The 72089-nt window shown below is 48.7% G+C and overlaps 1 long non-coding RNA gene across 1 annotated transcript; it reads right to left on the bottom strand.

Annotated features, from left to right (window-relative positions):
* Nucleotides 1–35878: 35878 nt before the first annotated feature.
* LOC126505962 (uncharacterized) lies at nt 35879–39355 on the bottom strand. Its single transcript, XR_007593040.1, has 3 exons — nt 39241–39355; nt 37154–37598; nt 35879–36166 (listed from the first exon to the last, which is right to left on the bottom strand). It is a non-coding gene; the product is annotated as an uncharacterized lncRNA (long non-coding RNA).
* Between the last annotated feature and the right edge of the window lie 32734 nt (nt 39356–72089).

Below are 72089 nucleotides of genomic sequence, written 5' to 3'. Positions count from 1 at the left end.
CAGGGAACTGAGGATGAGTTTGTGAATGGTTATAACTGTCAGTAAATGGTGAGCCTGGTGGGGGTTTCAAGGACTCTGTTAAAGTCAGGGGTTGGCCCCAGTGTTACCCTATTTGTAAGTGAGCCAATGAAGTATTCTGCCTGCAGTTGTGAGAGGGCCGCTGGGGCTAGGCATGGCCTCCTTGTTGGCATTGCCTGCGGATGATTAGACAGGCAGTCAGGAGAGATACTGGGGGGTGGGGCAGGAGGAGATGAGGGTGAGAGCCCACCCCGAATAGAAAGGCAGGTCACTCAACACAGTGCTAAACAACTGGCCCACTTCTGGGCAGAAGTAAGAGTGAGTAGGTACCTCTGTGAACCCAAGTAAATCCCAAAAGATCCCAATGGAACAGAGATTTAAATGGGAAAAGACAGAGGCTATAAAATAATGAAAGTAATTTTTTAATGCGTAATGTTAGAGCTCACTTTTTGATTATCTCAAGGCCATAAACAGCATCATTGATTTGTTCTATCAGTTAAAGCTAGATGTTACTCCATGGCTGAAAGTATCCTGATTACGGTTAAAAGACAAGTTGTGAACAAGAAAAATAAGCAAACAGCTAATACAGTTTCTCCCTAGGTAGGAGTCAGCATGCAGTGCTAGGGAGGGAAGATCCATGTGTGTCTGTGACAAAGTGTCCTCTGCATAAAAAAAAAAAAAAGTCTGTAGCTGATGTCATCGCTATAAATCGATAGGACAGAAATCCGACAGTGGAGTCGGAGAATAGGCAGTAGGCAAAGATCCTTGCCCAAAAGGAAAAGACCTTTGCACTTTTGAAAACATGCTTACTCTGATGACAATATGAAAGAAATGCAGAATGAGACGTGGGTGAGATCCTACTTTCTGCCCACCAGGATGGTAGCTGCTGTGGGAAGGCAGCATCTGGTCCTGGACCTCGAGCCCTGTGGGAAGGTGGTGAAAGCTTTAAGAGGAGTGGCCTGGTGGGAGGGTGGTAGATCCTTCGAGGGCGTGCCCTTGAATAGGACGTGGGACCTCAGGTCCTTTCTTCCTGCTTTGCTGCTTCCTGGTTGCCCTGAGATGAGCAGCGTCTTCCATTGTCATGGCAACAGGAGTGTGTGTGTGTGTGTGTGTGTGTGTGTGTGTAGGCTCCTCACATCTTAGCAGATCAGGAAACAGAGGACTCCAGACTGGAACCAGAAACCAATGCTTCAAGGACCGCTCCAGCAACCCATTCCTGCTAGCTAGACCGCAAGTGTGGGAGACCAGCTTTGACAAGTATACCACTTATTAGGGTAGGGGCTTGGGGATTAGAAAAATAAGTAAAGAGTGAAAATAATGGGCTGGAGAGATGGCTCAGAGGTTAAGAACACTGACTGTTCTTCCAGAGGTCCTGAGTTCAATTCCCAGCAACCACATGGTGGCTCACAGCCATCTATAATGAGATCTGGTGCCCTATTCTGTCCTGTAGGCAGACATGGAAACTAACACTGTATACTAAATAAATAAATATTTTTTTTAAAAAAAAGAGTGAAAATAATAAAGCTGAAACATAGGATAGTACTGGGAGGGAGTCCCAGGGAATACTGAAATGGTCGTGTTTAATTTTTCGTAAACTTTTACACCCCAATACAAGAGCGGGGATGCAGGGAGAAGACAAAAGACTGCATTAACAGGACACAAAGGACAACTGGACTAGTTAGTTGCCTCCGTGTTTGAGACGTCAAATCATTAGCATTCTGTTGTTTAGGCTGTGAACCCACCCTAGACCAAGTATCCTGAAGGCGGCCACTCCCAAGGTCAAACCTCTTAATTCAAAAAGAAGAAGCAGAAGTCTGCTTGAATTCTCTGACCTTCTGTCAAGGTGGAGAGGATCTAAGTAACCACACCCTAGGTCGGGGTGTGTAACCACACCTGTTGTTAACAACTTTGAGAGTGCTAAAACTCTGGCCTTCAAACAAGGTGGAAATAGACTCACATTTTTGGGCTTACACACACACACACACACACACACACACACACACACAAAGTCTTAAAGAGCCATAGCCTTCCAGAGCAGCACACCAGGTAAAGATCAAGTGTTTGAACAAACAAGCCAATGTGGGACATTTTGCAAACAAACCAAAACATGACAGAACCCCGAGAAGTACGTGCCCATTGTTTATGAGCCCTAACACTGAGGATTTAGGGGAGGCGTGGGAGGCCCCAGTGGCAGGACACTCCCGTTACTTTGTCTTTTGTTCTGTTGAAACAATCCTGTCCAAGTGTGAAGGGTACTTTCAGTTCTTTAGACAGTCAACTTTGCACCTGTGAGAGGCCACAGCCACCTCGTGCCACGTTTGGGTTCTGCTGGTAGGGACTGGAGGTTAGAGAACTCCTCCTCAGCTTGGGTCTACACTGCTGGCGCTGGGAGGCAAATCACAGCACGGCCAGTGTCCACCAATCAGACGTCATTCTGAGATGAGGCCATGCAGTTAGGAGACACTCTTGCAATGGTATCCCATTATCTCCTGTTCCCTAACCGTGAGCACTCCTTACCCAGGCATCGCTGGTGTCCCCGGGTGATGGTAATCACCAGGGCCAGTGGGCAGCAGGGCAGGTCTGTGCTGGAGGCTAGTGATGCATCAAGAGGTGTCAGTACAAACTGGTCACCAATGATCTGCAAACCCCTTCATCCTTGGTGGGGTCTCAGTAGTGCCAGGTACCCTCGGCCTTTCAGCATCCCACACCTCTCTCCTCTTCCCTTTGGAAAACAAAGGAGCTGGAGTCTTTGACACCCCGGGAGCAAGAGGAGCTTCTGATTAACATATTTTCCCACCCTCTGACTTAGAGCTAAAAGTATATTTTTCTAAGTAAGCATTGGATAATGCCCTGGTTAGCAAACAAGATGCCCAAGCTTACTGGCTTCCATAATATCCAGCTATGTGACCACGATACCCTACTGTGTCACCTACAAGGGACACGGTGACCACTTGAAGTAGCTGTGTGTAGCATCCAATTGTATTGTCTGGGGTTGGCCTGTTTTCCGGGCAACTGAGACTCTAGAGTAAGGCTTCATGTTCAGAGAGCCCTTGGCAGAAGCAGAAGGTAGCTGAACCTGGATCATGGCAACAGGCTTTGTCTCCATGGTGATACAAACCACGATCACCTGTGCTCTCTCATTGGGAGCCTGTAGCAGCAGATGGGGGAACTCCTCTCCTTCCAAGGTCAACCCTAGAAACCTAGCCCCCCAGATGCCCTGCACATTCATATCAGTACCACACCAGTGCTTACGTTTGCTAAAGCCAGACACTGTTGCAAATGTAGATAGTAGTAGCTGGGACAGTTGCCGGGCAGACGGAAGCAGGGAGCCTATCAGCAGCCACGCAGCTCTCTGCTGCTGGCTCACGCCACCATTATTGCTGTTTTGAATCTGAAGGCATCTCTCACTGCTGCTGCGGAGGGACAGTGGAGCAAAGCTTGCAGAGGCTATACCCATTCCCTAGCACCACGCTTGGCTGGTAGCTGAATCATGCATGGTTGACAGGGGCTCCCAGTCTGGGGATTTCTTTGGCTATGCGTACCGTCCTGGCCTGGCACAATATCGGCAAGCGCTGTTCCTCGCCCTGGGTCTGTGTTAGCAAAGTAGAGCCTGACCTGGGGACCAGAGCTTGGGAGAGGGGCTGCTTCATCAGTCCACTGTGAGAATAGGGCACTGTGAGGAGCTCGCTAGTCCTCACAGCGGTCCCAAGACCTGGGACTGAGACTGATGGTCTGAGGTGTGAACACGGGGGTAGAGGGTGAAGCATCCAACAGGGAGAGGCTGGGGATCCATTCTTTCATCTGAAGAAGAAGTCTGGGTGGTATGGGCAGCTGGCCTTATAGACGGATGTGGCAGGGAAGGGGTGAGGGGCAGCAAGGCCCTCAGGGAAAAACGGAAAAAACTAAAAATGCTGCAGGATCCCGGGCGGTTGCAGCGGCAGAAACATTGCAGGTCCCCGAGCAGCGTCAGTGGGCCATGTGGCTGCAGGCAGCGAACAGCAGGTCCCCAGAGCAGCCAGTCCCAGGCAGGGATGGCACAGTTCCCTGAGTGGCTGCAGCAGGCCACAAGGAGAGACAGACAGATGGGCACACAACGAGACCATGTTGCAGGCCTCTGAAGGCGGCTGGTCCTGAGCAGGGAACCACGGGGTGGGCGAGAGACAGATGGAGAAGCATGCCATGCAGAGTGAGGTTGGATATTTATTTAGTGGATTATGAAAGGGAAGAGGGAGAAGGCGAGAAGAGGAGAGAGAGAGAGAGAGAGAGAGAGAGAGAGAGAGAGAGAGAGAGGTGGCTTGTCTCTTACACTGACCACACTCTGTAGAGAAAACCATAGACCCGGGTCTCTCTGCTGCCCTCCACAGAGAAGCCTATGGAGGAAACAAGGAAGAGTCTGAGCTCAAAAACTTCAGGAACAACAGAAGACCAGCGTGAGAGGAGTCTGAGTGAAAAAGAGATGGAGACATAAGGAGAAAGACTTCCCCTCACACCAGGAAGAGCCCCCCAAACTGTTCTCTCCCAAACCCCTAGAAAGTCAGCAGCCTTGTGTCTCCAAATACCCAGATTATTTACATATAACATAGAAAACATTTACATATAAAGGTCACCTAACAAATCACTCTGCTTTGGACAGCAATCTAAAGCCACCGCTCTGCCAAGTGTCCAGGGAGCCCTGGAGTTCTATATACAGGGACATGCACGGTGTGTGGAGATGTGGGGCAGGCAGCAGAGCTGCCAGTGAAGAACAAAGCAAACAGCAAAAGCTCGCGAGAGTTAGCAGGGAGCCAAAGTCAATTCAGAGTGATGCCATGATTGCGTACACTCCAGAGGAGAGAGGAAAGGGGAGGAAGGAACCATCAAAGAGAGAAGGGGCCATCTGTAGGTGGACAGAGGCAGGGGCATGAACACCCTTAGGAAAAAGACAAAGGGACTGTCACCAGACAGATGCAGGGTCAGTTGGGCGATTTGAAGTCCGACTAACTGGAGTTGGGAAAGGGAAGAACAGAGAAGACCAAGGGGAGACAGACATTTGCAGAGAAATCATGCGAGGGAGTTAGCAACTGAGAGGTGGAGAGAAAGCAACCAAACCAAACCGTTCTGGGTGCTTCAGGAGGAAATGGCTCCTGCTGGCAGTGGGGGCTGGGCACAACACCAACAAGGGTTGGAGCGACTTCACGAGGATGGTGCCAGAGGCAGTGGAACAAGGCCTTTGGAATATTGGTAAGAAATTGCTTTCCAAGGATAAAGTGGTATAAAACCGTTTCTTCCGTTGTGCTACCCAAGGCCATTTCCGTGCACAGACATGAAGTTCTGCTGCATACCCTTCCCCACCGCCCTCCCTTTCTTGCTCCTTCTCCTCTCCTAAGTCTCTTTACCCCCTGGACAGCTTCACTTCTTCCTTTCTACGTCTATACATATATGAGTTTATAAATCTTTGAATCACAGATGAGAGAAAATGTGTCATTTGTCTTTCTGAAACGGACAGTTCGCTTCAATGTAAGTAACCTGCTATTTCTAGGTGACTTTATGATTTCTCTGGAGGCACTGGAGAACTTGCCGTCCACCAAAACAAGTCAACCAATAAAAGGGGGAGCTTAGGGTGCAGGCAGCAGTGCACACACCAAGAAGACAGAGAACAGGACGTGAGAGGCCAGGAAGGAAGCCTCTAGAGACTCTCCGTGCGTCAGAATCTGGAGGACTGACAGGTGTTTGCCCAGGATGGATGCTTGGGAAGTTAGCACTGGGACAGTCGGAGCTAAGTGAATGGCCCTGCAGAGAGGGGGTAGAAACCATGGGAAAGAAGCATGCCCAAGCCCTCGCTGTGCCGTGAGCATGACACCGCAGCTTGGTCACAAGACACTGACTGAATGTAACCAGAGATGATGACAGAAAGGGGACAGGAGGCAGGACTGTGACTTCAATCAGCTGCAAGAAGAGAGGCAGTCGTCACCTAAAGGACAGTAAAAGCAGCCGGATAGTCTTATGTTTTCAGAAATAATTATTTAAAAGTATGCATGCACATATGTATGTGAGGGATGCCACAACCAGGGCAGTTCCAGGAGCAGACTTGACAGAGAGACACACACATGGACAGAAAGCTGGGATCTGGTAGACTGGAGTCTCTGCTGAAGAAACTGCAGCACCCCAGTTTGGCGCATGTATTATAGAGTTGAACAGAGATGCCAGGTTACTGCATGCAGCTAACAAGGAAGGATGCAGGGTTCACAGGACACAACTGGATCACGGAAGAGGTTTCAGCTAATTTCCGTGGAGCTGTCTCTGCAGAGAAGCAGTCTGCAGGCTGTTCCCAGGGAGGAGAAAGCTATCCCAGACATTTTCTATGCACACTGTCAACATTCACGCTCAGATCCACAAGGCAAGCTTCGTCATTGCCCTCTGAGCCTCGCTCTGGGAACAAGGCTTTACCATTCCTCTGTGAGTCCGAGGCTATGGAACCCTAGAGATGGCCAAGACCATGTCAGCAGTACCCACTCACTCATCCAGAGCTTCCTCCATTCTCTACACATAGGGACCTGTTTGAGCAAGGGTATGCATGAGCCTCAAGATCCAAGGTCAACCTCAAACATTGTCCTCTATTGCTCTGCACTTTCTTTTAATTTCTCTGTGTGTGTGCATGCACACACACGTGCGCGTGCATGTATGTGTGTGTGTGTGTATGTGTGTGTGTAGAGGCCAAATGTCAATATCATGTGTCTTCCACAGTAAGTCTCCACCTTAGTTTTTCTTTTGACTTTTTGTATGGAGAGGGGACTGTATGTTCCAACATGTGGACTCACGCATGTGGGTGCATGTTTATGTCAAGGTCAGAAGTTCTCACTGGGGTTACAGACAGACCATCACGCTCATCAGGCATTTGTGTAGGTGGGTGGGAGGGGCTAACTGTAGTTCTCGTATAGTACGACAAGTACCAAGCCATCTCCTTGGCCCAAGAACTATGGGGGTTGTTTTGTTTGTTTTGCAGTGCTGGGGATGGAACCTCAGACAGGCATGCTGGGTCAGTGTTCCATAGTGAGCTAGATCCCCAGGCCTCTCACGAGGTCCCCAAGGAGCACATTAATATAACTAACCCGGCTGATCAGTGAGCTCCATAGACCTGCCTGTCTCTACCTCCCCAGCCCTGAGCCTACAGGCTCACATTACAGTGCCTGATTTATGCCATGCCAGGGATTCAAACTCAGCTCCTCGCGCTTGTGTGACAAGCACTTTACCAACCAAATCTTCTCCATGGCTCAACCAAACCATGTTTTTTGTTTGTTTGTTTTTTAACCAAAGGGCTTCCCGTGGAGAAGAGAATTGTGGAATGAGAGACAAGCAGAAAGCAACTATGCCAAACTGGGAGTCTAAGCAACTGGGAATGCACACACTGTGTGTGGCCCACTTTTCTAAAGGAGCTTTCCCTATGTGCTGCTGCAGACAGTGTTGAAGAACAGAGTGTACTACAGGAGTAGGTAGCACCTATCTGCCGGGGCATGCAGGAAACCCTAAAGAACTGGTATACAGGCAATGGAAGCACCCTGCCTAGTGGGCTCTCTGGAGGCAGAGGCCCTCAACTCTGAAGCTTCAACAACTGCATTGACATCTGGGAAGAATCTTTAAGAACACCAGTCCCAAGTGCTGGGGTACCGAGAGAAAAAAAGGGCCTTAGTGGTTTGGAGAAGTAAGTTAGGACTTGGCTTCTTGAGAGAACTTGGAGGTTAGGTGAGGGTTCTGTCTCTTTTAGGAAATAGTCATAACCATCATAGCAAAGACAGACCATGTTTCTGTCTTTGGCAGGGGCAGAATTCTGAGACTCCGTGGCTTCTGGAATCTCCTATGGCTTTGGCCTCTCCTTATCTTGATGGATGCTTGCTGGTCATATTGGAGGCCTCTGTTATTAAGGACCAAAGGCTGGCCTGCAGGGAAAGGAGGAAATGATGCTGGAGGGATAAGAGGCAGGGGGATGGCAGAGTCCAGATTGTGTGGTGTGTCTGTTATCTGTCAAGTTTGACAATGTAAAAAGCAAAGATTCACAGATCACCCAGCCTACACACACACACACACACACACACACACACACACACCAGGGAACAGCTCAGCTAGCAGTTCTGGCTGTCAGATTCTCCTGGGTGGCCACCGGGCTGGTAGTGACAGGGACAGCGGTCTCTGGAAGCTGCTGTCCCCAAGGGCTTGTCTTCAAGCCGTACCCACGGCTATAGGAGCGAGGCAGCCCCTCATCCATGGGCACCTCAGTGGCTGCTGTTGGCTTGGCTTCTCTCAGAGGGAGTGACCAGACAGGCAAAAGCAGCCAGGAATGTAGATTCAGGATGCAGTGTGGCACCTTCTAATTCTTCCTGGTTAGCTGTGTGTCAGCTTGATACAAGCTACCACCATCTGGGAAGAGGAACCTCAACTGAGAAAACGTACCCATCAGATAGGCCTGTAGGCAAGTCTGGGGCGGGCATTTTCTTAGTTAATGATTGATATGGGAGGTTCCAGCCTACTGTGGTTGGTGCCAGCCCTGGGAAGGTGGTCCTGGGGTGTGTAAGAAAGCAGACCAAGCTAGCCACAAAAAAAAAAAAAAAAAAAAAAAAAAGTCAGTAGGCAGTATTCCACGTGGTCTCTGCTTCAGTTTCTGCCTCAGGGTTCCTGAATTGGCTTCCCCTGTAACCTAGACTGTAAGATGTATGCTGAAACAGAACTTTCCATCCCAAGGTTGGTTTTGGTCATGGTGTCTATTACAGCAAGAGAAAGCAAACTAAGACACAAGCCAAACTTGAAAGTAGGATGCTTGTTTCTCGGTGGCGTTTAGACTTTATGAGCCTCCTGGAGATCAGTAAGGCAAATGCTTTGTCTGATGGTGCAATGGGAGGTTATGGAATATCTATGGGGTGCAGCCAAAGGGAGTCACTGGGGTCACAGGGTTTGTGGGGACTGTTGGACCCTGGACACCTGGCCTTTCATTCCCTTTTCCTTCCCCAGTAAGGTGAAGGGTTTGCTCTACCACACATCCCTCAGTGACCATCACAGGGCCAAACCCACAAGGTAAGAAGCCTATGCTCTGACAAGCCTGTCACCTTGGGTATTTTGACAGAAACAGGAAACAGGTCAGCATGTCTTTGCCTTATGTGACTAGTCTCCGAAGGCAGGGTCTTGGAGCTCAGCTGGGGGTGGTAAGAGGACTCCTGCCTAAGATGGTGTCCACACCCCCATCTCAACCCTAAGAGTGGATTGGCCGGCTCCTGTCTACTGCTTCAGCAGGCCAGTCTCCTCTCGCACCTCGTCCACATTGTCCTTGTTCATGTGTTGTGCCCTGGGCATGCTTCACAAATTAATTCTTCTTGTCGGATGAGGAAACGAACTCGCAGAGACAGACCCACCACGGGTCCTGTGGCAGGGAGCCCATGGGTCAGATAATAGGAGAGAGCTAGTGACCAAATACAGATAGCTCCATGTTGCGCACCAGAACAATTGTGACTAGAAAAGCCATAGCCCCTTCCCTGTGAAGTGAGAAGGGCAAGAGAGGGGATGGGCTTCAGCCCAGTGCTTCACACATAAACAGGTCATCACAGATGAAAGCCCTGCTAGGAAAGAAAGGGCAGCGCAGGAGAACCCAGAGAACCTGGTTGGCAGCGGGCCCAGGACGCACCTTCAGGAGGAGAGTGGCTGGCAGCTTGTCAATGGGTCAGAAAACGGCGACCAACCTCTGACCTCTCTCCGGGCTAATCTTAGCTTGAGAGACCAGTGAATCACTAACTTTTTTTTGTCACACAGTCAATGCTTGAGAGTAAAGAGTAAAAGATAGAACCCTGAATAAAACCACGAAGGCGCCCTCCCGCCATGTGCTCTGTGCCCTGCAAGGTGTCTTCTTACAGAACTGTAGAGACGCCCAGAAACAAGCGTCTAATTATAGCCCAGCCATCTGCAGAGCTAAAACAAGGGGCTCATCAACACTATCTTTCAGGTTTTTCACTAAGTCAGAACAATCTGCTAAAAATATCCTGTACTGTATCCACAACGCCCCCAAACAATGTGTTTTCCCGGCACCGCAGCCTGCCAGATCCCATAGCTCTGGAAGCCTAGGGGGAGCAAGAAGTCCAGCTGGCAGCCGTCATGTCCTTTTCTTGCCTGGTTTTCATCCTGAGTGTCGTCACTGGGCAGTAGAGGACAGGGCTGAGGGAAAATTAGGACCAGAACTCAGCGTACCACAGCCGTCCAGGCCGACGCCTGCTGGGTGAGTCTCCTAGGAGCTTCTCAGGGAGCCTGGGCCAGGGGCCAGGTCCTCAGTTTCAGGAATCCTGCTGGGTCTGCTGCTGCTGTCATATCCCCAACCCCTACGTAAGGGACTCCAGACACTACTGTGTTGCCTATATAGAACCTTGGTGTGAATTAGAAAAACAGACAACCTTATCTTCAAAAGCCACTTGTGTCCTGGACTGGACACTTTTTGGGCAATGCATAACTTACACACCGTGTCACACTGCAGCTTCCATAACTAGATTTTCCCCTTTTTCCTTTTCTTTTTTTCTCTTAAATTTCATTTTATTTTGGGGTGAGGAGAGATGAAAGGGAAGAGGGCGGATACGGAGGGACGGGGAAATGAATGGGATGGAGATACATGATGTGAAAGACACAAAGAACAAATAAAAAGAAAGCTTTTAAAAAGTTAAGAAAAGACATCCAGAGCTAAGGAGATGGCCCCGTGGATAAAATGCCCGCTGCACGGCATGAGGACCTCAGTTCGAATCTCCAGCACCCGTGTAAGAGCCAGGCGGTGTACACCTGCAATCTCTTTGCCAGGGGACAAAAATGGGCAGATCTCAGAGGCTCGCTGGACAGCCAGTTTAACCAAATGCCAAGCTTCAAATTTAGTAAGAGAGACCCAGCGTCAAAAATTAAGATAGAGAGCCGGGCGATGGTGGCGCACGCCTTTAATCCCAGCACTGGGGAGGCAGAGGCAGGTGGATCTCTATGAGTTCGAGACCAGCCTGGTCTACAGAGCTAGTTCCAGGACAGGCTCCAAAGCCACAGAGAAACCCTGTCTCGAAAACCCCCCCCAAAAAAAAAAATTAAGATAGAGAAATTATAGAAGACATCCAACTTCAACCTTGAGCTTCTGTTCATGCCAGTCAGCAAGGGTGAGCGAGCCCATACATGTACATACACCGCGCACGCATGTACGTATACACATTAACACACAATCACACATTCATGCACACACCAACATATCTAGTAAAAACAGATAAATAGGAGAACAAAAGATATACAGATCCATTTTCCTTTACTATAAATGACATAACTGAAGCTAGTTTTACGGAAAGAAGAGAGGTTCATTTAGCTCTCCGCATTCGGGAAGTTTAGGGCCTGGCATCAGCTCAGCTCTGGGGAAGGCCGTCAGAGTCTCAGAGCAGAGGCCCAAGGGAAAAGTTACAGGGTGAGGCAGGGAGTGAATTTTCCCAGAGTGGACTCTGGACATACAGCGAATAACTGTGTACTTCATACTGTTCTGTTAAAGATGAGGTCTTCCATGGATCCTCGGCAGTAACCGCTGTGAGAGACTGAGGCACAGTGCCCTCCATCTCTGTGTGCTGTGACCCCAAGCTGACCCATGGAGCACCCTTGGGTCCTCCTCTCACTACGGATCCTGGGAAGTATGAGGAGTGTGACATGAGACGCTCGGTGAGGATGGGAGTGTAGTGTGATGGGTGCTGAGATGTGACCTGCTGAGGTTCTTAGCTCCAGACTTAGCAGGCCTTGCAGAGCCACCCTGTGCCCTGGGCATCACTGGGTCCCAGCCCGACTGGCACCTCCTGAGACTGCTGAGTGTGGCCGTCTATTCCTGAGCATGCAACATCACACCTCTGTGTGGTGTGTTCTCTAGTGACAAGACAATTCCCGAGCCTGGGAAAGTTTAGTTAGCTAGGAATTCTGGTGGAGATGCTGGTCTGGCCCGACAGTCGAAGCGTCGCAATGGCACCGGAGCACTTGTGGAAGGAAGAAAGCTGCTTAGTGGATGAGTCTGGCCTAATGATTCACTGTGTGAGAGGTCCCAAGAGTGCTGTCTAATCCTGTCTGAGGACAGTACCCAAGGGCCTAAGTAAGGGCTTCCCACCAGGTTCCACTTCCCACAGTCTCCCCACCTCGTGAACTGAGGAGCCGGCTCCGGACACTTAAACCCCAAAGGGACCCTCAGCTTTCTGCAAACTGTAGCGCCACCAAGACCCAAAAGGCACACTGAGCCTGTGCTTCTGTCCTGGGGCTACAATGCACTATTATTGACCCATCCCTCCTTGGGCTATGGCTGTCATGTACCATGAGCAGGGCAGGGCTCTCCTCACCTCCAGAGGGTACATATTCCACTCCATCCATGGTGTCTGCCACCTGCTGCTGTTCAGGTCTGGTTGCCATGGTCTCATGTCCTGTGTGGAGATCAGCGATCATATGGTCCCATACTTTCCAGCAGCTCCAGTATAAAATCTAGTGCCCCGAGGAAACTTGGGACTGTTCTGGCTCCCTGCATAGGATTGCAGGCTGCCTGGGGGGTGGGGGAGTGGAGGAGTCCTCCTTCTAGGGTAGGGAACAGTATCAGATCAACTGCCACCAAGCGTCCTCCAGGGAGAAACCCCATGTGGCCCATCAGCTGTGACTGGGCCATAGTCAGGTGAACTTTTCAGTGTCTGTACCTTCTCTGTGCACTATGAGGTCTTTGGAGGTGGACGCTGATGGTCAGTACAGTGAGCTAAGCTAAGCTCACTAGTATCACTAGTGAACTGATCAGGAACTACCTCACAACAGAGACTGAGAGTCCTAGCCTTATGGTTAGGAGGAGGGCAGCACCCACTGAGGGCCCCTCCGCTCATCCCCTTAGACAGAAATCATTTTGTTTACCCTCTCAGCTATCGGGAGAACCCCAAAGATGTCCATTGGTCATCAACCCTTTCCACCGGCCAAGGAATAAACCTGTGAGTTCTGCCAACGGCTAACGCCTGCTCAAATTAACCACTCAAAATCCAGGCCAAGGGCTAGAGAGATGGCTCAGAGGATAAAGCCCACGCCACACAATCATAGGGCCTGCATTTGAGCCTCGACATATGAAGAAGGATGCTTAAAAGAAATCCCACGCTAGCTCAGAATTGAGAATAATAGATGGTTATTTATTTAGGTGTAGACTCACAAATCAATATCCTCTGCTGGACCGGAGAACAGCAACCGAATCCCGCAGCCAAAAAAGAGGCCGACGATGCACACGTGCTTTACGTCAGCATAAATAGTATAAGAGGCCACGCCCCAGTGGGCGGGTACTTAAGGGCTACTGGCTGTGGGATTTCCTACAGCAGACATACCCATAAAAATCCTGGCAAGAAGCACCACAACTGTAATCCCAGTGGTGGGGATGACACCAGAGATCGCTGGCGAGCCAACCTAGCTAAACTGGTGAGTTCCAGATTCTGGAGAAAACTTCTTAAAACTACAAGGTGGAGGTCAACTGGGGAAGACAACTGACATTGACCTCTGCCCTCTACATGCAAATGTGCGAACGTGAATGCACACCTGTACACACACAATACCCGTGCAACTCACACACACGCACAGAGAGAGAGAGAGAGAGAAGCCAGATCGTGTGCCTAGTGCACGGACCCTATAGTCTCCTGAAAAACCTGACTGGCCTCCTTTTCCATGCTAGGGTCACCCGAGTGAAATATCATGACCCTTTTGAAAGGGCTAGATGAGTCATGACTGTTTGCACTCACCAAGGGGTGGGGAGCTGTCCTCCGAGACTGTCCTTAGAGGCCCAGCAAGGATGATCTGACTATTTCTCCAGCCCTTAAGTTGTGGGACACTGGCTTAGGACTAGAAAGCGGACACACAGCCATGGCCTTCCATAGCCGGTTTTGCACCTGCTTCCTTAACACTCTGACCTGTTGAACATCCAAACCGTTCACATTAAAGTGTCCAGTGAGTGGTTCCCAGTGTCCTCACAGGGTTGCACAATCATCGTCACTATCTAATTCAAGGACCCCTCCGTCAGCACAGAACGAAAGCCTGGGCTAAGGGCTCCTGGGCCCCTGTTCATCCTCATGCTGGAGTTTGGGTCTGGCTTGTCACCCAGCAGGGGGGTGGGCCTTTAAAAGGTGGAGCCTCTAGGAACCTGATTGACCCTCCTCTGGTTCCCCTTTTTACCATGCGTCCTCTTTTTCTTTCACAAGCTCCCCTCAAATGCCATCTGCCAGCCAAGGGGACTCTCAGCAGTGGTGGTATGGATGGGGCCACCTGGCCATGGGTTTTCAGCCTCCACATCTGTGAGCTAGAAAAAAAAATGTATATCTTTAAAAAACGCACAGCTTCAGGTGCTTCATTATAAGTATAGAAAACCGACTTGTGCACTGTGTATGGCTTCCCCCAGAAAACTGACTCTCCTAGAAACGAAATCACACAAACAAATGCCTTTCTTTTCGTTCCAGACTTCTTTTGCCAGCAGGATATTTTTGAGGTTCATCCGTGTCGAAGCATGTACGGGTACACTGTTCTTTTTTAGGGCTGACTAACACTTCCTGGTGTGGGCATGCCATATCTGCTTCTGCATTTGTCCTGCAGTAGACGTTGTATTCTGATTTCAAATATAGGCAGTGTCTTCGTGGCTGCCTGCCTCCTGGGCCCCAGAGAACACCTCTTCCACTGTTCCCTGCAACTCTGAAAATCAGGACACTTGCGCCTTTCTCCTCTGTTTGCAACTTAGAACCCAGTATGCTAATCACACCCACCTTGAGGAATCAAGGTGAGGTACCCCTAAGTGCTACTGCCTGACCCCTGATCTCATGGATCCTGGGAGCCCTGCTCTGGGATGGCATCTCCTATCCATAAGTCTGAAGGTGAGGGACAGCCACCCTGAGCTCAATGATCCCAAGTGTGCTCCCGACAGCAGTGTGCTCCAACTCTAAAGTTGTGTGCTTGGGAGTGCTCCCCTAAACAGTGTGCTCCAACTCTGAAGTCATGTGTTCGGGGATGCTCCCCTCAACGGTGTGCTCTAAATATAAAGTGATGTGCTTGGGAGTGCTCCCCTAAACAGTGTGCTCCAACTCTGAAGTCATGTGCTCAAGAGTGCTCCCCTGAGCAGTGTGCTCCAAATCTGGGGTCCCATGCTCAGGAGTGCTCCCCTCACTCAGCAAGTGTGCTCCGAATTGCAAGGCCCCATGTTCAGCAGTACCCTCGCTGTGAGAGTAGAGTTCTTGGGAGAGCTTCCTCTGCAGGGCACTCCTTGTCACACGGCTTTGTTCTTGGAAGTGCTTGATTTTATCAATATGTGCCTCAGGGGTCCAGTGCCTACTGATCAGCCCAGCTTCCCTCACTGAAAGGAGTAACCAGAGGACCAGGGGGCCAAGACACAGAATCAAGCTTGGAAAATATTCTGGAACCAAGGAAGCTTTGACATAGTAACCGTGTTCAGCGCCGTGCTGTGGGGTGACGGACATTGGACATCGTCTGGAGCAGCTGGCAGCCCTCACAGCGTGTGGATTCCAGCCATCACTTCACAGCTGAGCTTCTCCCCAGGAGTCTGGGTCCCCTGCAGGAGTGTCTGGAGCCTGAGCCAGGCTGGGCTGGGTGCTGTGATAGCTAATCCTGATGGTCAATTCGACTGCGTTTCCAATTATCTAGAAAGCACACGTCTAGAGGCGTCTGTGGAGGTGGTTCCATAGAGGTTTGGCTGAGGAGGAAGGGCCCACTCTAAATGTGGGCAGAGCCGTGTGGGGGAGGGCAGCCTGACTGAAAGGGGGGACAGGAGAAAACCATATCCACACCAGCAATCCCTTCCTGTTTCTCTGTGTTAGCTCCATGTAACTAACCAGTTCCAAGGGATCCAATGCCCTCTTCTGACCTCCGTGGGCACCTGCACACACATACAAACACACATACACACACACATGCACACAAACACACATATACATACACACACATAAACACACTCATACATACATACACACCCAAGCACATATACAACATATACACACGTACATACACACACAAACACACATATGCACACACCACACACACAAATTTAAAACTAAAAATGTCCCTCATGTGTCCCTTAGTGAAAGGCAGATGTGTGGGCCCCCTTCAGTTCTGCCTCAGAACACATCACACAATCTGGAAGATGAGTGTCCCCAGATGTTACCCATAGCAGTGAACCTCAGTTGGAATATGGGGATCTAGAGAAAAACCAAATCTTTTCTGTACCCTGGAGTCACCTTCTCCACAAGGAATACACCCTTCATTCTCCATGCCCTTCACTCCCCCACATGCCCAATTTTCCATACACAGACAGACTGACAGACACTCTTCATACCTCCCACTCTGCATATCCCTCACCACGCCCCTACCCTCCATACCCCTCAACGTCCCCACAACTAGCCTGATCAGGTATCATATTCCCCCAAAGTGGACTCACTCCAGTCATTGTGGTGGCTCCAACTGGTCATTTGGCTCTGCACTTCCCGGCACCCAGCTGATTTATCCTAGGCAGCTAATTAAAAGAAATCAATTTTTTTGGTATATGTATTGGGTTTTTTTTAGAGCTCACATAACAAAATACCACAGATTGAACAGTTTAAATAACTGAACTTTACTTTCTTACAGCTCTGGAAACTGGAAACCTAAGACCGAGGTGTTGACGAGTTTGGCTTGTGGGAGGCCTCTTCCCCTTGGCTTGCAGACAGATTCCCTCTTGTTACCTGTTCACATGATCAGCCCTCTGTATGTGCCCGGCTGGTGTTTTCCCATGTGTCCGACCTTCCTTTGTTAGCCAGAGTTCTATTCCTGTGGCAAATCTCTGCAATAAGCCAATGAAGGAGGAAGAAAAGGTCACCATGGCTCAGCTGGGGGGGGCGGTGTCAGGCTGTGGTCAGGTAGCCCATTGCTCTGGGCCCCTGGCAGCACCCGGGGGCCAAAGAAAGAGAGAAAGAAGGGGTAGATTCCACTTTCTTCCAACACCCTCAGAGAGTAGCAAAGCTCCCACGAGGCACCTCCTCTTAAAGGGCCACCAGCTCTCAAAGGCACCCCATGGGCAGGAATCCTTCAACACCAGGCTCTGGGTTCAGATTCAAACTTAAGCATCCTCCCTTAGGACTCCTCTGGCCAGCCTGGATTTAGGATCCACCCACAACCTTATTTTAAAGACCCCCCCACCTTCGATCACTCACAATTTGGGATGTTGAGATCACAGTCCGTAGAGGATTCGTGAGGTTACACAGTTTGGGCTCTCACTGGGTGGTGCTCATCCCGGCTATCAGCTTGATTGGATCTAGAGTCCACTAAGAGACGGGGCACCTCTGTGAGGAAGTACCAGAGGACAGCATCTGTCAGGAACAGTAGCCTAGACAGAAAGAGCTCAGAGGACCTCACCCACCTGCCTTGGTTTTCTGTTTGTTTTGGTTTGGTTTTGAATACAGAATGTCACTATATGGCCCTGGCTGGCCTGGAGCTCCCTCTGTAGATCATGCTGGCCTTACACTCCCAGTAGGACGCGTATCAGCGCTCCCAGACTGCCTTTGTTCCTTGCCAGTAAATGTGTTCTTCCCATTCTACTGCTGACTTTGGCACCCATCTTCTTTGGACAAAACACCAGCGACTCTGCAGGATTCCTTGGATCTTCAGCACCAGATGGGGGCTGCTAAGGTAACCAGCCCAGGGGACTGAGAAGTAGCTCCTGGGTTCCCAGCCTCTCGCTAGCACACAGACCATTCTGGGCTATGTGCATCCTTGGGCCAATCTAATCAATGTGCTGTGTAAAATATATCTATACAGTTGGAGATCTGTTCACATAGAGAATCTTAAGTAACACGCGGTGTGGCGCCATTTTGAATCTCTGTCTGAGGAGCAGTAAGCAGTTTGTCCCATATCTCCACTCCTTGGCGTTGTGTGTCTGTTCACTCCCTGGAGAGCAAGCAGTTCCTGCCCCCATCGCAGGCATTGCCCTCTCTCTACAACCCCCGCACTTAGCTCTGGTTGCTTGCGGTGTAATTTTGCTTTCAGCGGGATGTGAGGGACAAACACTCCTTAATGTGTTCTCCCGGCAACACGTGCTTTGGAATGAGGGAGGCGGCCGTCTAGGAGTGTGATTTCGGAGCCAGAAGTAGGTCACACTGAAGTGGGAGTTCTGCTGCTCTGGCTCGCAGTGCCGGGGGTGGTAATGACAGTGTGCAGGTTCATGAGGTCATCATCGCCTGGAATCCTGTCACAGCTGCCAACTGGTGCCGGAGATGGGACTACGAAAGCTCTCTCCACGGGCTCCACAGAAAGCAAAGCCCCACGGGAAGGACTCACAGCCATGGAGGTGGGCTTGGGATCTTCCTTGAAGACACATTTTGTTGAGGGAAGTGGCAGAGAAATGATATGCAGAGCAGAGGGGACGGTGGATGCTAAAAGCTGCTTTCTGAGCACGTGGCCTCACCTCCTGTCACACCCTCCGAAAACCACCCAGGGTGAATGGTAGGTATGTCTTCCCACCAAAACACGGCCTCCTCTTCTATGGGGATCTCTCTCCCTCATCCCTCCACCGTTACCTCAGGGCAGCAAGGGGGGACTTGGTGAAGATGTTTCCTGTCCCATGCTGACCTTCCCGAGCCGTCTGAGGCACAAACTGGCCACCTCGCCCTGCTCTTGTGCAGTCTCCGCAGTTTTTGTACCGGCTAAGAATTCAAAAGCTTCTCCTTGAAGAAAACTGATTTTCTCGTCTTTGTAGCAAGACTAGAAAAGCTAGCAGTCCAGAAAAGCCACCCCCAAGAGGTCTCCGTCTAGTATCAGGCACAACTCCTGCAGCTGGCCTGAGTGGTCCCTGCTACTGTGGCCCCTACAGGCAGTAGAAGCAGGCAGTTTATTCAATGCCTTCCACTGTAGCATGTTCAAATGAGAGCAGAAGAGAAGCCACGCTTTTTCCCTCCGATATTCATTCTTAAAGGCTGCTTCACAATGGTTCTTCTTGATTTGGAACTTGGGGGTTACACCCAGCAAGCTCTGGGTTTCATTGTCTTATGCTACGCCATGTTAAATGTTTGGTGTATGCAAGCTCTTTGGGCCCTCACAGAACCCCCAGGAGGTGATGATGTTATTCCCCTCATATTACGCAGGAGAAAACTGAGGCTCAGGCAACTTGAAGTACCTTTCCCACGCCCTATAGCTTGTCAGCAGTGTCTCCCAAATCAAAATCCTTACCTGCTTGGTTCACTGCAAGCTAAGTTCATGAAAACAATGATGAGGCCTCTGCCTGGGCATGGTTGTTGGTGGTGTGTGGGTCTACCAGTCACAACCAGCTTCTCAGGACACTTTTGCCTGTGGTTTGCTAAGGGGCACATGAAGTAGGTAGCCTGGAGCCTATATATTCTGCATTTGATAGATTCACACAGAGTTCTGTGACTCCCTAGTGGCTATACAAAACAACCTCGGAATAAAGAGGCTCTCAAAGAAACACAAACATAAAAAAGGAAGCTGACAGCTGTGTCCGTCTGCTGTGTGGCTGCCAGGACAAAGTTCCACAGGCTGGGTGGCTTCAACAATGGAATTGTAGTCTCACTCTTCTGGAGGCTGGAGATTCTGGATCAAAGTGTCCCAGGGAGTCCCTCTCGGTGACTGGCAGGTGGCTGCCTTCTCACTGTGGCCTCGCATGGCCTTTGTCCTAGGTACACAGAGATGAGGGCGGATCTCTGGTGTCCCTTTCTCTTCTTCTAAGGCACCAGCCCTATCATATTGAAACTCCTCTTATGAACTCCTCTGACCTTAATCACCTCCCTGAAGCCTGGCTCCAAATACAGTCATACTGAGAGTTCGGGCACCAGTTCTAGGAATATTCTAGAACACGAATATTCATTCCTAACCCACAGTCCATGTTTTTGTTTGTTTGTTTTTCATTTTTAAATAAAAACCCAAAATGGGGCTGAAATGACGGTTCAGCTGGTAAGGACACTTCCCTCCAAGCCTGATAGCCTGGACCCAGTGTGGCAGGAAAAACCCATTTTGTCCTCCAAAAACCTCTGTTGGTCCTCCACCCTCCACACAACACCTCAGCAGGTACACACCCATTCATGGCCCCACACACATCAACAAACAAGTAAATGTGAGGGAATCCCAGACAGAGATGCGAAGATGCTCTTAAAGCCAGGCAGGTGTGTCTGTGCATGGGTATGTGTGCACATGTGCACAGGTGCCCTGGGAAGCCAGGGGCTCCCTGAGGCTGGAATGGCAGGTGATTGGGAGCTGTCTGGAGTGGGCATCGGAACTTGAACCCGAGCAATCAAGCAAACCATGCTGTGCCTTCCCAATCTCTGAAGGGACTTTCACACCAGGGAACCTATTTGATGGGCTCACGTCCTCCCCAATGCTCTCCTCCAGACCTTCTCCTCCCTATGCCAGTTCCAAATCCTCAGCCAGGCCTCCTGCCACTTACAAGTTGCTCCCACTTGTCCAGGCTGGCCACCTCTGAGCTGATCTATTGTTCTCGTTATCACTCCTTCTCCTTCCATGGCTCTGAACTGCTGCAAACCAGAGGCTTCGCCTGCCACCAATACCACAGAAAGTGACTCCTGAGTTAGCCATCTCTGTAAGGAAGGAAAGATGGCATCTTGGCTAAGTTCTTGCCTGTCTCTCAGAACCCTCCCTTAGATGCTTCAAGTGTCCAGAAGAAGGTTGTTCACCCTGGAGTGTAGACCCTAGAGAGGGAGAAGAAGGAGCCCTGAATATCTGAGCCTTCTCTTCAAAGCACACAAGCACCAATGCATTTCAGACTGCCAGGGCCCAGTTGTCATCCAGCTGCAACCAGGTATGGCCCCAAGTGGCAACATCTTGGCTGTTTTAATCTATACCGTTGTGTCTGGATGGATTGCTCCACAGCAACTCGAGCTGCCTAGGATCCTACGTCGTCCTCTGATCTAGGCAGATCAAGGTTCAATCCTCCACCTGATTGCTTCACACTGAGGTCTGCCGAAGTCTAGATGTAGAAAAGCACGCCCGGCCATCCACCCCGCTGGGACAGAGGTATCCCGGGAACGTGGCCTCCATGCAGAGGTCTCTAACTGAATGGCGTAGGGGTAGGGATCCTTGCCCTCCCATGGGAGAAGTCTGATGGAAGTAGCTAAGGAATAGATGTGTCTCATCACACCCCCAAGCCTATGGTGCCAGCCCTAAGTTGGTTGTCACATTTGACCATGGTGCTAAGCCAGCTGCAGTTCCTCTGTTCCTCCAAATAACACCGATAGGCTTAGTGTCCTTTCCTGGGTCTAAATCGGTCCTACTGGTGTCCAGGGGCAAGCTAGCCTTTGAGCTTTGATCTTCTGGCAGGTGAAAGGTCTTATCTGCTCCATCTCCCAGAGTGACAGACAGACAGTGTCAGAACCCGCTACCCTGCTGCAGCTCTGCACAGAGGCTCTCCCTCTGGCAGTTCGTCACACCAGGCAATGGTGGTGATGTTGGAAGAGCACATGACATCATTCTGGAGTCACGGTTCCATCCTAGGAATAGATGGATACTTTCTATGCATCTAGACTCTTAGTGTGTTCGCAGAAGTTTTCTTACCCAAATAACTAAGGCCGAGACAATATTCTGTGGGGTTGCAAGAGCGTGTGTGAAGGGGAGAAGCCCTCCTACCAGCCTGTGCTTCCGTTTCAGCTGAGAGCCCCCTCAACACTCTTGCCTTCCCTAGCAAACAGACGCCTCTGCTCTTGCCAGGTTTACAGGTCACCACTCCTTGGGCCATGTCCCTAGGAGATAGGAAATGGCCTAGACAGGGAAACTGAGTCCTGGAGACATGAAGTGGCCCAGCTAGATTCCATTCCAGTGTCCCTGTCCTAGGATGGCATTTAACAGCACAGAAAGTCATCGACAAACCATGTTAGAGGGACTAAGCTGAAGAGGTGGTAACTCACAGGACCCAACTGCTGCTATCTGAACCCAAGTGAGACCACTGTTCCCCTGTGGCAGTTTTTAAATATGTTCGCAAGCTTTTGGTAAGTCTTGTGGTCAGTCTGTTCTCTGAGTGAGGGCTACGTAGAGGGACTCATTTCCAGCAACAGGAATGGAGGATCTTGGCAGTGTGCAAAGTCATTACTGATGTCTAGACTTCTCCCAGGAGATGCTCATATGCTCATATGGGGTCTGTGAGTGCGTGGAGGATAGAAACCAGGTCACAATGTCATTGTCATTATCTTTGTTCTTCTCTTCCTCAGTCTCCTTCTTTTCCTTCTCCTTCCTTCTTTCTTGTTTTTTTTATATTTTTATTTATTTATTTATATTTTTTTGAGGACAGGTTTCTCTGTAGCTCTGGCTATCTTGGAACTCACTTTGTAGACCAGGCTGGCCTCAAGCTCACAGAGATCCGCCTGCCTCTGCGTCCCAAGTGCTGGGATTAAAGGCGTGCGCCATCACCCAACTCACAATGTCTACTTTTACTCCCAATACTGTGCCCTCTGCCTGGGTGCTCAACAGCTTCTTTAGTGAGGCATGGGGGGGAGGGACAAGAACTTCAAAAGTGTTTCACCAGAGATATTTGTGGACTTGACACATCAGAGGTGACCGGGAAATATGGGCAAAGCATCGGTTCTGTCAAGAGATGGTCAGCAACCTGCCAGCACGGTGAGAGGGAAGCTGGGACTCACCCTCCACTATCGCCGCCTGTACCTGTTAGTTTTCTGTTTCTATACCAAAATGCCTGAGGCTGGGTGTGTTATAGAGAAGAGAGTTTGGTGCTGGAAAGCTATTTCAGCCATTTAGAGTACTTACTGCAGTTCTAGACGACCTGAGTTCAGTTCCCAGCACTCACGGGGCACTGTTTATAACCCACTGTAACTCAAGTTCCAGGACATCCGACACCCTCTCCTGACATCCAAGAACACCCACCTCTCTCTCTCTCTCTCTCTCTCTCTCTCTCTCTCTCTCTCTCTCTCTCTCACACACACACACCCCTCTCTCACACACACACACACCTCTCTCTCACACCCACCTCTCTCTCTCTCTCTCTCTCTCTCTCTCTCTCTCTCTCTCTCTCTCACACACACACACACACACACACACACACACACACACACACAATCTTTTAAAAAAGAAAGAAGATTGTTTTATTTTACCCACTGGTTAGGAAGGTGAGCCTCCAAGATCAGGCATATCCTTCCGTCCATCTCTGGTGAGGCTCCTTGACTAGGTCACAGCACAGCAGAGAAACAGAAAGAGCCACATCTGAGGAAGATGTCACATTGAGAGATACTGGGGAGGCCATCCTTGCTTTTATACACTTCCTGCTGGCTCCTTGAGACTGGAATCAATTCCTGTGGAGCCACGCCCCTGATGAAGCAACTCCTCCCATTAAGCCCCACCTCTTCAACATCCCACAATCTCAGCACCATAATATTGGGGGCCAAGCTTTCAACATTTTGTAGGGCAAACCTATCCAAACTGTAGAACCACCGTCTGGGTGAGAAGATTCCAGATGCTCTATGTCAGTATGGCACTCTGCCTTTTCAGGAGACTTGGAAGTTTCCAGGACTTCATAGGTACTATGAACCCAGGAAATTAGGAAAGAATTTTCATGTTTAGATTTTCCCACTTCTTGAAAGAATGATAAAGCATTTAATAAGACACTCTTGTGTGGGGAAATTCCTTTGGTCCTTTGTCTGTGAGTGCTATACCAAATATCCTAAGCAAATAAGCTGTATAATAAAATATGTTAATTAAATTTAAATTACTCTAAAAACTTTTCAAACAAATCTGGAAAGCTAACTTTCATAAATAAGCACAATACTATTTATTTAACTGTATTTTGAGTTCGTTAAACAAAATGGATCATTGTGGCCTTGACTATTTATGCATAAGAAACAGCATGCTATGAGAATGTGTGTATGTGAGTCCCTCATTTGAGGAAAATGAAACTGTGAAGTTGGTGTGGTGACATCACATAAATTTTATTATATTATGTCATATGGTCACCTCTCAGAGTCCCTCAGCAGTTGGTGCTAGCGTCCTCCTCATATATCCAAATCTGCAGATGTTTAAGAGTGCTGTATAAAATAGGATAGTACTTCCCCAGAATCCACACAGCCCACCTGTAGACCTTGAATCATGGGGCTGTGTGCAATTTCTAACACAAGGTAAATGCTACATGAATACTCGGTGTTCTGCATTGCCCCGCAGACAGGAAACAGTCAATATGTCTTTAGAATAGATGCAGCCTTTTTTCTGAACGTTTTCTATCCATGGTTAGTTGGGTTCATGGATAATATGGTAGTTACTCTTCTTGTGGCTGTGAGTCAAAAGGCCTGCCAAAAGCAAATTATGAAAGAAAGGGCTTCTTCTGGCTCACACTTAAGGGATACAGTACATCACGGTGGAAATGTGGCCAGGAGCGTGAGGTGGCTGGTCACATTGTGCCCACAGTCAGGAAGCAGAGATAGATGAAGCTACGTGTTTGAGTCAGACTGGGCCCCCAGCTCATGAGATGGAACTGCCCACATTCCGGATGGGTCTTCCTCCCCAGTTACAGTTCTTGGAAAGCACACACAGGAGCTTATCCAGTCCAGCTGACAGTGAAGGTAAGCCGTCACAGATGGTTATGAAGGTACGAAGGGCTGACTGTTTCTCATAAACACCATAACATAAAACAGCTTAAAACGAAAGAGTGCAGCAAAACTGCCTGCGTGAGATTTCAAAACTAGGTCAGTCGGGAATGATACATTCCTCTCTTGCTTCTCTTTGGATCGCTCACTGTGGAGGCCACCAGCTGCCGTGGGATGAAGACACTCCGCAGCCCCGTGCAGGCGTTCATGTGGCAAGACCCGAGGGTAGCCTGGACCACCGGGGTAAACTTGGAGGCTGCCCCTCAGGTATGTGTCCACCTTCAGATGCTGAAGCCACACTGAGAGCTGACTCCATCTGTGGGAGAGATGCTGAGCCAGCCCGCCAGCTCAGCACTGCCAGGAGCCAGGTGAGAGGACGGACATGGTTGTTTTAAGTTGCTAGGCAAGAGCAGATCGCTAATAAACCCATTCTTTCCCCTTCCTCATCACCTGCTTGGCATCACTCCACCCACTCCAGGGAAAGAGAAGGAACTGGGGCTTCTGGGCTGCCTCGTCGCCTAGAGGATTTGCCGCAAACTTGCCAAAACCTTCCTGCAAACAAACAGCACTGACTCTTCGCAGCCTCAAGCTAGCCCCCCCTCGTTCTGTGTGTGTGCTGTGTGCATGTTTACATGTTCATATGTATGCACATATGTATACATATATGAAGGTGAGAGGTCTCTACCTATCTGCATGAAAGATACATTAGAGATACTTGGGGCCATGTATGTCTTTTTACGTGGGTCCTGGGCATCTGAGCTCATGTTGGTGCAGCAGGCAGTTTACCCATGGACCCATACCTCCTACCCTGCCCCCCCTAAAGATGCTTGCCACCCCAGAGGCCACAGCAAGGTATTCCACTGGCTGTGATAAGCCTCCTGGGCTCTCCAGTCACTGCCCGGGCCCAGGAACCTATGAGATCTGGTGCCAGGAATCGATTGAATCTCATGCATACATTACTTACGCAAGGATAAATCAGTTAAATATGTCTGAAATTATCACCGAGCAACTTCCCAACTCTGCTAAACTATTCCAAATAGAAAGGTTTTGTGGCGATTCAGTGTGGGACTTGCGGCTAGTGTGTCTCTCCTTCCAGGAGAGTCATGCTAACATCTTAAGGACCTGAGCAACTCCACTGTGAAGAACACTGTTTAATCTGCTCAAACATGGATTTTCCAAATTTGTGCAACCACATAGCCCCTGTAGCGAGCAGCATAGAGCCACACCTGATGGAGATGTATAATCAACTCCTATGGCTAAAGTCTGACTTATGCCTGATGACACAATGATCATCAGCTGCTTGCATATGCGTGGCCTATGGGCAGTGCCCACCTGGCAATCCGGGATTGGCAGCCCATGCCTACTTAAGGGCTGGGAGAGGTTTGCCCGAGGAGAGAGAGAGAGAGAGAGGAGAGAGGAGAGAGGAGAGAGGAGAGAGGAGAGAGGAGAGAGGAAGAGAGAGAGGAAGAGAGAGAGGAAGGAAGAGAGAGGAAGGAAGAGAGAGAGAAAGTATATAAAGTCCTGTATGCACATGCAGTGAGAAGAGCTCCGGTGGTCGCGTCATCCTTGCGGGACGAGGTGGGGCATGACAAGTCCCCCCCCCCTTTTTTTTTTGTCATGAATCCTCTATATATAGCCCTGGTTGTAAACTGCAGACCTGTGTTCCATGCCTTCAGCCCGGGCCATCGACAGCACAGTTTCCTCACCACATCTATGGTGACCAATTGGTGCAGAAGGACGGGGCGCAGGATGCTGCGGTCAGGACTTAGAGAAATGTATAGGGAATAGACACATGTGGATTGGAGAAATGACTCAGCAGTTAAGAGCACTAGCGGCTCTTTCAGAGGACCTAGGCACCCACAGCCAGCTCAAAACCATCTGTAGCGCCAGTTCCAGGGGATCTGACACCCTCTGCATCAGGCATCAGATACTTAGTAATACACAGACATACATGCAGGTAAAACACCCATACATATTTTTTTAAAGGATGCCAAAGATGCCTGGAGGGCATGGCCAAAGACCTCCAGAGAAAGCCACCCCTCCTCCACCAGCCACTTGGGTTTCCCCACAGGCAAGCCTGTCATTATTCAGCCCTTCTTTCTTATCTACTCACTAATTTGCCATCCACAGAGCCTAAAAGCTCATCCTAAATCAGTCACATTGCCTGCCCTTAGGGGGGAAGCTGTAGTCAGACACTGGAGACAGTGTGGGCCTGCAAAGCTTGCCAAGGAAATGATGTGAGCCACAGTCAGCTCAAAGGGGGTTCTATGGGTTACAGATCCTGGGGGCCAGGCTCAAAAAGCTAAACAGGGTCAGGTGTGGCGGCGCACACTTTAACCTCAGCACTCAGGAGGCAGAGTCAGGTGCACCTCCGTGAGGTTGAGGCCAGCCTGGACTACATAATGAGTTCCAGGACAATCAGGGCTACATAGAGAGACCCTATCTCAAAAGCCAAAAGAAAAAGAAAAAAATATGCTGAGCAAGGCAACGCTAGAAGGCTGGGCATGAAGTCCCTGCCTGCGCTGTGCACTGCTGAGAGTCCTGGGCTCTATGGGTTCTGTAGTTCTCAGTCTCCTTGCCCACTGGGTCTTCACATGATGCCAGGCCTTCCAGGTTCAGCAGTTCAGGAAGCAGAACAGAGGGCGAGTGTGGATTGTGATAGACTAGCAGTCGGAGGGCTGAGAGCTGTTTAGTTTCTCAGAATGCAGAGGGGGCGGTGGAGAGGGCATCTACATCCGCAGCTGCTGCTGTAACTGAGAAAGTAGCTCTTCCTAGACCCAAAGCCACTGTGGCACGGCTTCTCCCCCAAATGATGTTACCTCTGAGAGTGTTGTAGGGGGGCCCCCTTGTTGGTTCCGGGCCGCTTAGCCCCGAAATGACCACACAGAAACTGTATTATTTAAATCACTGCTTGGCCCATTAGCTCTAGCTTCTTATTGGATAACTCTTACATATTAGTTTTACCCATTTCTATTAATCTGTGTGTCGGTTTCTCACCGTGGTTTACCAGCTAAAGTTCCTGTGTCTGTCTCTGGCAGGGCTACATGGCTTCTCTCTAACTCCCTCTTCTTTCTCCCAGCATTCAGTTTCATTTTCCCCGCCTACCTCTACTCCCTGTGCAGGCCCAATACAGCTTTTTTATTTTATTGATTGATTGATTTTCGAGACAGGGTTTTTCTGTAGCTTTTGGTTCCTGTCCTGGAACTAGCTCTTGTAGACCAGGCTGGCCTCGAACTCCCAGAGATCCGCCTGCCTCTGCCTCCCGAGTGCTGGGATTAAAGGCATGCATGCCACCACCGCCCGGCTTCTTTTTTTTTACACCTTTTTTTTTATTAACCAATAGTATTCACAGCCTACAGAGGGAAATCCCACATTACAGAGAGACACTGGCAGGGGCAAGCCCAGGGCTCTGGCTGGGGGGGGGGGGCACAGAAGTCTGAGTGTTCTTTACACAAAATTCCTCCGAGGAATCCTCATCCCCACAGTGATATTAGCAGATGAGGGAAGCCTCTGAGAGCAGGGCCCCATAATTAGAATAGTACCCTTGTGAAAGAGGCCCCAGGGAGCTGGAGAGTTGATTCCCTGAGTACAAGGGCTCGCTAGGCAAGCCTGAGAGCTGCGGGGTATTTGGACACTCTGTGAAGATATATTGCTGTGATTGGTTTAATAAAGAGCTGAATGGCCAATAGATAAACATGAAGTCTAGAGGGACCTCCAGGCAGGGAGAGAGGAAGGCAGAGATGAATCTAGGCAGCAGAGAAATGGGACTGAGTTGGACACACAGAATAGAAGAGAGGTAAAAAGTCACATGATACAGTATCGATTAATAAAAATCAGGGTAAATTTAAATTATAAGAGCCAGTTAGAAACAAACCTAAGCTAAAGGCCAAGTTTCATAATTCATAGTATGTCTTTGTGTCGTTATTTGGGAGCTGGCTAGTGGGACAGAGAAAGACTCGTTACTCTTGAGGACTTGAATTTGAATCCCTGGTAATGAAGTGAAAACCGGACTTGTAGTGAGAACATATTTAATCCCAGCACTCCTGGGGGGTGATGGGAAGTGGAAACAAGAGAATGCCTGGATGCTTGCTGGTCAGCCAGCCTGGTGTGTGCAGCAATTACTAAGCAAGGACACGTCTCAAAATCAAATTAAAAATGTTCTCCACCGGTACGGAACGGTGCTATGCGGGTTACTGAGGAGAAAATTCATTGGTGGGATTAAATACCAGTAAGCATTGCACGCTACAGTACCAACCTACCAGGCAAGACGTATCCATGGATATAACAGTAGCATGAAGTTTATGGGGGCAATCAGCAAATCTGGTTAGATTCGAAGCCAGCTCCACAGGAAGAAATTCATGGCTGATACTGTCAATCTAGCCAAAAGCCCATTGCTTTGAGGTCATAGGCCCTAGAGGGGAACCTACTATACTGTTGTCTTTCTAAATGGAACAGTTATCAAATTGCCTTCTATGTATTATGTTTATATTTATAGATCTGTTCTGCCTTTCCTCAACCTTCAAAAAAAAAAAAAACCTCCTCTTTGCCATGGTAATGAGTTAATGCAGAGACTCAACCCATCAAAGTGCTATAGGTAAGTGACAGCTTTGTCAACTCTCCCCACCCCACCAAGGCTCAGAGAACTCTGGGGGAGAGGGGGCAGAAAGATGTAAAAGCCAATGCATGGGGAAGAATGTTGTGACATGTTATCTTCTGGACACGGTATGGCAGTTATACTTATGAACTCTCTGCAGGGATTACTACCTGTACAAGAGCAAGCCAAGAAGTCAGTCAACTCTGTGGTGTGTGTGTGTGTGTGTGTGTGTGTGTGTGAAGGTGAGAACGTGAGAAGGGCTTGTTGGGGTGCATAGTAGGTGTTGGAGGGAATGCAAGAAATGAGGGAGACTATGATCAGGATACATTGTTTTCACGTACGGAATTTTGAAAGAAGAAAACATATTCTTGGTCAGGCAGTAGTGGCACATGCCTTTAAATTCAGAATTCTAACCCCAGCACTCAGGAGGCAGAGTCAAATGGATACTGAGTTCAAGGCTAGCCTGGTCTACATAGTGAGTTCCAGGACAGCCAGAGCTACATGGGGGGACAAAAAGGAGAAGGAGGGAGAAGAAGAGGAGGAGGAGAAGGAAGAAGAAATTCTTTGTAGAGAGAGGAAGCTTTCTCAAACAAGGTGAGGACCCACATCTGAGGTTTTCCTCTGAACTTCATATGCATGACCTGCCACATGCTGTGCGCATGCACACACAGACTCACACATCCACATCGAAAACAATAGAAAAGAGAGAGACTCCTCAGCCCTTCCACCACAAGAGGACTCCAAGACAAGCACCCTCTACAAAGCAGGAAGCCTGCAGTAGAATCATAACTCACACTCCGCAGCCTCCAACAATATGAAGGTTGAATCCCTGCTGTTGCTAAGCCAAACTGGGAGCCTAGGATAGACTGTGGCCATGACACCAATTAGCTGCCCTCGGCACCTCTGGCGCCTAGCCGAGGCCCTTCAGGCTTCCGCGGGGTTCCGCGGCTTCTCCCGTCCCTCCTGCCTGCAACTCTTTCATCATGCAGCCTCTCCCCTCCCTCTGCAGCTAATCCCCATGGGAAGCGGTCAGGTGCTCCCTGTTTTCCCTACCCAGTCTCACACTGACTCAGGGAACAGACCACAAGGTTGGATCTCTGCGGCTGGGCTGTTCTGCTCTTTGAACATGCATGCAGAGATGAACTCACTGACCGTGGGAAACAGGGCGCTGGAGCGTCTTTTGATTGTCACCTACAGATGCTCAGGCAGAGGCACCAGGAAGGGCAAGTCTCTGGAACAGGAAGTTGCCACTGTGTTTAAATGTTATGGTAAGGTTAGTGTCTGTGAAGACTTCTGACTTCCCGCTAAGAAACCGTGTGAGGAAAGAAAAAGAGCAAAACAACAACAGCCACGAGGACGAGGAGGAAAAGGAAAAAGAGGAGGGAAGGGGGAAAGAAAGAAAAAAGATAAACAAGGTGACTATTGTAAAATTAGAAATGTATGTTTAAAAGATTAATAGATTAAAATTTATGCTTAAAAGATGAATAGATTAAAATTTATGCTTAAAAGATGAATAGATTAAAAGATTAATAGAATAAGTTCTATTCTACTAGGAGAAGGCTCAGTGGTACACTACCTGCTGTGCTTACATGAGGATCTGAGTTTGCTTCCCTGGTGCCCACATTAAAAAGCCAGGAGTGGTGGTTGTGTATGTAGTTCCAGTTCAAATGGCCAGAGCTGGAAAAAGATGGAGCCCATGGGCATGCTGGGAAGTCAGTCCATCTGAAAAAGTGAATTACAGGTTAAGCGAGAGAATCTATCTCCAAAGACAAAGTGAAAAGCTATAGAGATAGACACCTGACCTTGACCTCTGGCCTCCATATGGCAGACAATGACGGCACACCATATTCACCAAGAAAGAAAGAAAAAGAGAGAAAGAGAGGAAGGCAGGAAGGCAGAAAGGAACGCACATATGCACACCTGGAGGGTAATATTTACAACACACACGTCCAATAAAGGGCTGACATCTACAATATATAAAGAAGTTTTGGGGATCAACAAGAAGGGCGTAGAAAAGCTGGGAACACGGTTCAGTGGCAAAGCACTCACTTGGCATACACGAAGTCTTGGGTTTGGGCCCAGGACCATAAAAAGGAGAGAAAAAAAAGGCAAATACTTGCTTCAACAGGGAAAGAAAACATGAAAGGCTTAAGGAGAAACTTCATGAAAGAGCATCTCTGAGTGGCTAGCAAATACCTTGAGAGTACACTCAACCTTGTGACCTCAAGGAAGACTTAAAATGACAGGGCCTCATAATGAGATCTCCTTATCCACGATGCTTAACGAGAAGAGAGTCAGGCAAAAGCACGTGCTGGCGAGGATGCGGAGACACCGGGAACCTATACATTGCTGGCCGGAGTAGAAAATGGCATAGAACTTTGGGACGCAATCTTATATTATCTAGAAGTTTAGGACCTTGACCAACAGTTTTGCTCCTAGGCGTCCATCCAAAATGGATGGCAGGATCTGTACAATTCCACTCATGGAATTTGCATAGTATACGTTCATTGGAAGACATCCTAGGACGACCACGGCCTTACTTTACGAGCCAGGGCTCTAGGGACTACCCAAATATCCACAAATAACAGAGCAGACAAATACTTGAATCTCCCCAAGCAGAACCTTAAAAGCAGTGAGCATGCATACATGTTGAGTGACATCAGCCACACTACCTTTGAGAACATTCATCCCAAGTTCAGTAGGAGGGATGGGGGAGGTGGGCTTAGAAGGGCGCAGGGGAAATTCTGAAGTGGCTATGTTCTACGGTGGGTGCTGTGACACTAGCGTGTGCCTGGTCATGCCTTTGTGATTCATATACAGATGTTCTGTAGAACACATTTGGGGGGGTTGGGGCCAGGGCCACTGAGAAAACCAAAACGTCCAGATGTTTAAGTCCCTGGGTGGTATTTGCATATAGCGTTTGCACACCCTCCTATATATTGAAGATAATCGCTAGGTGACTTCTGGTTCCTGATACAATGCAGACGCCATGTTAATAGTGGGACAAGGACTTGTTTAGGGAGCAGCAATAAGAAAAAAAATCATACATGCTTAGTACATATGCACTCTGTGTGTGTGTGCATGATCATGAGGGTGTGTATAGTGCATGTGGATGCCAGATGCCAATGACAACTGTCTTCCACCATCTGTCTGCCCCTTAGCTTTGGAGACAAGGTCTCCCGCTGAACCTGGAGCTAATCCATCCAGCATGCGCTCATTCTCTCTGCTCTCAACTGGATGTGACAAGCTGCTTCCATTTCCTGCTCCCGTAACTGTAGCAAAAACCACTTCTTCCTCGACAGTGCTTCTGCCAGGGTATCCCAGCACTGCAACGGGGAACGAGACCAGGACGGCTGGTTTGCTGGAGCCAGGTCTGGCGGCAGAAGTGATAACAGACACCTGTCCACTTCAGAGCCGGCGCCAGCTCTGCCCATCTACAGGTGTGGCTGCTCAGCTCTATTTAGCAAGTAGTGACTTCCTTTCCCTCAGACACAATTGTGATGTCATTACTGCTATCGTTAGTTTATGAGGTCTGTCATTCCAGGCGAGGTGGCTTAAAGGAGAGAACTGGACTTCCCAGTTCTAGAGGCTGGGAGTCCGCAGAATCCGAGGTCTCGGTGTCGTGGGTTTCTAATGAGGCTGTCTCCTCTGCACGTGGGCACTTGTTCTTCCCTCTACCGTGTCCTTAGGGTCCTGTGCCCTACTATCTTCTTGAGACCACCAGTCACATTGAATCGGGGCCCGCTCTTGTGGCCTCAGCTTAACTTATCCCTTTAAAGTTCTTATTTCTAAGCCCAATCACATTGTGAGGTCCTGGGAGTTGGAGCTTTAGTGTGTGAAGGGTGAGGGTGAGGTGGGGCATAGCTTAGGCCATAATAGCCTGCTTGACTTCCTTTGGTGGAAATACTTTACTACATAGGGACACCAGCAAGACTGGGCTTGGGAAGAAGTTCTCCAGGCTGAAGAGGGAGCTGCTGAGTCTAAAGTGGTCTCTTTGTCGTCTGTGTGACTTGCCAGGCACACACACTGACCTGGGCAGTCCCTGGGAGAAGGAAGGGGGCTGAGGTGCACAGTCACCTGGATGGTGTTGACTGTATAAACTGAACACTGTAAAGAGGTCACATTATTGACAAGACTCTTGGGCGCCGAACAAAAATTAAGAAACTCACTGTGCCATGCACCAACAGCTGTGCTGTAGGCAGAAGCACCTGCAAATGTAGATGATTTTGGAAAGACATACATGGGTACCATTTTCACTAAATAAGTGTTAGGAGTGTATGTGTCTGTAGGTGCATGTCATGTGTGTTTGTAGGTATGTATATGTACATATCTATGCTGTCTGTGTACACGTGTTGTATGTGGGTGTGTCTGTATGTAAGACTCACATGTTCAATACCGCCTGTATTTTGCTGGGGTCAGATCCAGATTTAGGAGTTCATTTCTGAGGCAGGAGAAGTTAAGGGTGCATGGGAAAGGAAAGGGGGCCTCATTCCAGGGTCTCTTTGATATCTTCTACCTGCTAAAAGTTGAAATTTTCTATACAGCTAATAACATGGGTTAGCATAAGATTGTCTCTGTAGAAATAATATTTCTTTTATGTAGAGATATTTGAAATAAAAATGTTAAAATAGCAGCAGACCACGCTTACGGACTAAGAGTAGATGCCCTTTGAGTATGACCTTCTCCTTTCCCAGATATTAACCTACCATTTCTGGAAATGTATAAACATGACTGAAAGATTCGTTACAGTAAAAGTGTCTTAGCTTCCTTGTGCAAACCTCATGACCCGTGGTTTTCCCTGAGCAGTCTGGAATCCCATCCAGACTCAGAAGCTGCCCTGTGAGCTCACTGAAGAAAACAGAGGAAATGGGGGAAGAGTCACTTAGAAACCCTTTCAGTAATGTGACTTCAAAAGCCACCAAAATGTGACTCTTGAGCGGCCCACACTCGGGTGTGTGCTATGCTTTCCATAAGCCTGCTTTGTCGGGGAGATCTTGGAGGGTGCCTCCGCAGAGGGATCATCACACTTGACTGACTGTTGACATCCTATCTAGTACCTTCCCTAAACTGCTGAACTCCTAACAAGGAACAACCCCTAGGTAGGGCGGGACCATAGGATTAATTTCGTAATGGCGGCTGTATATTCTTCTACTAATCTGTTAACCTCAGAGACCCCCACACACACCCTTAAACTCAGAGACCCTCCCCTCTAAAGTCTATAAGCATAAGGAATCACATTTTTCTCCCCATTGCTGTAGGATCTCCTGTCCCAACTCCCCCCACAGCATTATTTAAGGAGCTAAAGTCCCCCTCAGCATATCTCTCTATCAAACGTGGAAAAAATCCTTATTATTCAAGACATTCTCCCTAACACTCATGTTTATCCTGTGTCTAGAACCTCTTCTTAGTAAACTGAACCTCTGCTTCATATTCATCTGCTTTAAATTCTTTTCTGGGACATTGTCAAGAATCTTAGTGTCACCTAAGTAGAGATCTCTGAAAAGAACTCAGGCTGGGGTTTGGAGATGGTTCAGTGGGTAAGAGCATTTACTGTACAAACAGGAGGACATGAGTTTGAAGCCATAGCACCCACACTGAAAGCTAGGCATAACTATGAGGGCCGGTAAGCCTAACTCTGGGAGTGTAGGGGCAGGGGGAGCCCAACAACTCCCTTGGCGGCCTGCCTAGCTGCAAAGGAGACCTTGTTCTTTGAGGGATCCTGTCTCAAGGCAATAAGGCAAAAAACGATAGAGAAAGACCTACAGAACTCTGCTCTGGCCCCCACATTCATCCATATGGTTGCACACACCCGCATGCTCACATGCGTGTGCCCTCCCTACTTCCTCCCACTAATGCACTCAGAGCTGTGTGGAACTCTTTCCTGCTACTGCTGCTTTGTATCTCCACACTGAGATGTGACCAGATTGTTCCCGTTAGATGTGTCCAAGACTGGCCAACTAGATCCCCTATGGGGAGCATAGATCTGACCCCCAGGATCCCAACCCATTGTATAGAGGTGTAATCTTGAGACTTGGGGCAGTCATTGTCTAGGAAGGGTCTGTGCAGCCCTCTGCACGGGGACTGTAGGGGTTGGCAGAGACTTTACAAAAATGACACTGGACCCTGGATTTTGGGAACACCCAGGATACCATTCCCAGAAGCTACCACACCGTGCCCTGAACATTTTGGAAGTCCAACAGAGCTTCTTTGTCCCAGGTTCCTCTTTGCCTAAATAGCCAGCTAGAACCCATTACTTGCAGAAGACCTAAATCAGGCCTGGTGGTTTCAGCAGAACCTCTCATGCTGTAGGTAATCTGAAACAGGAGGAGCTCTCTGAGGCCGGCTTTCCACCTAGAAAGGTGACTGATTGTCCTTTCCAGGTTTTTAATTATGTCCTGGGTCTCTTGACTGGAACTCCAGCATTCCCTGTCAATGTAGGACTCTGCAGAATGACCCTGTCTCACTTGCTGGAGTCCCCGGCAACCTCATCTTCATAATGCTATCTCCCCCACTAGCTTCCAGAACCCTCCCTCCCCGCCCCCTTATCACGCCTTGGCTGGGCACCTGACAAGGCTCACTCACTCCTTCTCTGTTCTGACCACAGTTACCTTCCCTTCCCCCACCCCAAGTTCTGCCCACACAGCTGGCTAGCACAACCTATCACAGCCATTGTTCCCTTACTGGCCTCAAAGGAGCTCCCTCCACCTTGCCTCCTCCCACAGCTAGCCCTGCTGGAGCCTGGTCTCTGGGGTCGGTCCTCGGTGCACCTGTGAACAGTCTTTTCCCTATGTCATCCTCGCAGATCAGATGTGGAGAGGCGTGCCCCGCCTACTCTTGGCATCTCCCCAGGGCTGCGCACTCTGCATAACCCAAAGCTAGGGTTCCGCAAATGCTGGTTGAAGTGAAACCCACTGTGGTCGCTCATCTCTCTTCTTGTTCCCACGCTTAGCTCCCAGTCTTAAGTAGGGACCTGTAGGAGCCAGGAAATTGAAGAGTCAGTTCAGAGGCAGGGGGTGAACCAGCCCTGGCGTTGTCACCCATCTGACCAGTACTGAAGCTTCCCAATGGCCCTCCCTTGCCTCCTTCTTGTGTTTCCTTCTGTGGGCGTCTTACAGAGAGGCACAGGCATAACTTGCTCAGCCTTGGATCTAGAGGACAAACTCTGATGGGAACACCTAGAAAAGGTTATTTTGCTCCGGAGAAAGGTGCGAAAGAGGGGCAGGGAGATCCGGTGCTGAGAGTGTGGGTTTCACGGGCACATGCACATACACTTGTGCACACACAGAGATAACACACAGGCGCACACACAAAAACAGAGGGAATGTCTCTAGAGAGTCCATCCAGTGGATCCTCGGGCTGCCAACAGACCCCTCTCTCTGTCCTGTACTGGGCACTGGGGAGGGGATCACAGGGAGAGATGTTTCTGCATGTATTGAGTATAATATGCAGGCACGGAGTATGCGGAGTGTCAAATAGGATAGAGGACGCACATTGGTAAGTGTGGACAGTCACCCTGCTACGGATAACTGGCCATGCAGACTTCAGCCTCATTCTCCTGATGGGACCTTTGTCTGGTAGAGTCTAAGTCTCCTGCCTTCTCCCCTGCCCTTTGCAGGCTCTGAGCCAGGCACAATGGCAAAGTGGCTACCGAGGGCTGACGTGGAAGCAGAGGAAACAACTTGGTGAGCTGAGCCACTCTTGGGAAGGGTAGTCTTGTTCTCAAGGCTGCTGGGCACAAGGAAGTAGGAGGGCCAGAGGAAGCTAACCCTACTCTCTATCTGCTCTACAAGGGCTTCCAGGGCCCATGCAGTCATGGCTGTAAGAAAGCAGAGGCCATCTCTGGGGAATCAGGCGCCTGTGCTCACAATGACTCCACTTAAACCGTCTTGGCACATCTCTGCGCCTTCCTTGTGATGCAGTAGCCTGTCCCACCGTCAAGGAGGGAGAAGATACTTACTTACACCAGGAAAACGGCGTATTCTCTAGCTGTCCATGGTGAGGGTCACTGTTCTCCCCAAGAATTCTGCAGAAGGTTGAAGAAGCTGAGAGCCCAGCTCCCAGCCCCTGGGACTGTGGGCCATCATGTCTGTGAGCAGAATATGACTGCAGCTGGACAGAGCAGGGACTGATGGGAAATAGGAGAGCCTGGGACCTGGAGATACTCTTGAGGCAACCCGTTGGGATGGCAGCAGCAGCGAGTACATGGAAATGCCCATGTCCCAAGGGAGGAGCATGCTCTCTTCTGAGTTTGGGAAGTCTCTGGTACCCTTCGACAGTGTCACCGTGGCCTTGTAGGATCAGGCAGAGTCCTGCCTCGCTCTATTGTTCGCTCCCAACCTAGAACGAGTTCCTAGAATTACCAGGTGATCACCTGGCACTTGCCAGGGACTTCCTGGGAGACCCTGGGAAGAGAGACAGAGAGTCAGCTCTGGCTGCTTTGGGGTAGGAGTTAAGAGATCCAAGAAGTGAAACTAGGACAGGCTGACTTCCAGGAAGCTGGGACATTGTGACACTTCAACCAAGTCACTGGCGAGCAGGCGTTGGCCCCGGGGACCTCCCCATGTGAAATGCTTGTGTGTGCAGTAGACGATAAAGTTGTTGTTGGCTCTGTAGTGCCATCCTAATCTTATGAGAACACTCCTCGGCCAGGCTGCTCCTTCTCTCCTGGGAAACACGGGAGCTCCTCACAGCTGTGTGGGTTCATGGGCTCAGTCATAGCCCAAGGAGTACTTGGGCTAGTGAGAAGAGTAGGACCCTGCCTGGGTCCCCTGGTCCCTCCACGGATGACTGCACACGGACACTGAGAGGTGCTTTCTTCGGTTGCTGTGCCGAGAAATGAAACCTTGCATAACCCCGTGAAACCACAAGAGAAAAACACGCAAGGCCACTGCATGCAGCTGGGCCCTGGGGCTCCGCCTCCCTGCTGTTGTCAGGCAGGGGAGACAGGCAGGTTTGTGCTACGCAGAAGGAAAAACTTTACTGCAGGGGCATGTTTCAAGGCCCCCGAAGACCCACCTCTGTCATGAACGGTGACAGTTACTTAAGGGCCATGGGATCTGGGCTGTTTGACATTCCGTCCTGGTCCCTGAGGAAAACTTAGCCGGGCTGAGCGGCACACTTTCTGGGGCCCTTCCTCACCCAGAACTGGGCACAGATGAACGCTGTGTCCCTTCACTGTGCGTCTCTGAGGGGCTCCCTATGTGAGGGCCCAGGCTCCCAGCTGCCAGAGCAGACATGCCAGGGCAGGTGTGTGGGGCTGTTACCATGAAAATGGCACTCTAGGCTCCAGGGGTCTAGAAAGAGCTCTTGACTTTGCAGGGTATGTTTTAAGCCAGGTGTTTGGGGGTCAAGACAGACAGAGGGGGATGGTTCTAGACTGGTATGAGGTGTGTCGTCCTTTATCCTGGGTGCACAGGTCTTTGCTGGGGACACCCCAAACATTAAGTTACTAGCCAAAGGCCCAGGCACACAGGTACAAACAGATATACATATGCAAACACAACCACACACATAAACAGACACGTGGATGCATGCTCGCACGTGTGTGCATGCGCACCTCTCCGCCCCCCCCCCCCGCCCCCACGTCTTCCCAGAGTTCTGCCCAGGCCTCCTTTCACAAGCTCTCACTCTGTGTGTTCTATCTTTTATGTCACAGACATACAACCTTTTCAGTCTCTGACGTGCCCTCGAGAGTGGTGGCCCCGAGATTCCTGGCCCAGGCCTGAAGTGAAGGACTCTTGATCTCTCCTCTCCTCCCATCCTCCTTGCTCCCTGCTGGGAAGCTGGAGGCTCTGAGGACCTGGCTGCCAGCCCCATTACAGGCCTAGGCAGGTGATACCCCTGCCAGGAGAAGCTCAACAGACGCTTGCCCTGTGGCAGATGGGCCCTGAGGGCGAGGAGCTCCTGAGGGCTCAGCAACTGCTGAACAAGCTTTCTCCTAGCAAGTAAAGGCTGGGGGTGGGGGAAACAGATGGTTAGAGTGGTAAGGTAAAGATGTCTCCCTGGGAGTCCTTCACAGAATGTAGAGGCGTGAGTAAGGCTCACCTGAACACCTGTGGCCTTCACCAGGAGAGTCCAAATGGAAGAAGGGCACAGATAGGGATCAACCTTCACTGAGACGGTGCCCAGTAACAAGGAGGAAGATGTTGGCCAGTGTTGGTCTCTTGCCTCTTGATACTACCGTAATAAGCACAGCGGGGGCGGGGACTGAACTGAGCAGGAACTAAGGAAGAAGATGCTTCACAAGCCAGGGAAACAGGCTGAGGAGCACTCAGGTGGGTTGCCCCATGATGAGACCCTGGGGATGGACTCTGTCCTCACCTCTGATGTCACACATCAGTTGGGCACACTTGTGCGGCACAGCGTGATATTATCCCATGATACAATGTACAGTGAACAAAACATAGCAAGTGGTCAAGCACCACCTCACACATTCCCAGCAACCAAGACACGTAGCTAGCCTGGGTCTCCACGGCCCTACAAAGAGAATGTAGTGTGTGTACGCAGCAGACTACTCTCCAGCCATAGCAAGGAATGAGATCCTGCTGCTTCAACACGGACAGAACTGGAGGTCATTATGATGAATGAAATCAGCCAGACACTGAGAGAGACAAAGGCTACAAGCACTCACTCAGATATAGAATATTAAAAAAAAAAAGCAATTTCAAAGAAACAGAGAGCAGAGCCACGGCTATCAGAAGCTGGGAAGGGAGGGTGAGTAATAGAATACTGTCAAGCAGGAGGAATAAGTTCTGGCGTCCTGGGGCACAATAGAAAGATGTGACAACTAGTGTTGTCATCCCGACATAATCTGAAGTTATCTTAGGGGCAGGCCTTTTTGGCCTACCTGTGAGAGGTTATCTTGATGGCATTAACTGATACGGGCCCACTATGAGCGGGCCCCATTCCCTGGCTGAGATCCTGGACTGCGTAATTGGAGAAAAAAAGAAATGCATACATCTTTGTTGTCCGCTCTCGATCATGGATGTCATGTGACCAACTGCTTCAAGTCCCTGCCACCTTGATTTCCTGGCCGTCTAAGACTATTTGCTTGAACTGTGAGCTGGAACAAACCTGGCTTCTGTCAGGAGATGTTATCAGAGTAACAGGAAAAGGAACTAAGACAGAGGCTACGCTCTACGACAGGGTATTCTATATCTCTTCCGTCTGTGGACAGGAGGCTATAGCAAGGGACTCGTCCTTCCTAAAGGGCCTTAGGAGGACTAGTTTTAACAGGGCAGCACAGTAAACTCTGGCAATGTTAAGCTTCCTCAGCTGAATACTTAGAGTCTCCACTCTATCCTAGGAATGTAGCCTTGAACTTTTAATAGTTATACTAATTTTTTCAACTTTTTCTTTTTAAGACAGGGTTTCTCTGTGTAGCCCTGTCTATCCTGGAACTCCCTCTATATATCTGGCTGGCCTCAGACTCACAGGTATCCTCCTGCCTCTGCCTGCTGAGTGTTAGAATTAAAGGTGTGTACCAACACGCATGACTTTTTTTAAACATTTTTTAATGAATGGAAAGGCGAAGAGGCAGATAAATTCTTTTCTGCTAAGAATCTAAGTCTTTATAAGTCAAGGCTGAAGCTTTGGTGGGGGAAGGGCTGAGAGGATCTCAAATGAGTTGATAAAGAGTAGTCCCTGTCAGCTTTCTGCTATCAGAAGCTCCTACCACACCCCTCCAAGCTGCCTGGTTACTTGCCATCCTCTGGCCACCACTGTCCCCGTGTAGCCTTGCTGCAAATGCATAGGAGCGTATGGTGGTCAGGGAAGCGCAAAGAACAGTACTCAGTCACAAGTCAAATATATCAGACAACTGCCCAGCCACTGGAGCTCAGATCCTGACATCCGGTCGTAAGTCGAAGAAATATCACATTTACCCTTTACCACAACCTTGCCCACTTTCTTGGCTCCCCAGGCTCCCTGTCTATGCCCTGGGTAACTGAGGCAGATCTCTCCCGGGAGTGTGTTAGCTACAGCAGAGGTTAGGCCCCTTTGTCTTGCCCGTGCAAACCTTCTCTCTTTCTGCTTCTGCCACTCACAAAGCATCAGGAGGCCATCTCCAGCCACGGCCATGTGACCTTGAATTGTCCAGCCTCAGAGTCCGTGAACCTAAACTCTTTCTATATCTTGCATCAGACAGTCCTTAGAAAATGAACTCACCGCTTGGTCAAGATTGAGAGTCATGTTGACGGTTTACCGGGGAGGTGGAAACGGGCCTAAAACCATATGGTGGCCCAGCCGACTAAGGCAGACCTGAGTCAAATCAGTGTTTACACTCCAGCCACAAGACTAAGGGAGAAAAATAAGCAAGATGGTTCTAGAAGAAAGGCTGAAGACTTCATCACCACAGGGCTGGACATGTGAACTTACCCACCCTGAGATGCTCTATTCCATGTACCTAAATTTGGCATTTGTAGTGGCCAAGAGACAAAAGACAAACTAAACTAAACAACTAAAAACCTCTGGACACCCTGCCCAACCTCCTCCTGGCTCCCTTCCTCTTTGCCATTTGTGAGAAGTAAACTACACCTCTGCTTCCCCAGGCTAGTGTCTGGCACAGAGCCACAAATACCAATACAGTGACCCCCTGGGTTGCAAAATCTCGACTGGGAGGCCCAAATGTAATCCAGGTTGGCTGGAAACAAAGGAACAGGAGGGCACTCCCTGGGTGGCCTGGCCTATTAGGGAGGCTCTTGGTGGCCCAAGTTCTCCATCCCAGCTCTGACCTCCTTGGCTTTAGTTTCAGAGACCTCAAGTACAAAGGAAAACTGATACTGTCACCTCATACGGCCAGTCTGAAGTGTGAAATGGCACATGGCCCTGGCAGAGACTCGGGGAGTGGTAGGTGTAGCCTCAAGTCTGCATCAGTGACACCGTTCCTGAACCCACTGGGCGTGGGCTTGCTTGCCAATGCAGGAAGCAGCGAGCATCACAGGGAAGGCAGGGCAGTGGGGTCTCCACTCGGTGGCAGGTGATCCTTTTGGCAGAGGTCTGGCGGGACCATCTGGTGAGAGGCCTGGGTATCAGGCTAAATATGAACTCGGAGGGAAAGAGAAGCGGTCAGGGGTCCTCTGCTATTGGCAATTAAAGAATAAATAAAAGAGAGAGAGAGAGAGAGAGAGAGAGAGAGAGAGAGAGAGAGAGAGAGAGAGGAGAAAAGAGAGACAGAGAGAGAACCTTAAACTTAAACTATGGTGCTTAGGAAAGGGTGGGCTTGGTTCCAGAGCCCTGGAAGCCTATTGGATATCACTGGACTTCAGGTTTGGCTAGGTTAATCCCTCACATCCTGTTCTCCAAGACTCCTCCCTCCCTGGCCCAGACTCCCACCTCACAAGGGTGATTTCCACAGAAGCCCCCAGGCATCCAACGTGGCCTGTCTCTGCAGGTGGACGAGCCTGGTTCCACCTGCACGTGGGCCAAGCGGGGCTGCGCCTTGGCCAGGAAGCTGCCCAGGAGGAGCTGGCCACCCTGTTCAGGATGACGAAAAGAGGCTATTTTGGGTTGAAATCCAGGTTGTGTGGATGCTGTCTACAAAGAGCTTCTGCCTGTAGCCTGGGGGAAACCACCTGCCCTGCAGAGTAGGCTAAACACCCCCAACACACTTCACACTCAAGCCCCTTGCAGCTCTGACGGAGCCTGTCCGGGACCAACCATTCCAACTTCCTCATCTGCCTGGCTTGGTCCCTGTTGTCATGGGGTCTGAGCAATCTGCTTCTCCTCGCAAAACCAAAAGGGAGGGTGGGAAGTTTAATCTCATCTTGGAAATGCAGAGGTCTTGTCTTACAGAAATGGTAAGTGGGGTACTCAAGAGCAGCCGGGATGGGGTACAAGGGGTGCAGGGATGGCAGCCCTGGTTCCACATGGTCTTCTCTAGTAGAGACCATGGGGACTCTGCCTTCCCTACTCGAGTCTGCTCAGACTGGCCCAGTCCTGAAGGTCTCTAGATGTTCCTGATACCTCTGTGCATGGACACCCAAGGAATTGGAAAAAATCGCAGTCCCTTTAGGGAGGCCTAGTTTCACTGCTCATATACTCACCATGAGGTGGCTCATCTGCCCTCAGAGCCCACCTCTCCTTCAGCCTGGATGCTTGGCCTGAGAACTGGCATGGGGCCAGGAATCAACCGAGGGCTCATGACTTAGGGCGTGGGTGCTCCCAGCGTCCTTGCTATCCATTCAGAGTATGAATTATTACAGTTGGGCACTGCCTAAACTGCCTCCCCACCAGCCCTCCTCTCTGGATGGTGGCCCCAGCTGTTAGCCAGCTGGCCACTCACTGAGATAATTGCAGCCACCTTGCTTCTGACAGTAAAGTGTCACCACCTGTCAACTAGTCTATAGCGATGCTGTCATCCTCCCCGTTGCTATGGAAGTCCCCAGAGCAGCTTTACTGTCACCCCGGCTCTCAAAAAGCAGTCACGCTGAGCTTCCTACAGCACTGTCTCTGTCACCTTAGTAGACGCGGCAGCCATCAGCCTGTGTGGGGGCCCCACACAGCCTTGCTTTTTTTCCCTTGTGCTTCTGGCATTTCTCTGTACCCAGTTTGGGCTCTCCTCTCCCAACTATTCAGAGAGCCATCCCAGAACATGGGCACGATGTCTCCTGAGGTCCCTGCCTGGATAGGAAGGGCCACATCAGGGAGGGGCTGTCTATACGGCTCTGCCCCATATGTACTTCCAGTCTTCCTGGGTCCAGGCATAGGCTTATTGCTCTTCTAGGGCCTATCTGGGCCTGCAAGGGCTACAGCACAGACCCCTTCTTCCTCTTCCGTGACACCTGCTGCAACATGGATGAACCTGCAGATGGTACACGGAGTGAAGTCAACCATGTGACAGAGGACACGCCCTGATAGCTCTGCCCATCCAAGGTGTCCAGTGCCATCAGTTTCATGGAGAGGTGGGAAAAGGTTGCTGTCAAAGGCAGGGGAGGAAAAGTTGGGGAGCCGATGCTTAACCAGACAGAGTTTCAGTTTTGCAAGATGATAAGACTTCTGTGGTTGGGTGGTGTGCTAGATAGTTTTATGTCGCCTTGACCCAAGTGACAGTCATCTGAGAGGAGGGAGCCTCAACTGGGAAAACCCCTCCCTAAGATTGGGCTATAGGCAAGCTTGCAGGGCATTTTCTTAACTAGTGATTGATAGGCAAGGGCCCAGCCCACTGTGGGCGGTGCCGTCCGTGGGTGCTGGCCCTGGGTGCTATAAAAGCAGGCTGAGCAAGTAAGTCATGGGGGAGCAATCCAATAAGCAACCCTCCTCCTGCCTGCACGTTCTGGCCCTGTTTGAGTTCCTGTTCTGACTTCCTTTGATGGTGAACTGTGATGTGGGTGTGTAAGCCAAGTTAACCCTTTCCTCCCTTGGTTGTCTTGGTCATGGTGTTTTGTCACAGCAATAGTGACCCTAACTAGGATATGGCACACCCAAAGCACCGTAAGTGTTCTTTTTTTTTTGTTTGTTTTGTTTTGTTTTGTTTTTCAAGACAGGGTTTTTCTGTAGCTTTGGAGCCTGTCCTGGAACTCCCTTTGTAGACCAGGCTGGCCTTGAACTCACAGAGATCCGCCTGCCTCTGCCTCCCAAGTGCTGGGATTACAGGCCTGCGCCACCACCGCCCGGCTCACCGTAAGTGTTCTTAATACCTCTGCCCTATATACTTTAAAGTGGTTAAGATTATGAAGTTATTTATTTTTTATTTATTTTAATTTTTGGTTTTTTTAAAACAGGATTTTGCTGTGTAGCCCTGGTTGTCCGGGATCTCGCTCTGTAGGCCAGGCTGCTCGCAAACTCACAGAGATTCGCCTGCCTCTGCCGGGAGTGCCGGGAGTGCTGGGATTAAAGGCGTGTGCCACCACCGCTAGGCTTCTAACAATTAACCATCATTAAACACACAACAAAATAGACAAAGCAGCCTCCCTCCTGCACTAGGGTTCTTACTGCTGTTACAAATAGGTGAGACAGGAAGAGAGACTTTCAAGGAGGAGAGACTCTTGCGCTCATGGTGTAAAGGTGTTGGTTCATGGCCAGCCGGCGCCATTCCCGAGGCCCTGTAGTGAGGCAGAATTTCACAGCTGCAGGAGTGTGTGAAAGAGAAGAAGAGGCACCTGAACCAACCATACTCCCAATGGCACACTTATTTCACCGAGGCCTCACGTCTGGAAGTTTCCATCACCCGCCAGTGATGTCATCATCTGGGAACCCATCAGTGACTAATCCATTTGGTCAGAGCCCTCAGGAGCCAGCCAATCACCTTAGTGATTTGCTCCACCAGCTGAGGATCCCGACTTCAGTCCATGAACCATCCAGAGACACTTTAAATCCAAACTGTCATGCCTTAGGCGAAGGATTTTGCACCTCCCAAGTTGGCTGCACTGGGATCCATTCCTCCCTGTCTATCAGTATGTCCATACTGAGAGGCCATAGAGGCAGGTTCCAACAGATCTACATCATCTTGTTGGACTCCTACCCCTCCTAAGACCATTACGTGGCTATGAAGTCAGAGGACAATGGTCCCTTCTGTGGATCTGTTATGTTCACAGGTACCTGCAGCTCCCCTACCTTCCAATCGTAAGCATCTCCCCATCTTCAGACAACAGCAGGCAGGAGCTAAGTGTTTCACAATTTCTATAAGCTACTTGCGAGCCTAGTCCTCCAAACCAGGTTTTCTCCCTCTTTCTACCCACCTACCCCAGCTGCCAAGAATTAGAAGTTCCCTGGATGCTGCAGAGAGACCCTCTTTTTCATATTTTGATTTAATTGGTCTTCTCTCTTCTTCATAAGGGAAGCATGAAGCATTCAAAGCAGACTATTCTCCCAGCTCCAGGCCTCTGGGACTTCTTAGAGGCCGGGATGCTGTACTGGTCAGCAGGCCCTCTTCCCTCAAAGTCCCTCACAATCGTGACTGTAATGCCCGAGTGTGAGCTACCTGGTACCTGGGGTTGGCCCTGGGGGCTGGCTTTTGGCAAGCAATGCCATGCAAAGTTGAGTGTCTGAGAGAGAATGCCTGGAAAGAAAGAAGAGATGGGACTGTGCACAGGGAGAGAGGACCAGGGGACCACTATATCCCTTGGGAAGATGAGCCTCCAGGACTATCAGATCTGCACTGAAGATATCAGTGGGGTGTTGGACACAGACAAGGTGGGTTGAGTCGTACCCAAGGACTTCCCCTGAGAGTGGAATATGGCTTATGGGGAAGGAGAAAGGGTAATTCATTGACAGCCTATACCTGGAGGTAAGAGTGGGCGTCTGGGGACAGGCAAGTCCTCTCTACACTCCCAACTCCATCCAGCTCAATCTACTGCTGATGCCTTCTCGTGGTAAGGCATTCTGAGCCATGGGAGAGGAAGGCTCATCTCAGATTCCAGTCTAAAGCAGCCTCCTTGACTACTCCACACCACCACCTGACAGCTGGGAGCAGAATTTCTAAAGGGCAGGAGAATACCCTTGTAGACAGGGTCAGTTCAGTGGAAGGCCAGGTGGATATATACTCTCTTAGGCTCAGGCCAGGGCTTAGTATACTGGAGCTCTTCACGCTTCAACCCTTGTATTTGCATTTTATAAATGAAGTTGATGGTACAGGGGAGAGCCCAAGGGGGCCTTCTGAGCTCATGTCCTCCTATCTCTAATAAAGGTTGTGGGCCCCCCATCCCTCCCATCCCAGTGTTTAGGGTCCTTTACTAGACAGGGCTCGGGCCTGGTTCACAAAGTTTGGATACGTGGAACCCCACATATACAAGCCAAAACCTGGCCACCTAATCAGACTCGGACCTGTCCAAGTACAGGTACTCTTGAGCCCATAATGTGTGACTTTTCAATAGTTTATCAAAAAGCTGGCATTCATCTATAAGCCCAGCACTAAGGAGTCTGAAACAGGATTTAGAGGCCAGCCTGAGCTACATAGCTACACCCAGCCGCTCACCAAACAAATAGCAACGTTCTTATACTGTGAGGTGGGTCACTCGCACCCTCCTCATGCCTGGCTTTCCTTCTCTCACACCCCTCTTTCTTAGAAACAAACCAAAGAGCGGCAGCAGGGCTCTGCCCAGAGTCTCTCAGCTGCTTTCCACTCCCCCGCCTCCTCCGGGAACTGTTGCCAAACCAATCGAACCTACAAAAGGGATCCCAGTACTGTTGGTAATTTGAGAGTATTCAACTTGAACTCAAAGAGTCCTGTGATTTCCCAAATCCAGCCTATGGGAACCTGACAAGCAAGTACAAACTGCCCTGAGCCTGGTCTCTGTAGCTCCATAGTGGCCTGGTTGACACCTGCCCTGCCGTGGTTTAAATATGTTGTCATAATTCTTCCTGCTGAGCCTAATGAGGTTTGATTGTCACCTGTCCCCAGCTCCCCGAACAGTGTTTGAAGTTTGCTTCCTGTGTTTCGCTTTGCTCTGGGTGTTAGAAACGAGCCCTGCCCCCAATGCCAGTGTAAGCCATGGAAACAGGGCTGGGCTTTTCCATCTGCCTTCAGCTCAGGGAGTTCCTAGATGGCCCCGCCCACCCTCACGCCCTACCTACCTCCCGCACACACAGGGAGCCGGCTCACAGGCCACTGGGGACCCATCTGGCTGCTTGTTTGGGTGAGAGCCCTGTGTTCAGAGGCCCTGCAGGCAGTCCTGGCAGAGGGAAGGCTGTGCCAAGTGGGTGTCAAGCAACAGCTGGGCACACAGTCCACATGCCCCGCTGCAGGAGGCTCCAGACCTCCCCCTGTGCCCTTGGGGAGCCACCTCCCTAATAATTCCTCCCCTGGTTCCCTGGGGAAGGGTGAGAGAACACAGACTAATTGTCACAGATCATGTGCTAGAGAGAGAGCCACACAGACCTGGGGCTGGGGGAAAGCGAGCGATGAAAACAGCCCTTTGTCTGCAGCCTCCATACACTGGGCTTGTGTTTCTGCATTATGACAATTGGGTGAAACATTAGACCAGGGCATCAATTATTCAGATTTCACTGTGAGGTCAGAACATAGCTCCGACCTGCTCCTACTCAGAGGGAGTCGGGTCCAAGGAGGCTGAGGAAACTCAGCTAAGCTCTGGAGCTGGGCCTCAGCGCCACGCCCTCAGATCTCAGATGGTCAGAAACCATGAGGTTAGCCTCCTCTTCCAGTACCAACCAAAGCATTTCGACTGCCTCTCCAGGCACCTGGGTTGCATGGAGCATGCCCAAAACGTAAATCCACCTTCTGTAAGAAACTGCAGCCTGGAAAACTCCCTGGGGCTCAAGGAGCTTGATGACTCGATGCCTCCAATATACACAAGACACACATACGCATATGCTCATACAGATACGCACAAAACACGTGTGCACGCGCGCGCGCGCACTCACACACACACATGCACGCACACACGCTTGCACGGCAGCAGCTGCAGCAGCATTTATCTCTCTTGTTCTGTCTATTTGCTCTGAGCTTCTGTCTAATCCTTGGCTTATCCCACAAGCCCTCAGCATCTCACAAAGCATCATTGGGGTGTGGCTGGGCTATGATGCACCCTATCACCCACCTCTCTCTTGAAATAAAATAAGTGCTTCCACAGAAGCCCTGCAGCTTGCCCTGTGGTCTAGGCGGGCCATGTCTTCACTGCCGCTCCATTTACGAAGTTTCCCGTTTGTCCCCTCCCCCTTCACATCCCTATGGAATTTCGGAAAGGATTCCTTTAATTTCCACAGATTTGGGAGCTTTACACAGGTCTCGGTGTGACCAATTTCTCTTTTAATTCCTTTGCGGTTGGACACATCTTCTGTTGGATTTCCAGCTCCCTTCAATGTCTGGAGACTTCTTTGGTGATCTTGTTTTAATGAACATGAAAATCAGGTTCCTTCTGCATCTGCAGGATGAAACGCCACGTCCTTGTCTGCTGTTCAGGCAGATAGCCAGTGCTCAGGTCTCCAGGAGCAGTGAGAGATAGGGTTGCTCTGAGTATCTTGAAGGTCTGCTATTGTGAGCATGCGCATAGGCCACCATAGCAAAATGTTTAAAGAACAGGCACTTTCTCATCCATCTAGAGGCCGTGAAGTGTGCTGGCATGGTTGGGTAGTGGTGAAGCTCTATCTCCTGGTTCTGGAAGGCTGTCTGCTTCTTGTGTGCACACACAGCCTTTCCTTGGGGTGATGCACACACATGGCGGGAGGCAGGATGGTGGGACACATGACTACTTACTTTTGCTGTTTGTAAGGGCACAGATCCTTCCATCTCAGACTCCTGCAGATTCATTCAACCTCAGTGACTTGTTCAAGCCCCTGGATGTAAATGCAGTCACATTGGGGGCAGAACTACAACATAGGAGTTTGGGGGGAATATACTTTAGTCTGTGTCAGAGAGTTCTGGGTTGTGTTGTTGTTGTTGTTGTTTGTTTAAGACTGGGATTCACTAGGGAGCATATGTGATCTGAAATGCTTTGGTTTTTCCTGCCATTGCCTCAGCATATGCTAGGAATACAGGTGCACACCAATCCCTGCTCTGATTATGTCTTTTTTAAATAAAGGACCCTTATAGCCAGATGTGGGTGTGCACACCTTTAATCCCAGCTCTCAGGAGACAGAGGTGGGCATATCTCTGGGTTTGAAGATGGCTTGAGCTACAGAGTGAGTTCTGGGACAGTCAGGTCTATGTAGAGTCCCTGACACAAAAACAAAGCAAAAACACACACACACACACACACACACAAAAAAAAGACACTTTTTTTTCGTGTAATTCCTCTCTTTATATGTCTAGAAACATTTCTCTTTCTGAGATCTACTTTATCCAATATTAATGAACCAATTCAGACTGCCAAGGTCAGTGCTCCCATGATACCTATTTCTGTATACTTTGACAGTTCGTCTCCTTTTCTCTTCAAAATTTATTTATAAATATGATAAGTGGGCAGTAAATTGCAGTTAACATTTGAAAAGTGCTAGAAGGGGCTGAGGGTGTGGCTCAGAAGCAATGCTCACCCAGCTGGAACTGAACCAACTCTTGCAATTCATCTTCTGACTTCCACCTGTGCACCATGGCACGCCCTCCCCCAAACCACCACCAGATACGCAGAGAGCCACCTGCCCCTGCTTCCTGGGTGTCAGGGTTAAAGGCACATGCCGCCACAACCAGCTGGGGAACAAAATTAAACAAGAAGAGGTTGCTTTTGCCCCCCAGTACTTTAAAGACACACATAGTTTCTCCTGCCCACATAGTTTCTGATGGGCAGTATTGTTTTGTTCCCTGTATACAATGTACCTTAAAAAAAAAGAAAAAGAGGTGGCGGTAGCGCACACCTTTAATCCCAGCACTTGGGAGGCAGAGGCAGGTGGATCTCGTGAGTTCAAGGCCAGCCTGGTCTACAAGAGCTAGTTCCAGGACAGGCTCCAAAGCAACACAGAAAAACCCTGTCTTGAGGAAAGAAAAAAAATTGAAAAGACTTCAATAGGCTTAGAACAGTTTTAGGTTCAAACCAAAATTGGGGGAAGGCACCAAAATTTCCAAGATTCCCCTTTGAGACATATACACTGGGAGTGAAGCTTGGAGGAGCCAGGAATGAATATGATCAAAATAAATTATATGAAATTTTTAAAGAATTAATAAACATGTTTTAAACAGGAAAAAGATGGGGGGACGTGTCCCATGACCAAAGCACGTGCTATATACTAGAGTGAGGGCTGGAGTTTGGATTCCTAGCACCCAGGAAGTTGTCTGTTTGGCAGGTGGGCATAGCAGCTCACCGAAATCCCAGCCTCAGTAGGCAGAGGGATCTCCAGAGCAAGTGGGCTAGCTAGAATAGCCACACGGGCAAGCTCTGGGACCAAGTGAGACTCTCCCTCAATATATAAGGTGGAAAGCAATTGAGAAAGATACTTAGTGCCAACCTCTGGGCTCTGCATGCACATGCACATACGTCGACCTACGCACAGGCAGACGGAAAGATGTACACCCGTATGCACCGCTCCCACACACACACACACGCGAAAAAAAATAACCTCACACCAAAGACAAAATTTCTGCTCTAAAAAAAAAGTGAGAAAACCGAACATAAATGAAGCAGAAAAAGAAAAGAGTAGAAAGCAGAGATAAAATAGAGAGGAGAAAAGCACCACAACAAAATCAAGAAAGCGAAAGGTAGCTATTTTTAAAGGCTTATCAAGATAAGAAGAGGAGGGGGAAAAGGAGGAGAAGGAGCCAGGCACTATAATAGACTTCATTTCCACCCCCCCCCCCCCCGTGTACTTGAGAGGACCATGAACGAACGCTACGAATGATGGTATGCCACCGGGCTGGATCGTTCAGATGAAACAGGCCAGTTCGGGAAAGAGGCAATGTTCTGAAGTTTGGCCCGAGAAGACACGGAGAAGTCTAAATTAGCTTACATATAACAAAGCAAGAGTCTAAGTTAAAATCAAGACGGTTCACACAAAGAAGCACAGGTCTGGCGGCTGAGCTCTTCCAAGTGTTCAGAAACATTGAAGTCCTGCACAAACGCATCCACGCAAACGTAAAAGTGGAACACGAGTGGATCATTCTTTGATGCTGGTGTTAGTTTGGTTCCAAAATTAAAGATATTACAAGACAAATGTAGATCAGGATCCTTTATGGATGGCTCAGTGCTAACAGCACTTGGTCCTCTTGTGGAGGACCAGAGTCCAGTTCCCAGAAGCCTGGTCAAATGGCTCACTGACTGTAACTCTAGCTCAGGAGTATCTGATGCCCTCTTCTGGCCTCCACAACTGCTTGCACACACACACACACACACACACACACGCTATATATATATATATATATATATATATATATATATATATATATGTATATATATATATATATATATATAATAACTTTAAATATCCTTTATGAATAGAGATGTAGAAAGCCTTAACAAGCTGGGCAGCAGTGGTGCACACCTTTAATCCTAGCACTTGGGAAGCAGAGGCAGGTGGATCTCTATGAGTTCGAGGCCAACCTGGTCTACAGAGTGAGTTCCAGGACAGGTTCCAAAGCTACGAAGAAACTGTATCTCGAATAAACCAAAAACAGAAAAAAAGAAAGAAAGAAAGAAAGAAAGAAAGAAAGAAAGAAAGAAAGAAAGAAAGGAAAAAGAAAACCTTTACAAAATACTAACAAATGAAACATGGAACTACATCAAATTTTTCATCCTGAAAAAGTATATTTATGGCCCAAATAAAATTTCATTAGTTCAACCTATGAAATCCAATCCAGTGTAGCACGCTATAACTATTTTATAATACTATAAAATAAAGGATAACTAGCACATGGCCATCTCATGGGTGAAGTAAAAGCACTAAATAAAACCCAACACCCTTTTATTGATGAAATGATAACTGCTCAACAAGTTAGGAATATGAGGAGCATCCCCCAGTTGATTAAAGACATAACATAATACGTAACACTAAGTTCAGACCCCAGGAAAGAAGGTCGGATGTTTCCCCCACAGGTGAGGAACAAGAGATGCCTGCTCTGACTGTTTCAGCACAGCATTGCACTGGAACTTCTTCTAGTCAGGGAAATTTGTCCAGGAAAAAATAAAAATAAAAAACATCCAACTTGTAAAAGAAGAAGTGTGTGAGGCATGATCTCTGTGTGGATAGCAACACGAGGAATCTCACTAGGAAACGATTTCAGCCACCAAAGAAGCAACACTATTGTCTCTGAGATTGAAATAGAAAATTTCACTGCCTCACACGGACAGTAACAACCTTAAGAATAAATTGATGAAATAATCCAACTCACAGGTGAAACAAATAAACAAAAAAAAAAGTAAAAATGTTTGGGGAAAAAAAAAAAACGTTAACAGTCGAAGGGCAATACTTGTTCACTGAACTGTGAGAAACCAAAGAAGGATTTAGTAAACAAAAGGATGTTTTCTATTCGTTCACCAGAGACTTGGTGCTGTTGGAATAGCAACGTCCATCTACAGGGTCGGCTCTGCAAGCCCCACCTTGTGGGCAGGACTAAGGGTTCCGCACGCAAAGGACCTGGCTGCCAGATCTGAGAAACTGAGTTTCACCTCCAGGGCTCATGTGATGGAAGGGAGAGAACTGACCCTCATCAGTTATCCTCTGACCGCAGCACACCGGCAGTGGCACACACGCGCACGCGCACACACACGCACAGACATAAATAAAGAAAATGTGGTAAAAAAAAAAAAAATTAAACTACTGTATTAACACTATGTGTTGTGGAATAATCTTTATTTACACTGTTAAGATGTTTTTACTCTGATTGGTCTAATAAAAAGCTGAACAGCCAATAACTAGGCAGGATTTCCAGACAGAGAGGACACCGGGAAGAAGAAGGCGGAGATCTACCAGGAGATACCGAGCAAGCAGGATGGGCAATATGGAGATGAGGTAATAAAGCCATGAGGCAGAAAGTAAATTAATAGAAATAGGTTCGTTTATGTTATTGAGCTCGTTAAAAACAAGCCTGAGCTAAGGCGGAGCTTTCAAAATTAATATATGTCTCCATGTCATTTTTCGTGAACCGGCGGCCCAACAAAAAGCCTGACTAGGTATGTAAGACAGATGATCCAGCGGTGGAATTAGAGTTCACATAGGAAACTAAAAGTTACGGTCAATCGATTTTGAACAAGGATGTCAGGATAATTCAGTGGAGGAAACAACCATCTCTCTTATAGGTAGTGTTGAGAGAGCAGGATATCACGTGTGTACGGATGAGAGGAAACTCACATCAGTTACAATGATAAACAAAACATGGAAATCATTATGAGAACGGAAACTATTCAGTATTTGGAAGAAAATATACACAAAGGACTATATTGGCTTAGATCGGGTGATGGCTCTTCAGGCATGATGCTTAAAGTATAAGAGACAGGCAAGTAGGCTCGTGTTATTAAGTCACAGTTTAAAACCTGTGTGCTTCAAATGATAGGGTGAACGTTGCTTCTAAACCATGTACAGTAATCGATAGTGTCAAGAACCCAGAAAATACACACTTAAAAATCTTGCTGGAACCAGCATGCCTTTAATGCCAGCACATTCAGAAGTCAGAGGCAAAAGGAGATGGCTGAGTTCAAGGCCAGTCTGATCTATACAGTTAGTTCCAGGACAGCCAGGTCACATGGGGAAAGCTTGTCTTGAAAAACACCAGGGAAGCATCTTTCAGGACACACAGTTGAAAAATACATTGCAGAGAGAGGCTTTTGCAGGCATTCCCCCGAAGATGCACAGATAAAGAGAAGGAAGCTGTCTCACAGCAACGAGACGTCACCTCGTCACCTCATACCCAGACAGCTCTGTGGAAGAGGGCAAGTGGTAGCAAGAACGCGGGAGAAGATCCCTGTGTACCATGAGGACCGGTGTTGCAGCACAAGCAACAGAAACACGGAGTCACTGTGCAGGGCAAATTCTAATAGTTCTTAATAATAAAAACCTGAGTCAGATAGTAGGGGGTGAAAGCGGAAAGACCAGCAGAGCAGCCAGCCACTAGTTCTTACCTCTACAAACTTCTCAGACCAAATGGGGTATCCTGTCTCTACAAAACCTCAGACTGAGTCCTGATCTCCTGTTTCCTCCTACCTTAAATTCCTCTTTCAGCCCAAGCAAATTCTTTCCTGTCTCCACCTCCCTAGTGCTGGGATTAAAGGTGTGAGCCACCACCCCTTGGCTCCATTTCTCTGTTAGACTGATTCGTCCTCGCGTAGCCCAGGGTGGCCTTGAGTAGCCCAGGGTGGCCTTGAACTCACAGAGGTTCTTCTGCCTCTGTCTCCTGAGCTCTGGGATTAAAGGCGTGCCCCACCGTCACCCCCCAAGCTTTATTTGTTAAAGCACAAACAAAATATCAACAGATCACTGTGGCCAACTCTACTCACAGCATAGACCAAAGTAAAGGAAAATGTATCCACAAAAACTCCACTCAGATGTCCCCTGCCCCCACCATAGCAATCAAATAGCTGAAGTGTCAATCACTCAAACGTCCGACAGCTGACAGGATAGTCGTCAAACGCCGTAAACGAGGAATGAAGTACTGAAATGTGTGAAAAGTGGGTCAGACTTCAGGAAAGGCAGCCAGCAGAAGTCAGGTCAAAAGCGCATGCGTGTTGCCTTTGTGTGAAATGTCCAGAATATGACATTTCAATGACAACAGACAGCAAATTAACAGTTTTTGGGAAGTAGGTGGAGTCACTGCTAAAGAGTACAAGAGTCTCGTTTTGTTTTTGTGGAATTTTAATACATGATCTCACTATACTTAGACTGGTGCAGAAGTACACGTAGCCCAGGCTAAACTTCCCATCCAGAGTGCTGTTGTAACAGGCTTGTATGACCATGCCTGGCTGTGACCGCAACTTTGATGTTTAACCTTTGAGGTGCGTCTTTAAAATGGATAATGTAAAGTCAGACATATTTTAGCAAAGAAAATGAAATGGATAGTGTGAACTCAAGGATTTCATTTTTCCTCTTGCAAAAAATTATTTTGGTTGACTCTACCTTGTTTTTTATTGCATATTTTTTGAATTTGGGGGTTTTCTTGTCTCTCTTTTTCAGGAACCAGAGGGTGGCAGAGACTTCCTGAGGCTGTGATAGCAATGGTGTCTGTGAGCACGGTACGTGTTCTAGTTTCTTTAGGCCTTATTTCTTTCATTGCTGTTTGTCATCTTCAGTACATACATACCGGAAATCCTGGACACGTTTTTATCATATTTATAGAAAATGTTCAATTTGGGGAATTCTTGTTATGTGACAATTTCTAAAATTTTGGTTTCGAAATGCATGTTGCTAACATACTAGATATGCTGTTGTTTTTTTATATTTGTGACTTTGGCTCTTCTATCCCCAAGGAGCGTTTGTTTGTTTGTTTATCGTTTGTTTGTTTGTTTATTGTTAAATTGCTTTATCCTAATGGACTCACAACGTACAGTTGGGTTAAAGAAGCCACTCAAGCACAGTTCCATGTTCAAACTCCACACATCTCAGTGAACTACACAGCGAAAACGGCCTTTGAAGCCACGGACCCGTTCCTGGGTAACTCATTCTTAAATGATAAGATGTTTTTGTGGCATTTCCACTTCCTTTACATGAGGATGTCTTAACTTTTTGTTGTGGAATCTGCACTCGTGTGCATCTGCAGGTATCATGTGGTGAAACTGGGCCTCTTCGCCTTGTCCCTGGCCTCAGGGTCTGTTCAGTTTTTTGACCTTGAAGTGTGCTATCGGCCCTGGGTTTCTTTTCTGTCAGCAATATCCATTGTATACAGTGATGGATTCCTTGGAGGTGCTTTTTTTTTTTCTTTTTTTCTTTTCTTTCTTTCTTTTTTTCTTTATTCCCCCTTCTTTTTGGCTTTTTGAGACAGGGATTCTCCGTGTTGGAACTACATGTACCAACCACCATGTGCTCTGATTTTTCTCGCAGGAAGATACTCTGACTTATTTACAGATGTATCTTTTTTCCTTCCGTTTATGTAATTCTGTTTTTATAACTATATACTTGGGCTTCTTTAAAAAAAAGATTTATTGGGGGCTGGAGAGATGGCTCAGAGGTTAAGAGCATTGCCTGCTCTTCCAGAGGTCCTGAGTTCAATTCCCAGCAACCACATGGTGGCTCACAACCATCTGTAATGGCGTCTGGTGCCCTCTTCTGGCCTGCAGGCATACACACAGACAGAATATTGTATCCATAATAAATAAATAAATGTTTAAAAAAAAGATTTATTTGTTTGTTTGTTTGTTTGTTTATTTATTTATACAGTGTCCTGCCTGCACACCAGAAGAGGGCACCAGATCTGATTATAGATGGTTGTGAGTCACCATGTGGTTCCTGGGAACTGAATTCAGGACCTCTGGAAGAGCAGCCAGTGCTCTTAACTGCTAAATCATCTCTCTAGCCTCTACTTTGGGTTTCTAATAGACAGTATGCAACTGGTTCTTTTTAAAATTCCATTTTTGTTTCTTTTCTCTTTGTGTTTTATTTATTTTATTTTTTGGTCTTTTTGAGACAGGTTTCTCTGTGTAGCCTTGGCTTTCCTGGAACTCACTCTGTAGACCAGGCTGGTCTCAAAATTGGAGATCCGCCTGCCTCTGTCTCCTGAATGCTGGTATTAGAGGCATGTGCCACCACTGCCAAGCTTTGATTTGTATTTTAAACTACTTACATTTAATACAATTTTAAATATTCTACTCAGTTCTTATTTTTATTTGTTTTCTCTCCATTGTTTGAGTCATCTGAATATTTTTAACATTCCGGCTTGACTAAACTGCTGAGTATTTTGTCCAACGTGTAACTGCACCATTTGTTTGTTTGTTTGGTTTGTTTGTTTGTTTAAGTGGTGCTCTACTTCCCTGACCTTCTGGTATGTACAGAACAAGCCAAGTCCCACATCAAGGAGCTTTTTAAGATCCTATAGTCCCATGGTATCTTCAGTTCCTAGGAACAGGTCTGGATGGGTGGAGCTACTACAGCTGTGGTTGTGTAGAGGTCTCCGACCTCTGTTACCACCAAGGGTTGTTAGTAATCATGGGGTCAGGGCTGACTCACGCAGCTAAGTAGGTACCCAAGGGCCACATCACAACAGGGATTCTCCTGATCTGATTGGCCTGGGTTGTTGCCCAAGGCCATGGTAACTTCTGGCTTGATCTGTAGCCATGGACTGTGTGGGTCTAAGGCCCTACTGCAGCCAGGGCCTATGTTGATGACCATGGTGCCTGCCACCATCAGGGGTTGAATGAATGCCCGGGATCTTGGTCCCCATATTCGTCTGTGTTAGGGCCCTACAGCCAAGGTGATAATGACCTGAGTGGCCTGCTCTGCCACCCAGTGTCATGGTGCCATCTCGACCTGGGCTGCTTCCCAGGATCATGTCTGGGTCTGTGGTGCTACAGGGGCTCGGCCAGGTCTGTGATGAAATCCATGGCCCAAGTTGCCACCAAGGACTGAACTGATGGCTGTGTTTCTGGGTCACCAACTGCAGACATGGTGGCAGCTAAGGAGCGTGCCATGGCTGGGCCGGTGATGATCTGGGTGGACTTCACTACCACCAGTGGTCATGGTATTGACCAGTCAAGCTGCTGCCAGGGGCCATGTCTGGGTCTGTACTGAAGTCCACGCACCTGTTACCATCAGAGGTTGTGTAGATGCCTGGGATCGGGGATCCAGCCTGGAGTCTAGTTGGGGCCAAAACACCATTGTGCAGCTAGGGTGATGCCAACTGGAGTGGCCTGTATTGCCACCTGGGGCCATGGGATCATCCAAACCCAGACTTCTGCTGAGGGCCACATCTGAGTTCATGGTTCTTCCACAGCCGGGGTTTATGCTGATGTCCATGACCCACGGTGCCACCAAAGGCCACACAGATGCCAAAGGTCTAGGCCGTAACCTAAGCCAAGTTGACCCTGAGGGCTATGCTGCCACCGGGGTCACACTCATCTGGGTGGCCTACATTATCACCTGGAGCTATGATGTCATCCAAGCCATGGCCACTAATAAAGGCCAGGTCTAGGTCCATGGCCCTATCCTTGTCACGGTCTGTGTTATTATCTGTGGCTTCTGATTCCATCAAAGGCCATGCCAATGTCAAGGGTCTGGGCCGTTACCTGGGACCATGCTGGTATCTGAGAGCCATGCTACTGAGGGGTCATGCCAATCTGGGTGACTTGTGCTGCCACATGGGGCCATGGTGGCATCTGGGCCCAGGTGGCTAATAAGAACCATGTCAGGCTCCATAGTCCTACCAGAGTCAGGGTCTTTGCTGATGTCCACGGCCTACTGTTCCCCTAAAAGGCCGCATGGAAACCCAGAGTCTGGACTGTATCCTGTGACCATGTGGACATCCACGGTCTGTGCTGCCAGTAGGGCCATGCTGATCTGAGTGGCCTGCAGTCACCTGGTCGTCCAGACCAGGACTGCTTCCATAGGGCATATTGGGGTTCATGGCCCTACCACAGCCAGGGTCTATGTTGATATGTGGGGGCCACCAATCTAGGTGGTCTAGTCTGCCAGCTAGGTTCACGGTGAAATCCGAGCCGGGGCTGCTGCTGAGGACTGTGTCTGGGCCTGCTGGCATATGTATTGATGCCCATGGTCTATGGGGACACTGAAGGCCACATGGGGCCATTGTGCCTTTTAGGCCCAAGTTGCTACCTAGGGCCATGTGGCTGATGGACAAAAGGGTACACTGCGTGACACACTACAGCACCCAGTGCCACTGGGATGAATGAGGAGGTGTTGGAAAGACAGAGGAGAGAGGTGGGGATTTTTTGTGTATATGTATGTTTTGTTTTAAATTGATTTGGGGGTGTTTCCTTGGGGGGAATGCTGTAGGGGTAAGGGAAGGATATGGAGGACCTAGGAGGTGAGCAAGATTGGGGTGCATAATATGAAATTCCCCAAAAAAATCAATAAAGAATTATGTTTTTAAAAAGACCCTATAGCCCCACATGTGTGTTTACACTCCCCCTTTTATTTCATAACTGCCCGATTATGTATTCTGTATTATATTACATACTTTGAAAATCCCATCATAAAGTTTATGTTTTGTATGCTAAATAGTCACACAGCTTTTAAAGAATAAACCAGGTGTGTGCAAGACTGGTAATCCTAGCACACAGGAGGATGAGGCAGGTGGGTTGTTCAAAGTTAGAGGTCAGCCTGTGCCATGTAGCAAGACCCTGCCTCAAACAAGGAAACAAAAATGAGTGTCCGTTACCCAAACATTTGCCTGTCTCACTCTGAAGGTTTGCAGCTTGCCTCTGCTACCATTTCCCACCATCTACAATATGCTATTAGACATTTTTTTTTGACCACGTTTATCAACAATGACTCCTCCAGTGTCCTTATTACAACGTCTTCCCCATCATCTTAATTTCTGAGTCTTTAAGACTGACATCTGTGTCCTCCCAGGGTTATTACGGGTTGGGTTTTTTCTGGTCAGTCAAACACAGGGTGCTTGAGGTTCTGGTACAGACACTGTGAATACTAAAGCCATTTGTCTCATTCAGGTGTGAAGAGAATGATTTTAAATTTTTCATTACATTTTATTTATACATCATATTCAAAGTGTGTGTGTGTGTGTGTGTGCGCGCGCGCGTAAATCAAAAGACAGCTTCTTTCAGGAGTTGGTTCTCTCGTTCCGCTACGTAGGAATCAAGCCCAGGTCATCAGGCTTGCTGCAAGTGCCTCCACCTGATGAACCATCTTGCCGGGCCCCATACTTCTGTTTCACAGGCAACTGACCCATTTAGGCTCAGGCTAGAAGTTTGAACCCACTAATCTGTGGGCTGTGGTTCTAATATGAGTTTAGTACCAAAGTCTTTACAATACTATTCGGGTCTATGGTAGCTTAGCTTCCTCCCTGAGCGTGTCTGGGTTCCTGACTTTAGCCTAATGAGTCTGTTGGAGACACATCTGCATACAGACATCTCAGGAATGTGCACACAACAAACCAGGTGTGGGGGATGATGCTGGTGGATGAGTCCAGTACTTAGAAGGTAGAGGCAAGAGTTATCAGAAGTTCGAGGTCATCCTCAGTTACAGGGTGAATTCAAGGCCAAACTGGGATACAAAAATAAATATTAGTAATAATAACAATAATAATAGTAAAGAAATTTCCACACAACCTTACAGCAATTGGGAACTTTCCCCTCTTCCCTGTCCTAACTGCCCCTGAATACAGCCAGGGTGTCACTGTCCCACTCACTCCGTTATACTTCCCATGGCTATGACTGCTATCCTGTTCCCATCACTAGAGCTAGTTTGTGGGCAGACACAGGGGAAGATTCGGCAGTGACGGTCCATCCCACAAGATTCCTGTTAACTAGTTTCACCCACTGTCGTTGTTTTGCCCACTACCACCATGGCTGGGCAGGGGATTTCAGGAAAGTAGCCCACACATTACCTGTGACTCCTTCCAGCTCCACAAGAAGAATATGGTTTCTCTTGGGCTCTTTCTGCCTGCATGCATTATGCCTGTCTAGGGAAGAAGAGCCTCTGCATCCAGGCTGTGCAGTAGTAATGTGTTTTGAATGAGACTTATCCCCCATAGGCTCAGATACTTGAATGTTTGATCTCCGGTTGAAGGCGCTGTCCGGGGAGGTTAGGTGGCACAGCCTTGCTGGAGGAAGCAGTCACACTTGGGGGCAGATTTTGAGAGCCAAAAAACTCATGCCGCTTCCAGTTTGCTCTCACTACTTTGGGCTTGTGATTGAGATGGGTGCTCTCCACTTTGGGCTCTTGCCGCCACGCCTCAGGGTCATTTGGACTCTTACCCCTCGGCAGCTGTAAACCCGAGTTAGTCCTTCCTTCTGTAAGTTGTTTTATAGTTTTATAGTTTATGGCATTTCATTGCAGAAACATAAAAGTGATGTGGGATTCTCTTCTGGATGCTGTGAATATGCTTTATTACCATTGGTTAATAAAAAAAAAAACTGTTTTGGCCTATGGCAGGGCAGAATATAGAAATCCAAACAGAGATAGAGGAGGAAAGAAGGCGGAGTCAGGGAGCCACCGTGTAGCTGTCGAAGGAGAAAGATGCCAGAATCTTACCAAAAAGTCCCAAGACGCAGCCTCGTGGCAATACACAGATTAATAGAAATGGGTTAATTTAGATGTAAGAGCTAGCTAGGAATACACCTGAGTAGTTGACCAAACAGTGTTGTAATTAATATAGTTTCTGTGTGATTATTCAAGACTGAGCAGCAGGGAGACAAAAATGCACTCTCGGTTTACAGAAAAGTAACTAATACAAATACCAAAGGAAAACTAAGTAGGAAAGGGACCCCAGTTAAATAATTTCCTGCTTGTATTCATCCACTGTAGCTACAATGGAATACCTGTGGCTGGGGAGTACAGAGAAAGGGAGCTTACTTAACCCTCAGTTTTATTTATTAGTTTCTCAATGCCAATTTCATTATTATTTATTTTGCTTGCATGTGCCTGTGTATGTGTGTGTAGACATGAGTATGCCGTGGTGTGTGAGTGGAGGTCGGAAGACAATTTCTGTTGTCTGTTTGCTCCTTCCACCCCTTCAAGCAGGAGTCTCAGGAAATGAACTCAGGTTGTTAAGCTGGTCCACAGGTGGCTCTACCCACTGAGCTATCACTGACCGGTGGTCCACCGCTTTAGAGACTGAAATCCCAAGGTTAGCTAGCTTGATGGGTTCAGCCTCTGAGGAGGGCTAGCCCTCTTAATGCTACCACACAGCACACGGACGAGCACGCAGAAAGATCACATTTGAGACAGAAAACCAGAGAGCTGGGAAGGGCTGGTCTTCCACTCTTATGACCACCCCACTCTCTAGGAGACTACCTAGAATTCTAAGACTGTTCCCCAACGACCTAAAGACTTCTGCTAGGTACCACCTCTTTAAAGGTCCCATTTACCTCTTACCACACATTACCACGTGAATCCCCAAACTCCCAACACTCTCTGTGGCCCAGGGTTGGGGGACAAACCACACATCCAATCTACAGCACAGGACAGCCCCACTCTGGCCTCATCCCCCACGCACCTGGCATTCCCCGCACTCTTGCCTCTGGCAGGAGCCACGTGCCCTTCAGCAGAGAGAGAGAGGATGGGGCGGGCACCTGGTACCTAGCTCAGGTCAGAAGCCTCCAGCCCAGAAGATTTTCACTTCAGATGCTGTATTTCCCCAGCTTTGGGGTCTCCATTTGTTTCCTTTTACGATTTTGATGTCTCTCCGCCATTATGTGTGTGCTTGTTTAAATTCCCGAATATTAATAGTAGATAGTAGGGCTTTTCTTTTTAGGTTTTTGTGGTTTCTGTTTGTTTGTTTGTTTGTTTTTAAAGACCGAGTTTCTCTCTGGAGTCCTACCTGTTCTGGAACTCGATCTGCAGACCAAGCTGTCTTCAAACTCGCAGAGACTGCCCCGTCTCTGTAAAGGAATGCGTCACTACTGTCCAGCGATGGTCAGTTTTTAAAGTCAGTAACGCCGTACTATCATATCTGTCATTTCTTTTGTTTGTTTGTTTGTTTCTTTTTGTTTTTTGTTTTTTCGAGACAGGATTTCTCTTTAGCTTTGATACCTGTCCCGGAACTAGCTCTTGTAGACCAGGCTGGCCTCGAACTCACAGAGATCCGCCTGCCTCTGCCTCCAGAGTGCTGGGATTAAAGGCGTGCGCCACCACCGCCCGGCATATCTGTCATTTCTTAATCTGACACTATTAATTCATTTGCTTTCAGGTCTGGGCTCATTTCCACGCCTCTTTGAATGCCCAAAGATTCCTACCAAATGCTGACGTTTGAGAGTCTCACGTGGCTGAGGCTCTGGAATCTTCCTCTCTCCTCTCAGTCCTGTGTTTTCTGGTTGTACTTTTTTTGTGCGTGGCACAAACCTTTTGAGGTCTGCCTTCAAACTTCATTGAACCCTAAAGGCTATTTACTTCTGCAGTCTCTGCTGAGCCAACGTGGGGTTCAGTGATGGAACTAAAAGAAGGATGACTCAGCAAGGTGCCTGATCATGCAAGCCCAACCACCTGAGGCCCATCTCCCACATGAGCCCATCCCCCACCACTCAGGCCAATAATAAAATAATTTGTCTTCTCACTTTTTTTAGATTTATTTATTAGTTTATATGTATACGTGTTTTACCTGTGTGTGTGCGTGAGTGCGTGTGTGTGTGTGTGTGTGCCTGTGCCACATACATGCCTGAGGCCAGCAGAGGCTATAGTGCCTGGTGAATTGCCCCCAATGAAAAGAGTCAGCTACATGGGGCTGGAGATGGTTCACTGGTTAAGAGCATTGGTTGCTCTTCCAAGGGGCCTAAGTTTTATTCCCAACATCTACTTAGACTACTGTGGTTCACGAGCATCTGTGAATTCAGTTACAATACTCTCCTCTGACTTCTGTGGGCACCAGAAACACATATAGTGTGCGCACATGCGCGCGCGCACACACACACACACACACACGTGCATACACTTATACACAAAAGAATTAAAATCATAATATTTTTTCTTAACTAAAAAAGAGAGAAAATCAATCATAATATCCATCTTTCAACAGTTTCTACTCTTTTTATTATAGTAACCAAGCATGTACTCTATTGATCATATAGCTCTGTAAGTTTGAGAAAATCAACTTATGGTGTGCCAAATGTTACTTTGGGGTTTCCCTAGAAGACTAGGTCTGCTGAGAGAATCAGAGACGCTTGTCAACACAGCAAATGGATAAGTAAGCTATTTCTTGGACTGACCAGAAGTGGGCTCTGGCTGCATCTGGATGGTGGCTGGGGCTGACCAGAAGTGGGCTGGCTCTCACTGCTTCTGGATGGTGGCTGGGCTGAGTTGACTGAGAAGCCAGTGAGTGCTGCGGTCTCTGGTGACTGGTTGTCATTCCCCCTGGGCACACAGGGGACACACAGAGAATCAATCGTTGGTTACATGGGTCCCTTCCTCCCCCGCTCCTATGAGGCAGGTTGGCAGAAGGGATGTTGGGGACCATCTGTCCCCGTTGTCCCTAGAATCCTTCTGGACTCACTCATCTGCAGTAAGTGTAACTCCTTTCATTAAAAAAACAAACAAACAAAAAACAATGCTACAAAGCAGGTTCCAATCCAAGAGACACAGGAAAGAAAACTGTATCCAACAGAATTCTTAAAGACAAGTTACAAAAAGGCAGGATAACCAACTGTAGTAAGAAACTTTGGCCAAAAGCTATTTGTTGTGAATAAAGTTGATTGTTTAAATTCTTTCTCCTTGGCAGCCAGGGCAAAACAAACAAAGAGAAAAGTACGGTGGGTTCTTGCTGTCTAAATTTTTTTTCCCTTAGTGGAAGCCTTGAGGAGGGTGGGGTGCAGGGGAGTTAAGTGGCATACAGCCGGATTTCTGAATTCAGAACAGTTGGGGTCTAGGCTCTGAGTATGTGCACCTACTATGGACTGAGTGACCCTTCAGCAGGACTAAAAAACGGCACTGAGAATCTTCACATTTCTGTGATGAAATACGCAAATATCAGTTCAGTCTTTACATACTGTCTGGCCAAACTGGGGTTTGTCACCTGATGAGTTTGCTACTGACTTAGGCAATATGTCTTGGTTTTCAGAAATATCTAGATTTTAGAATTGGGTATAGAGGTTACAGGCCTGTAATAGAAGCTGTTAATTAGTCTCGGGGGAGAGAGAAATGTTTTCCTAGTTCAGACATCTAATACCATGTGGACTTGAAGCTATTGCATAAACAATATAAGTAGGCTCACCAACAGGAGTTTCACAAAAAGGGCATTGTGTCAACCAGTTCTACTGAATGCTACTAAATGGGCATCTGGCCTGTCCAGCAGACACAGGGTCAGACAAGAGAGGGCAGGGCACAGCCATTTAGGAGGGATGACCTCTGCCCTTCAGGCCCCCAACTAAGGGCCAGAGCACAGAGGGTCGGAGTAGGCTTTGCAGGGTGTGGGATGGGTAGGATCTATTAGACTACAAATACAGAGATTCGGGCTTCAGCTGGGCCTGGTAAGCACAGACCTACATTCTCATCAGAGGAGGTGCAGCGTGTGTGTCCCCAGCTCTGCTATACCTTTCTGGTCCTGCATGTCCCCAGGAGTCAGTCTCAGCATAGACTAGTAAAAGATATGATACTCTGGCATGCACAAATCAAAGGGAACGCTTTAGACCACTGCTCCCTGAAGGTCTGCTTTATCAGAAAGGTAATATCACTTGGAGACTCCAGCACACTATGCTCATTGATGGGACTGGGGTTCCCAGGCTCCCAGCAACAGAGATGTGAGTAGAAGAGCCAGCTAGAGCTGATCTCCAGCCAGGAGCAACTGGACTGGGTCCCACACTGGGAGAAAAAGAGGAATGTGTCCTGGTTAGTTTTCTGTTGCTGTGGTAAACTGTGAATAATATCAAGTTGGGGAGCCAAGGGCTTATTTCATCTTCTACTTCCAGGTAACAGTCCAGCACTATGGGAAGTCAGAACAGGTCTTCAAACAGAAAGACGCCATGGAGAAATGCTGCTTACTGGCTTGCTCTCTAGCTGGCTTTTAGCTAGCTATTTTCTACAACCAGGACCCAAGGAATAGTTCTACCTACTGTGGGCTAGGCCCTCTTATATAATCAAGATAATTTCTCACAGATATGGATGACTGTAGGCAAATTTGATCTGGGCACACCCTCAATTGAGACTTCCTCTTCCCAGGTGATGCTTGACTGTGTCAAGTTGACAATAAGAACGAACCAGGGCAGAATGTCTGATGGCCCAGCAAACACTGAGGGAGGAGGGTGTTGACTGAGGTTTCTTTCCTGCCTGGTTCCTGCAATCATTAAGTCCCAAAGAAATCACACAGAGGTCTACATTAATCATAAACTGATTGGCCCATTAGCTCAGGCTTCTTATTAATTCTTATAACTCATATTAACCCATTATTCTTATTTATGTTAGCCACATGACTCGGTACCTTTTTTGGCGAGGCAGTCACATCTTGCTTCTTCTGTGGCAGGGCCAGGACTGCAGAGGAATGGGCTTTCCTCTTCCCAGAATTCTCCTGTTCTCATTGACCCGCCTCTACTTCCTGTCTGGTTGTCCGGCCTATACTTCCTGCCTGGCTACTGGCCAATCAGCGTTTATTTAAAATATAATTGACAGAATACAGACAATTGTCCCACACCAGAAGGAAATGGAGATGACAGGTCAGAAATAAGGGAGGTCAATCCTGAGACCCTGGGGGTGGGCCAAGACATGGGGGGGGTGACTACCTTGAGAAGATGGTATGCCTGTGATATGTGAGACAAAGGCCTGGATTGGGGCTGAAGCATAAGAAGCTGGCCATCCAGGCTCACATTGGAGCTGTCTCTTCAGCAAAAAGAACCTTGAGAAGTAGCAAGTCTGGTGAGCATGAATGTGTGGAGAGCTGATCAGGTTGGTCCAGCTCAGGTAGCACTCTAGAGAGCAGACCTGGGACTCCTGCAAGGCTCCCAGGCAGAGGATAAAGGGAGTGGCCACTACTTGGCTCTACACACACACAGCGTTGGTCTCCATCTCCACACATGTAAACCACTCAATTCCACCCTGATGATACACAGGCAGAGAGCATCCAATCCCACAGGCAGCCCCATCTCATAAACCTATTATAAGAGACCTGCAGGTTATCTGTGCATTGGACCCAATCACTGAGTTCCTAAGACTGCTTGTTGGGCTCAAATGTTTGTTGAAAAGTTCACAGAATTCAGAAAAAAAATACTTTATTTGCATTTGTTTACTTGTATTTGAATCCTACCTTATTGTACTGTACTTTGTTTCATTGGACCCAGAGCTTTATACCAGCTGGGAAAGTTCTCCGTGACAGAGTTGTTTCCTCAGCCCCGATGGATGCTAGGAAGCATATAGATAAAGGCCTGGACTGGAGGATGCAAAAGGCACCACACATGAAAGGGATAGGAATTCTCCGCCTCTTCCCCATTCCACCCACCTTCCAGGAGCCTCCAAACCCTGTCCCTGTGGCCTCTTTCGGGTCTCCTTGTAGAAGCATGGTTGAATACATTACTGGCCATCGGTGAGCAGCTCTGCCCTTCTGCCCACCCCCCAACGTCAAAGGTGGGGCTAAGAACTTCCAGCTCAGTAGCGTGTGATCCACGCTGGCAATCAGTCTCCATCCTGAGGCTGCCTGGGAAACTTGGCCAGCAGTCCTCACAGGACACAGAAAAGACGCTTCCCTTTGTACCTTCTTCAGTGTGGAGGCACCATGTGACAAGAACGGAAAAGCCAGCCATGAAACTGCCAGCCGGCTTCCTGTTACTATGGCAGAACATTTGAGACAACCCACTCCCAAGGAGGAAGAATGGATCTGAGCTCACGTTTTCTGAGCTTTCGGCCCATGGTTATTTGGCCTTGCTGCTTCTGGGCAGGTGGCACACAGAACATGAGACAGGAAACTATGCATAGAACGAAGCCGCTGACTTCACGGTGGTTGGCAAAGCAGGGACAGGAAGGGGCCTGGGGCCTCAGGGATACACCCCCAGTGAACCAACTTCCTCCTCCTATGTCCCATTTCTTAAAGGTCCTACCACCAAGCAGAAGTATCCATCTGGGAACCAGACCTTTGGGGCATACTCAACATGGAAACTATAACACTTGGATCTCTTCCACATGCGGTGTGTGCTGTCTGGTGTCTGGGAGCTGTGCACAGACTCTGCTTAAGAAGAAGCTCCTGTTTCTTTGCTTGGTGATGGGGGGGGGGGTAGGGGATGTCCTTGTGTTGGCTTGTCTCTTCATGAGGCTCGTGCATGCCTGGATTTCAAGGAAGGAGTCGGTGACATGGGCAGGACCTTTTTGTTATTTTACTCATATAGGAAAACTGCACTTTCGGTAAGTTGAAGTCCTGACTTTGGGGGCTTCTCCTCCAGCCAAGATGGCTCAAACTGGGACAGGAAGTCGGAACCACTCAAGAGGAAGAGAGAGGGAAAGTGAGGGAACTTGGGCTCCAGCACCCAGGACCCCCGCTGGGACCACTACTGGGTCTGTCTCTGTCTTCAGGTTCTCCAAGTACTGCTCTGTGTCTATGGTTCAGGCTCCTTCTCACAGAAAAGATGTGACAATCAAGACCCTGGGGTGTAAGAAGCCTGTGACAGAGACAAAGGAATAAGGTCTGCATAAAGATGCCAGAACACAGAGGAACACAGAGGAAGGGAGGCCTCCTCAGGGGTATCAGAGTTGTTCTTTCTCATTCCCCATAGCCCCTGAACTGGCCTAGCTTCTACTGTGTGGGCCAGACAGAAGGATGCGGATTCCAGCCCAGAGGAAGGCAGTGAGGCACACCCATCTGGCTGCCACCCACCCTCTGTGATCACGTGCTTTGCCTGCCAGCCAGAGGTCCACAATGCTGCTTTGTGTGGCACTGGCTTCAAACACACGTCAGTGTCTGGGATAGCCCTGGCTGGCCAGCGGTGCCAGTCCTGGAAGCCAGAGATGCCAGGCTAGAGAGGGAAAGTGCACCCTGCCAACTCCTCCAGGGCCTGGGTCAGGCGCTCTCCAGGAAGCCCATGGGGTGGCATCCAGGATCCTTCAGGGAACACCCTGCACCACTAGGGGCTATATAATGGGAAAGAGTTTGGCATCGGGCCCATCAGCTAGCTAGCAGGGGCTGAACAGCAGCCTAGGACCACCTCACAGATCACTCGATCCAGGAAAGAGCCATCTTGGGGGTTTCATCAGAGTCCCCCAGCCCAGGGAAGGGATAAGAAATAAAAAACACAGTTTTAGTGATTTTTCATTGTGATGAATGTTTCCATTTTTATGAGTCTTTTTTAAAAATGTTAATACACTCTTTGTAAACGAAGTGACAATGGCTAGGCAGAGTATTTGTGAAAGACCCTTGTTGGGGGGGGGGCTACATTGGTGATTCTGTCTTTATCCATTTAAAAATTTTAATTCATGTCTAGCTGGGCACAGTGGCACATGCCTTGAATCTCAGTACAAGGAAGGCAGAGGCAGAAGGATCTCTGAATTCGAGGCCAGCCTAGTCTAAGGTCAGCCAGAGTCACATAGTGAGTCCCTGTCTCAGAATAGAAAAAAAAATCATGAAGACCCCCTCCCCCAGTACAGACCCTTCTCCCCTCCCCCAGTACTGCAGTGCAGCCTGGGCGTGCCGTGATCAGGTAGGTCAAAGGGTGTTCAGAGGCCCTGGCAGGGAGAGAAACCCAAAAGACCTGGGCTTCCTGAACACAGTCCAGCCTATGGGGAACGGAGGTGCCCGTGAGCAGCCAGGCCACCCAGGGCAAGAAGCACCTGCTCACGTTTTCCTCAGCAGATGGAGGTACTCTGAATCCTCCTGGCTTGGGCGGTCTGGGTGTTGTCTTCCAAGAGATCAGTAGCAGACTGCTTGCCTGAGTTAACTCTGGTAACTCCTGCATCTGAAAACAACAGTCCTCCCCTGGCCTGTACAGACTGCGGTGTCTTTCGTCCCTGCCCCCATTGCTCCCTGTCTAGTAGCAGTAGCGGTTATCTGCCTCGTGGGAAGATCTATCAGGGGCAACTTCACACCACAGGGGTTTTAAGCACAGGCACTCCCAGGAGGTCTCACCAGACTAGAAACTGAATTCAGAGCACCAAGGCCTCCAGGGGTCCTACAGAAAGTTGCTCTTCGTGGCTATGTTTAAGAAAGGAATCTAGAGGAGGGGCTACTTAGGTTCTTCTATGTGAGGACACAGCAGTGGGTCAAATTCAATTTAGAAATACTCTCATGTATTTGTATTTCCTTTTGCCTTGAACTGTTTGGAAGTTTGTTACTTGTTTTGTTTTGTTTTGTTTGTTTAATGCAAAAGACCTCTCTGCATGGGTCTCCAGGTTTTTAACCCCTTCACTTCTGTGGATAGGATATGTCCAGACCAGGAGAGACAGGCCCAGTCCTGAGTGACTGACTTCCCTACTTCTGAAGAGCCAGTGCTGACATCTCTTCTGGGGAAGCCCTGGACAAGGCATGCCACCCCTTTCCTGTCTGGCAGGTTTGGGAGGGTAGGGGAACCTCAGTACACATGGACTGGGTGTTAGGATCCCTGTGCTAGGGTCCCCAGAGGTTCTTATTCTAGTAGGTGACTCCCAGAAGCCTCCCAGGAGTTCACAGAGCAAGCAGTAGTCAATGGTGGCTGGGAGGATGGAGAGTCTCCCAGAATAGAAAACGGATGCCCAAGTATCTATCTGAGGAAGTAACCAGGCGGACAAGGTAGAACATGCTTGCCTCTGCAAGTGTATGCTGCCTGGCTCCTGGGTCACTTGCCCTCTGCACACCTATGAGTTCAAATCACCCAGGCACACTTGGCTAAACCTACAGATCAGGATTCCCTGGTACCCATCACACAGCACGGCCTTGGCTGGTGTAGCTGGGAGACTGTGTCAGGGCTGGGAGAGGCAACGTGGAGCTGGTAAGCTGGAGCCTGTTGCTTCAGTTAATGCCTGGCACCCAGGAGACAGAGGGTCAAGCAGCAGGACAGGCTCTAGACCAGCTACTGCATCACTATGCTACTGTGATCCGGGTGTCTAGAAGTCCTGCATCTCCTTCCAGGATGTCCCTGCTCGGGGAGGCCGGAAGGCAAGAAGCAATGTGCCTGTTTCTGGACTTTGTTGCTGTTATGCCGCTTGTCTGAAGACTTTTTATACTAGGAGTTTTATTTGTGGATTTTTGTGGCAATTTATGTCTTTTACTTTGTCCTGTGATTGCACTTGGATATAGGAGTAATAAAGATTTGTTCTTATCTGAACAAAAGAGAAACTTAATCTTATTATTTATTATTATTTTTTTGATGTATATGAACATTTTGCCTGTACGTATGTCTGTGTATTATGAGCATAACTGGCGCACGTAAGGGCCAGAAGGAAGCATCAGATCCCTGGAACTGGAGCTATAGGGAATTAATTGTTAGCAGTCATATGAGTGATGGGAATTGAACCCGGGTCCTCTGCAAAAGCAGCAAGTGCTCTGAACCACTTAGCTTCTCTCCAGTCCCAGAAACATCATCTTTATTATTATTATTATTATTATTATTATTTATTATTATTATTATTTGGTTTTTCGAGACAGGGTTTCTCTGTGGCTCTGGAGCCTGTCCTGGAACTAGCTCTGTAGACCAGGCTGGTCTCGAACTCACAGAGATCCGCCTGCCTCTGCCTCCCGAGTGCTGAGATTAAAGGCGTGTGCCACCATCACCCGGTGAAACATCATCTTTAAACTGGTTTCATGGAATAGCATTTGCTTTCAAACAGCCTGTATGCAATTCTCACCGTATTTCTGTTCTTTTGCTGGGGAGAGGTTCTGTCTTGCTCAAGAATAGTGCGGGTCTGGGGGCCACTCATTGCTGTGTAATAAAAAGGAGGTTATCCCCAGGCAAGACGTGGGCAGCCCTTGCCTTCTCACACCACAGAGGGAGAATGATGTCCACAGTCCAGAACCCAAAGTCACAGGAAAGAGACAGGAACAGGGGCTGGCTCCACCGGTGTGCAGAGATGGTCTCAGGCTC

This window comes from Alexandromys fortis, unplaced genomic scaffold, assembly GCF_014885135.2.
Source record: "Alexandromys fortis isolate MF-2015 unplaced genomic scaffold, M_Fortis_MF-2015_v1.1 scaffold_67, whole genome shotgun sequence".
NCBI classification, from domain to species: Eukaryota; Metazoa; Chordata; class Mammalia; order Rodentia; family Cricetidae; genus Alexandromys; species Alexandromys fortis.
Note: the sequence above shows the minus strand (reverse complement) of the source record. Positions and strands in the feature narration are given on the sequence as shown.